This window comes from Eulemur rufifrons, chromosome 16 (assembly GCF_041146395.1).
Source record: "Eulemur rufifrons isolate Redbay chromosome 16, OSU_ERuf_1, whole genome shotgun sequence".
Lineage (NCBI taxonomy): Eukaryota > Metazoa > Chordata > Mammalia > Primates > Lemuridae > Eulemur > Eulemur rufifrons.
In genome coordinates, this window is record NC_090998.1 from 86,459,185 (window position 1) to 86,528,758 (window position 69,574).

The 69,574-nt window shown below is 53.5% G+C and overlaps 2 protein-coding genes across 4 annotated transcripts; both read right to left on the reverse strand.

The window, feature by feature from the left end:
- Positions 1–11,628: 11,628 nt before the first annotated feature.
- IFT27 (intraflagellar transport 27) lies at positions 11,629–27,696 on the reverse strand. Of its 3 annotated transcripts, none has more exons than XM_069490609.1 (7): positions 27,297–27,696; positions 20,782–20,858; positions 20,320–20,379; positions 19,151–19,210; positions 16,951–17,068; positions 15,973–16,082; positions 11,629–11,856 (listed from the first exon to the last, which is right to left on the reverse strand). In XM_069490609.1, the coding sequence occupies exons 1-7, from the start codon at positions 27,328–27,330 to the stop codon at positions 11,758–11,760; spliced, it is 558 nt and encodes a 185-aa protein (XP_069346710.1). In that variant the 5' UTR covers positions 27,331–27,696; the 3' UTR covers positions 11,629–11,757. The 3 variants fall into 3 exon arrangements, with proteins under 3 accessions (XP_069346710.1, XP_069346709.1, XP_069346711.1); XM_069490608.1 differs by having other exon boundaries at positions 20,782–20,861; XM_069490610.1 differs by lacking the exon at positions 20,320–20,379 and having other exon boundaries at positions 20,782–20,861.
- A 17,127-nt stretch (positions 27,697–44,823) lies between these two features.
- Positions 44,824–60,117, reverse strand: PVALB (parvalbumin). The gene is made up of 5 exons (XM_069491039.1): positions 60,049–60,117; positions 57,606–57,673; positions 55,795–55,927; positions 54,446–54,555; positions 44,824–45,040 (listed from the first exon to the last, which is right to left on the reverse strand). The coding sequence occupies exons 2-5, from the start codon at positions 57,664–57,666 to the stop codon at positions 45,012–45,014; spliced, it is 333 nt and encodes a 110-aa protein (XP_069347140.1). The 5' UTR covers positions 57,667–57,673; positions 60,049–60,117; the 3' UTR covers positions 44,824–45,011.
- Positions 60,118–69,574: the final 9,457 nt, after the last annotated feature.

Here is a 69,574-nt window from a genome sequence, read left to right on the forward strand (position 1 = left end):
GCATAATGGCCTTATTATTAATAATGATATGACATTATTGTTATCGTTAATAATATAGCTCAGACTCACTGAGTACTTGCCAGGTAGCAGACAATGTGGTGAGCACTTCGCATGCATTACGTCAGTTAATTTGCACCACACTAGGAGAGATACTAGCTGCGGCAGAGGCTGCTGATGTCCTGCCCGTATTCCTTCAGCCCACCCCAGAGGTCACCTGAGGACAGTTCTCGTACTTGCTGGCAGCGTCCGGTGTCTCCCTGCAGCCCTGGAAGTTGCAGGCTGAAGTGCCTGGAGTTAATACTTCCCTTCACCCATGACCGACAGGACCTGGGGGATAAATACCCCCATTCCTCGCCCCTTGGGGCAATTCTGAGGCAAGCCCTACCCACGCTGCCTTTCAGGGCCCCCCACGTGATGGCGGCCCTGCTGTCCACAGGGGTGTCCCTGCATCAGCACACACTTTATTGGGGTTTTCCTTTGCTCTCTCACTTCCCCATTCCCTTATGCTACTTCTGGGGGCACCCCCAAAATAAACTACTTGTTCCTGAACATCTGTCTCAGGGCTGGTTTTTGGAGGAACCAAAACCAAGACACTATTATTCAGTATCCCATTTACTAGATGAGGAAACTGAGGCGCAAAGGAGTTTATAGAGTAGCAAGAAAACACAGAACTGAAGGAAGGTCTTTGAAACTAAATGTGTGTGTGTGTGCGTGTGTGTGAGTGAGTGAGGGGGACCAGGGGAAGATGGGCTGGTGAGGTGGCTGTGCAGGCCAGGGCAAGGATTTGGGTCACTAACCTATGCGCACAGGAGGCCTTTGAAGGCCTTTAGGCAGGCAAAGTGACATGTTTCGGTGATGTGGGGACAGGCTCATCCTGGCGACCCAGGCAAGCCTGGATTAAAGTGGCCTGAGCAGATGTAAGGGGCTGGTTACGGGGCTTTGAGGGTCATTCAAAGAGGGCCCCGGGGACCGACCTGGCAGTAGCCACTAGCTCACTCCTTGGTCTTCAGGGCTCTGGGGGGCACCACACAGGCCGGTGCATAGTGTTCATCTCTCTAAGGAGGACACACGCCACCTGCCTCTGTCCCTCCCCTCCCCACGCCCCCTGTCCCTCCCTCCTAGGTCACAGAGTCCCCTCTTTGCCCCGCTCTAGGATCTCTGTTGGGGAGGGTCTGCACTGAGGAGCCTGGCGCCCCCCTACCCAGCTGGGGCTGGCAGCTGCAGCGGGAAGGCCAGCCCGACCTCCTGACCGGCCGGCGCAGGCCCCAGAGGCGAGCACGTGGCCAGGCGGGTGCCACTGTCTGCCCCGGAGCCCCGCGCTGGCCGCGCCGCCGAGCAGATGGTCTTGTAAGTGAGTGGATCCAAACGGGGCTGGGAGGGTCTGCCGGGCCCACCCTCTCCTCCTCTGCCTCCGCTGGGCTCCACTGCCCGTGCCCGCTGTCCTGGAGGGGCCGAGCTCACCCGGCCAGGCACTGTGGACCAGGGGACGAGGCAATGTGTGACGCGGCCCAGGCGTCCAGTGGTGCAGGCTGTGGTGCAGCTGAGGCAGGACTGGAGGGGGAGGGTAACAGGACTGGAGGGGGAGGGCGACAGGAGAGTGGCAGGGTGTGGGCTGCTCCGCAGGTGCCTCGGGGAGCCCCTGGCTACGCAGTGAGCCCCGCCCTGGGTGGCTTGTGGTGGCTGCAGGACCTCCATTGTCGACCCCAAAGAGCATTTGCTGATGGCTGCTGTGTTCCCAGCCCTCAGTAGGTGGCCCCTCGGGTGTTACCCGGCCTTCTCCCACCTCAGAACCCCGTGCCCTGGCGTCCGCTCCGGCCCCTGGCTGGGGTTTCCAGCTCCCAAAGGCCACAGTGTTTCTCATGTGGGTTTTACTCGCAGCCCTGAGAAGTGTCCTCCAGGGTGGCTGCTTCCCTGCAGGCCTGTCCTCAAAGGTCCCCAGCACGGCGTCCTCCCTGGGAACCTGCTTGTCTGCCTGGGCTGCTTCTTTGTGACCAAACGAGCGGAGGTTCTGTGCAATTCCCACTCCCTGTGTGCTTGGGAATCGGTGTCACCTCTGAGCCTCTGTCTCCTCATCTGTAAAATGGGCGAAATCACGCCCACCTTGAAAGGCTGTTGTGAGGATTAGAGGAGAGGAAGGAGGGAGGAAGCCGGGCACAGAGGCAGAGCTGGTCAGGGCCGTGTCTGCCTTTCCTCCAGCGGCCGCGTGGCTGCGGCAAGTCGTGCCCCTCTCTGAGCCTCAACGGCTCAGACCCATAAGCCCTGCACAGCGAGGGGCGGGGGAGCAGGGAAGGCGGCGTGGTGTGTGAGCTGCTGTGCGCGGGGACAGCGTCTGCCTGCACCTCCCCGTCCACACAACATGAGGTTTGCCCCCCCAGCTCTGGCAGTCTGGGGGTCCCCTGCCCCACGTGGCTCTCCCTCTCTCCATCTCTCACCTCAGAGGGTCAGGGGTCAGGCCAGGGTGGCACCTCCTTCAGGCCTTTGCACTGGTTTTGCAGCCTCTGGGTGGGCTGGGGGGCCCCAGGCCTGCCCCTGCTCTGTGGGGAGAGCCAGAACCGCTGTCTATGAGCCCAGCCTTGGTGGGTCTTGGGGAGGCCGCTGGATGGGCTGGAAAGAGCACAGGTTCCCCTCACGGCCCCAGGGAGTCCTGCACCGCTCTGAGCCTTGTTGCTCTGTAACGGTCTGTGAGCGAAGGAGTGAGTGGGGGAAACCACGGGGGACAACCATCCCCTCACCCCAACTCTGAAGTTACATCAGCCCCTTCCGGAACCCAAGCACTCTGGCCACTTCCTCTCACCTGCAGTGCCCAGGAACTCCAGCCTTTCGTCCTGCCAGTCTCTTCTCTGCCTCAGGACCCTTGAACGTGCTGTTCCCGCATGGCTGACACACAGTTCCCAGCTCCCCTGCCCAACTCCCACGCTCCGTATCTCAGCAGAGAGGCTTCGGCTGGACAACCTTCTCCTTCAGAGGGCTCTCGTCTTTCCTTTCGAGCTGGTTTTACGATGTGTAGTTATACGTGTGCTTGTTAACTTGCTTACCGTATCCCTCCCCTCTGACACGGGTGCTCCGTGCAGCAAGGAGAGGGGTCTCACCTGTCCGTCCAGCCCTGAAGACCGTGCACCCAGAGCAGTGCCTGGCCCGTGGCCGGTGCTCGAAAAGCCAGGGCCGACGGGAGCACGTGGCCCTGTGCCGGGGCCGGTCACCTGGCCCCTCTCGCCGGCCTGCTCTGCGCCCGCAGCCAAAGAAGTCAGACCACAGGACTCCGAGGGACTGTTACTCCAGCCTCTCCGGGGCCTCTCTGGGGCCACTCTTCCCAGGGGCCACTCATGGGGGGCCCAGGCCTTGCAGCCCCAGAGCCCCTTTGGAGAAAGTGTCGGGGAGCAGCAGACTCAACTCTGGAAGTATCTAGATTGTGGCAACAACAGCAGCAGCAACAACAATACTGATAACATGAACGCGGCTGGCGCCACAGGGCTGAGTGTTCTACGAGTATCGCCATGTTTCGAGTCCTTGGCAAACATCAGAGGTAGGTGATGTTAGGGCCCAGAGAGGTGTCGTGACTTGCCCGAGGTCACCAGTGAGGAAGGGGCTGAGCAAATGTTGCACCCAGAAGCTGTCTGACTCCGGAGCCCTGAACGCCGCGTGTGGGCAAAACAGCTCCACGCTCTGCTCCTCGGAGTCATTGCCACCTTCTGCCTGTAGGAGCAGGAAGCTGCGGCGGGGAGGCTGTGGGGGAGGACTCAAGCTCCCTCGGGGAGTTTTCTGAGGTTCACAGGTGCCTGACAGCGGCTGTGGGCATTCCTGGAGGTCCAGGCCCACGGAGTCCTCAGCGTTACCGGAAAAGTTGCCTCGTCTTCCCTGGGGTGGTTGTGGCGATTGAGTGAGAAGAAAATATTTAATATTGAGGAGGACTTGGGGGAGATCCTGGCCCCCAAGGGGGGCTCACAGGGCTTACCCCACTACCCACGCCCTCCACGCGGCTCCTGAACCCCAAGGCCCCCGGGAAACTGTTGGAATCTGCCATGAGACAAAGGGTGGAGACGAAAAGGGCTGAGATGGCGAGGAGTCAGCCCTGGGTCACGGAGGGAGACCTGCGTCACAGGGAAGCCAGGTGAGTCACATCACCTGTTCTGCGGTGTACTTTCCTCTTTTGTGAAACTGGGTGCAAAACACCCACTTCAAAGAGCTGCCATATAAAATAAAATTGAGATACAATGTGTGAACTGCTGATGTACATTTCTTATAATAGGATACTTGTTCGTGAAACTTTCTTGATCTTCGCTTGAAAACATTCTTTTATACCAGCAAGAATCAGCCATGACCTGGATCCTGCATGCTCTTAATTTTAATATCATCTTGCAAATCACACGGTGCCTAAGGAATTTCTGGGCCTGGCACCGTGAACTCAGCGTAGTCCTTATGTCAGGATATTGGATCTTACTGTTGCAATGGCTCGGGCAAGTGAAGATTAGGTCACTTTTATCCATGGACTAGTTCTTTTCTGGGCACTCACACCCAGCGTACACGCAAGCTGGAGAGGGTGCGTCAAAGGCAAGCAAAGCACCTCGGTGCCCGCCTAGGAACGACCCTCCGACCTAACCCAGGCTGCCAGGACCGGGCCAGCCTGTTCTCCATTTTTGTGTGTAGAGCCCAGGCTCAAATGTGTCTTAATTTTACTATTCTCAAACCTGAAATTAATAAATAAGTTTTTAAGCTATAGCAAAAAACAAAAAACAAAACAAAACAGCAGCAGCCGCAGCCGCTGTAGCAGCAAGGCCGGTGTGCCCAGGCGTGGGGCTCCTCCACCTCCCCTTAGCAAGTCCCCAGAGCAGAGGGCGCCCGGCCTTGGGTGGTGAGATCCCCGCCCGAGCTGAATCCTCCAGCCCTCAGAACAGCAGCTCCTCCTGGATTGTGAACGCAGTGGACCAGCTTTCCTGGGCTTTTAGGAAAACAGACAAGCTCTGAGCACAGCTGGGCAGTGGCAGTTTTTTTTTTTTTTTTTTTTCCTCTTTTGCCTTCAGCCGTGGCAGCCTGCTCCTGATTTCTCTGGAAAGGCAGCTCCTAATTAGAATGGATCGAAGAGTCTTTGCTTCAGCTTTGTTCTCAGTCTCGATTGAATCGTTGCTTTAGGACTTAATCTGGTGCAATCGCCGGTTGGCTGGTACCCTTGGTCCTCAGAGCTCCTCGGGGGCTCAGGCAGGCTGGCGCCTGGGGTGGGGGGCAAGGAGAGCCCCTGGGGGCCACTTTGCACCCTCTCACTCCAGGCCTCTCTTCCTTTTCTCTGCCTCACCCCCCACCTGCTTTCTCTCCCTCTAATTTCCTTTCATTAACGACCCAGGGCTGTCCAGGGTGCCAGTCCCTGCTGGGGGGAGTATAAATTGGTACAATTTCTCTGGAGGGCAATTTGTCAAGTGCTATTAAAAGCCTCAAAAAAGTACATAAGCTTTGACTTGGAAAGTCCCTTCTCGGAATGTAGAAATAATTGGACAGGGGTCCTCTAATATGTGCAAAAGGATGTTGCCCTTGGCGCTCGTCATGAGTGACCACCTGGAACCCTGGTGTCCTTCAACAGGAAATCATTAACGTGGTCCTGTGATACAGCGACTGGAAAGGAGCCTTTGGAGGCAACGGGGAAATCTGAATGTGGACTGAATAGCAGATGCTCCTAAAGAATTACTGTTCATTTTATTAGGGTTCGACGGGGACCTTGTCATTGGTTTAGAGGCACGTGACTGGAGGGCTGGTGTTTGGTTTCAGCTATTGTAACAACAATAACGGCAGCGGGTACAGGATGGAGCGAGTGTGGCAGGATCTTGGAAGTTCTGAATCTGGCTGTCTGGTAAATGAGTGTTCATTGTGCTGTTCTATTTTTGTGTAGGTTTTAAAATTTTCACGATTTCAAAAGAAATAAAATGACCAGATAAACTAGGTCAACAAGATATTTCTAAGTGAAACGAAATAACTTCCAAATAGTATATATGGAATTATCACATTTTTTTGGTTTCTAACTACGTACCTATTTCCATACGCAGAGGAAAGGGGTGGAAGTACACGCACTCGCATGTTAACGGTGGCCGGCTCCGAGTGGCAGGCTTTGAATAATTTCCACTTTCTTCTTTATACTTTCCGGGAGTTTCTGACTTTTTTTTTTTTTTTGCTTTTGCAATAAGCATACATTACTTTCACACTAATTCAAAAAAGCAATAGTTAGCTGCAGAAAATTTGGAAATTGGGCATTTACTATATCATGCCTCATAAAAGGTTTCACATATCCTAATCCACGCAAAAAATTGGTAAGGCTGGTGGTGTTATTCCCATTGGATAAACGGGAAAGCTGAGGATCAGAGAGGGCAAGTGCCTTGCTCAAGGACACACAGCGGCGATTCTAATTTTACTCTTTTGATGTGAAGCCAGGGATCTTCCCACTGAACCCTGGCTGCATCTAGAGGAGCAAGGAGTGTGAGAGATAGTCCCTGGCCTCCAGAAATCCACCCTGTCTTTGCTCTCCTGGCTTCTTGCCCCCGTGCTCTGCTCTGTCACTCCTCTCGATTTTAGAACCAGTTACATAATGGCTTTGGCGAAAATGTACTTTTTTCCCTTCACATGACAGGTGAAACTCGAAAACTGCCCGTTCAATATTTTCTCCTAATGAGTCTTCCCAGTCTTCTTGCCTTTTTAGGGTGGAAACGCGCTCTCTGCCATCACCCTCTGCATATTATCAGCTCTGTTTACCGGCAGAGGGGAAGAGTGAACGGGCCTCGTATACACAAATATCAGACGATCCACAGAGGCCGGCAGGCCCGAGTTCTTAATCCTGGCTCCATCACCAACAATTTGCAACCAAAGAAGTCACTCTCTCTGTGTTTTCTCAGTCTCAGAAGTAAATAAAGGATAACACACTTTAAAAATCAATTGGTGTTCTGAGGAAAAAGAACGGGTGTGTGGAGGGGGGTGAAGACAACTCTAAGTTGGGCTGAAAACGTGTCTTCCCAATTTTTGCTAATGATGGAGATGGCCAAGACCTTGACCCACCCTGCCCCCATCAGCTCTGGCTGGACCTCCCTCATCCTCCCATTCCTCCAGGCTGATCTTCCTAAAGCAGGAATCCAGGTGAGTCACTTCTATAAAAACTCTTTAATGGCTCCCCACTCCCTTCTGGAAAAAGCCCAACTCCTCTGTTCTGGGTAGGAAGAGCTCCATGTTCTTGCTTTGTCCTTGTTTCCAACCTTTCACCTGCTGGGCACCCCTCTGTGCCCCAATCCTGCACTGGATGCAGTCCCCCAAGAGGGCCCCCAGCTTCATGCCTCAGGGCCTTTGCACATGCTTTGCTTCTCTTTGTCTGGAATTCTCTTCCCGGGTTAGCACTAGCTATTTCCCTGCAAACCCTCCCGGCCCAGCAGACTTGGAACTCCTTCAGGGCACCACCTCGGTCATCCTTGATCCCCAGTGTGCGGCAGGATCTCACAGAGATGAAGGCTGGGATGGGAAGCACAAGTGCAAACCCACACCTCCAGCATGGGCAGGAATCCTGCAAGAGGTGGCTTAGCATAGTTTTCAGTTCCCACCCTGGGATAATCGAACTTCTGCTTACTCTCACCCCAGTTTGGGCCGGGAAGTTTTTAGTTTTCAATATTCCATTTTTAAAAACACAACATTTTAGCAAGAAAATGAATGTATTTTATTTATAGACACTGCAGCAGGCTGCCTCCTGCCCCCAAGTTTCCTCGCAGAAGACGGTCTAACCAGTGCGCCTTCCCCAGCCATGGAAAACTACAGGGCTACTCTCACGGCAAACACGTCATGGCGAACCACTGGGTCCAGGGAGACCCACCGAGGGGCTGCCTCCCGTACCATCCACATCTGAAGGGGGGACCTTCTGTGGTGGCGGAACCCCAACAAAGGACTCAGCAGGAAAGGCACTGTTTCTGAACACCCACCCCCGAACACAGCCGGTCCCGCTGTGTACCCTCCTCACCTGGGCTTCCCCACCCTCTCGGCAGGTGAACCTCGTGAGGTGGAGAGGCAGCCAAAGACGCTGCAGAAGGGCCGGCTTCATGGAGCCTCGGAGGAGGACAACAGGCCAGGCCCCGTCCTCCAATCAACAGAACCCTCCTCCATCCCGCAGGAGACAGAGGGCGGCTCTTGCCCTCCCATGGCATTTGGGAGGGGCTGGCTGGGGCACTTTTTGGATTCCACTGGAGTTTAGAAATCAAGCGTTTGCTCACCTTTCCCCTGCAATCCATGCGGCTCTCAGGCAGGGACCGAGTCCCGTTCCCCTCTGAGACCCCAGGGTGCACACGCAGCCCAGTGCGAGGAAGAGGTCGAGCTCCCCCTCTGGGGGCAATGAACCACGCAGGCCTACAAAGTGCCAGGTGCTCTGGCCTCTTCCAAACCCTCGCAGTGAGGTCCTCCCTGACCTCCCCATTTAATACTTCACCCCCACCCCTGCCCTACTGCCACCAGACAGGCTGCATTGTTTACCTGTTCGAGGGAACACCTCTCTCATCCCTCTAGAATGCAAGCCCCCTGAGGGTGGGGATTTTTGTGTTACTCACTGACAAATCATCAGCACCAAGAACAGGGATTGGCACACAGCAGGTGCTCAGCAAATGCTTGATTTAAGCATTCGCTCAACAAATACATTCATTTAAGAATGAAGCCTGCAGACACGGCATGCGTTTCGTAAATGTGTGCTCATTGAGAATGGGGTCTCCAGGCAAGTGAGGTAGTAAGTCACCTGCTAGGTTCCCAAACAGTGCCAGCACTATGAGGATAAAAAGCTAGGATGTCTGTCCCCCACTGGCTTGCTGTTGTCTTTGGAATAAAATCCCAGTTCTTCCCACTGTGGCCCCTGCCCTCCTCGCCTCTCTTTGCTTTTCTGGCACACAACAGACGATGGCTTCACTGGCCTTACGTTCCTTGACGTTCTAAGCTTGTTCGTGCCTCAGGGCCTTTGCCCCTGCCGTCCTTGCTGCATGGCTCATCCCCCAGACACTCATGTGGCCATCATATCTCAGCTCAAATATCGCTTCTTCTCAGGGTCCTTCCTGCCCACCCAACCCAGTTACCCCACAAATCACTCCCCATCACAGCTCCATTTGATTGTCTGCATTGACTGAAATGATCTGGAACATTTCTTTACTTGTAGAACCAGTTTACGAGGGCATCTCAACTCAGTGGGCACCAAAGCTGACCCATGTGGCCCGTCCTAACTGCTTCACTGAGTCGCACTCTGCTCAGGCCCCTCGGGCTGGGCCTTCACAACAGGTCCGAACACGCTTTAGGCACTTAGTCTTTAAAACACAGACCAGGCCAGTTCAAAACTCCTAGTCTTTATTCAAACCTCTTCTCCAGAAGGGCGGGGAGGGGAGCAAGATCTTTTTCTCATTCTCTCCTGGAACAGAGGGGCCGGGGATGAGCCGTACGTTCCCGCACAGGCCTGCCCCTCGCCTGGTTCCATCTGCCACCACCTCTGTGGAGATGGTGCCTGGTTGTTCGCGGCTGAGCCTGCTCCTTTGCTGGGGTCTCCTCAGGAGCGGGCGGCCACATCCGCCTTCAGGCCTCCCGTGAACAGGCCCCCTGCCCTCTTCCAGAGGGGAGGCAGCTCCCTGCCCAGCGCCTGTCTGGCCGCAAGACTCCTCCCACGTGTCCTCCAGAAGCCCCCTTGGGGAGCGTGTGCTTGCCACCCTTCCACACACGGCCCCGCCCTCCCGCTGCTAGTGCAGGCTCCTCCCCAAGCCTCTCCCCAGGGGATCACCCCCAAGGGAGCCAGGCACGACTCCAGGGATGTGTGCTGAGCACCCCAAGGACACCCTCACCACCCTGTGCCTGCAGTTGGCACCAGGCTTCTGCAGCTCAGCAAGCATCCGGCTGGGGTGTGCAGTGCCAGCCTCCTCTCCTTGGCAGCATCCTCGGTCCCAGGATTCTCTTGGGGCCTCCTGCGCTTGGTTCTGGGGGCAGGGGAAAGTGGGGCAGGGAGGGGCGCCCACTCACCAACACTGGCCACCCTCGGTCCTTTCTCTCTGCACCACTCCAGTCTTGCACAGAGGGAGGGGCGGGAGCGGAGGGGCTGGGGTGGGCTCACGGCAGCCAGGCCAATGCTGCCGCTTCTGCCAGGCCACAGGAAAGGACCTGGCTTTAACTTTTCATGACCTCTTTAGGAAGTGGTTGACTTAGCATCTCCTTGCCCACACTGTGGGCCGCAGTAACCAGTTCTGGAGCAACTGGAAATGCATCCCTCCATGTCCCCTCGGTTACGGTGGGCCTCCCTTCTGGAGCACGTGACACAAGGACAGCAGCTTGGTGTTGCTGGCGCATCGCAGGCTGTTTCCTGAAGGAGTGACGCAGCAGGAAGACTGCTGTGGCCATGCGGCTTCACCCTGAGTGACAGAAGAGGAAGGGGGACGCGAGGGCCCGACCTTGGCTGATGCCATGTGCCCGGATGCCCGAACACCCATTATTTCACTTCTCAGGATGACCTTGAGAGGCACGCTAGCGTCCACCTGCTCCTGGCCAAGCTCGGGAGGTGGCGGAAGCACCCATGATCCTGGCTCTGCCACCCCTTGGCTGTGTTTCTTAGAAACTCCCTGACTCCAGCTCCTCATTTATAAAAGTGGGATGACAACAGGCTCTACGTCGTAAGGACTAAATTAACTAATACGTGTAATGTGCTTAGCTCATGTAGAGACACGGCAGGTCACAGACAGGACCCAGAGTAATTTCCATCGTTGTCATTATCATCGGGACAAACCTAGGTCTGTCCACCCTAAAGCCGGTAATCTCTGCACCACGTCCCCCCACCCCAGGGTGGTGACTGGGCCTGGGGGCTGAAAGAAGCCGAGACCACCCCCCGCGCCGGAGGTGACAGTCAGAGGAGGCCTTGGATGCCAGACTGCAGCGTAGGCTGATGTAAAAGGCAAGGAGGAACCTCTGTGGTCTTTAATCAGGGGAGTGAGACGACGAGACTGGTGTTTTAGGAAGATTAATCTGGCAGCAGAGACAGGATGGAAAACAGGCCAGCTCAGTGCGGAGAAGGATGCTGCCGCCCGGCTCCCTGAGAGGCGGCTCATTAAAGGGAAGTGGCCCCGCTCTGGCTCCCTGCGCGCTCAGGTTCCCGGCAGCTGGGAGAGGCTGGCCCTCCACCGAGAGACGGGCGCCAAGGCAGGCCGGCAGAGGGCGCTGTTTTGTCGGTGACAATAGCCACCTCAAGGGAGCTCTGGCATCTGGGTACCCTGGAGCAGGCAGCAAAACTGAATGGTTAGAATAGGCGAGGCCATCGGCCCCATCTCAGCTCCGGGGCAAGTTCCAAGCTGAGCCTTTTAACAGGAACTCACGAGCTGGTCCAGGCCCTTTCCAAACCGAGCGTGGGGTTTGCCTTCTCAGTGGAAGGCCCTTCAGGGAGCCTTGCACACTCAGTCGCTGGGGCGGGGGTGGGCAGGAACACCCACTCTGGCAAGGCGCGACCTGCGGCACCAGTGCACCAGAGGAGGGAGGGCTGCCAGGGTTCCGAGAGGGGCTCCCGGGCTGCTCTGGAACCCACGGCATCAGCGCAGCCAAAGTGCAAAATGGAACCAGGGCTGCCCTGGCCAAGAACGGAAGGAGCTGCTGCTTCTACATTTTCTCCTAATTTTATTTAAAGCCGTCATGATATATTGGAAGTACAGAGGCGATTCCATCTTCTCTCCTCTTCCAAGGAGACGGAGCCCACTGCCAGGATCGCAGCACCCACTGCTCCATCGTGCGGAACAATCCACTCAGCCCTCACACCAACGCGTGGAAAACCTCCACCTTCTCCCGGTACAGGTGGTGGAACTGCTTGGCCAGGCAGTGGAAAGGGGCTTCATAGTTCTCCATCTCCTTCTGTGGAGACGGGTTAGAAAGGCGGCTGTTATTTTCACGATCACCGGAGGCAGCCAGCGCTCGCTCAGTGCTTACCCACGGCAGGCGCTGCCCACTCTCTGCCTCGTTCCTCATCGCACCATTTGGGGTAGTACTGTCCTTACGCCAATTTTACAAGAAAGGAACCGAGACGCGGACAGATTCAGGTAACTTACGGGAAGCCACACACCCCTTGTAAATGGTGGAGCTGGGGCGTCAACCTGGGTCTGTTTCTATAGAGCCTGCACCTTCAGCCACTCTCGCTGTATGTGTGACAGGTGTTAAACCGAGACCTTTCTCACTCAGTTTTGATGGAGGCTCCAAACGGCAAAACAAAACAACAGATGGTGAGGAGCCCCCTGCTCCCAAGGAAGAGCCAGACAGGAGGGGTCCCCCTCTACCTCCAGGTCAGGGCTGAGGAAGCCAGAGGAGAGAACTTCAAGAAAGTGGCGAGCACAGTAGCATTTCTCCTGCGGAGGGGCACCTCTGTCTCACCTCGAGCCAGTGGGAGGGTTTCAAGAGAAAGCTTGAGGTCTGGGGGGCCCAGGCTGCTGCTGGACCCAGGCCTGGAAAGAATCAAGGTGAGGCTGGGGCTGGCCAGGCCAGGAGAGGGCTGCCAGGGGACAGGCCCTCCAGGCTGAGCATGCAGAGGCTGCAGAGGGAAGAAAACAGCTACTGCTCTCTCACCCTTTGTGTGTGTGTGTGTGTGTGTGTGTGCGTTTTTAATTTTCTTTCTTTCTTTTTTTTTTTTTAAGAAATAAGTTGGCAGAAGAAAGAACCCACTACTTTTGAGACAGCAGCTCCAGCTATGAATGCACAAGAACCTGTTTTGAAATGATCCCTGGCAGCTGGCAAAAGTACAGCCTTGATAAGAGGCAGTGAAACATCCAAATGAAACGGAAGAAATTCCAAAGTGAAGAATGCTCCAGAAGTCACCAAGCTCAGTGCCTTTGTTTCACAGATGAGTAGTCTGGGGCCCAGGGGGTGAGGTGGCCCAGCTGGTTGGTGCAGAGCCAGCCTGGCATCCAGATTCCCCGATCTGAGAGGAGCTGCCTGTCCTCGAGGCCAGCCGGGATGTGAAACGTGCAAAGGAAACCTGGTCCCATGGAGAAAGTCACCTGGACTTTCCAGCAAGGGAAATCCTAAGCAAAGGAAACAGCTGGCCAAGAGCAAGGACGGAGGTGGCAACGCCAAGGGTGTGCTGAGGAAGGAGTGGGCAGTTTATAGCCGAGACGAGCATCTACACTAAGCTCCCAACTGCCGGGGACCTGAAAGCTGTTGCCCTTCAGCTGGACAGAAGAAAGGATTCAGCTGTATCTCCCAGGCAGCCGTGGGTGCGCACAGCATAAGGTCCTGGGCAACAGCAACGTCAAAGAATAGAACACTGCCTCTGTCAAAAGCAGAGGTAATATCGAACGGAAAGAGAATGAGCCCTACGTAGCACACGCACAAGGACTTCTAAATGGATTCAAAAGCTCTCCAAAGCGCAGTCTTGGGAGAACCCAACATAAAAAGGAATCCAATGCAGGCGAGCCTCCGTGGACACCACGGAGTGCTGGGACACACGGAAACTGAACCATCTTCCACAGGCACTAAGAGGCTTGCCAATGACAGGAGCCCTTCTGTCAAATGACTAATCACACTCTCGCTCACACGGTGGGACACCTGTAGAGCTGGTCTGTTAGAGTGAAGCATCCTTAGAGCTGGCTCAGACTAGTGTTCAATCTGGCCTAGAATTCTGTTCCGGAGAGTCCCCAGGCAGGCTCCGTGGGAGACCAGAGTGCCCTTTCTAGAAAGCCCAAGTTTTTAAGCTGGAAAGGCCTGAGTCCTAGTCCTGGTTCTAGCCCTCATTAGCTGTGCGGCCCAGGAACGCTGCACAACCTTTCTGAGGCTGTTGGCCACCTCACCACAGGGGCAGGAGTGCTGCCTGGTAGGGCTGTCATGAAGCCTAAAGAGCTGATGTGTGCAAAACACCTAGCACACAGTAGGCCTTCAGTTGTCCCTATGGACCGTTCTTGCAGCAGTTGTTTGTATTTGATACTATCCAACTCCTTATAGTGATGAACAATTTTTAAAAAATTTTAACTTCTGTTTAAAGAAACACTTTTTAATTTTTTTTGGCCTGAAAATTTCAAATATTGAGGGGTATTAGAAAGTCAAAGAACCACACAGGGACCTCCTGTGGGTCAGCAGGAGCGTCACTGCTGCACTCAGGAAGGAGAGAGAGGAGGCGGGCTTGGCGTCGGGCCTTGGCTGCATCTCAGACTGCATTGGGTTATATTTCCTTTTTAATTACAGCTTTCTTAACCGAGTTGCCAGCGGTGCTTCTGTGAGCGCCAACTCAGGGGGGACTAGTTAACTTGCACAGTTAATACCAAGCGCTTAACTGCAGCCTCCTCCAGCATAATTTATACCTACTCGTTTCAACACCTGAACAGAGTTTAAACACGCAGCCCAGTGGCTTTTGGTGACTCATGTGTTGGGAGTGGGTTTTAATTTTTGAGTCCTATCAAGAGTTCTGGGGAATATGGGATATTGGGGTGAGGACACAATTCACAAACGTGAATGGAGGAAGAGGGAATACTGAAATACTGTTTTCTGTGGGTACTACGGCTTCCTGCCTTGCTCAAAGGCATGCTGCGTAAAAGATGAGGAACGCTCTATGCAGTAGAAACTCACTAATTTGAACTTTATTAATGTAGCCTTTGTGATAATTGGACCAGAGGCAAGGGTGACATTTTTCTCTGTGTAAGTTATGAATACAAGGATTTAATAAGTAATAATAATATAAACAAGATTATTAGGGGGAACATTTATACTTAAAAAAACTAATATTCACTGAGCGTTTACTGTGCACCAGACTTTGTGCTAAGTGTTTTGCATTCATCATCTTACTTCTCATATTTATTACTCAGTGAGGGATGTATGTTATTATACCCATTTTACAGGGGAGGAGCCCGAGGCACTAAGAGGTCCATGCTACCTGTACTGCTACTCTCCATCGGGGGTCAGAGCCCCTGCGTTTAACCGCCACACTTATCTTAAGGAAGCACGCCGCGTGGGGGCTTTTGAAAGTTCCCACCCACACGGCAACTGAACAGCAGCGCTGGTCGGGTTTCACAGGTGCAAGCACAGGCGTGCCCGCGTAGAAGATACCAGAGTGACCAGCCCACTGACTCTTTTGGGCCAAAGAATCAGGGCAAAGTGAGGTCCAGGTTACAACCAGGGCTGTGCCAGGCCTAGTGGGTCTCCCCAGCCACTCTGGCGAGGGGCACAGCAGCCAACGCCTTGCCTCTGCTGGCTCTGAGATGGATGTTTCTGGGACACCTGCTCTTGCAGGATGGATCTTCACCTGACACCCATCCCGGTGAAGCCTCACACAAGGTGTCTGGGGCGACCTGGGTCACGTGCCTACACTCTGGCTGCAGGGAGGCTGGGGCTTCAAAACTCCCAAACGTAGGAGGCAGAGTCCACAGCGTTAGACGGCCAAAATCATGATATATGTGTATAAAGATGCCAGTAACAAGTCACTCCCGGCTTCCCACTTAATGAGGTCTCCCGCTGATTTTTCTGGAGGACACTTTGTGGCCCAGAGTCACCCTGGGGCTGCAGCAAGGACAGGGAGTACTGGTGGGAATCAGAAGCCACGAATCCTAGTCCTGGCTCAAGCCTTCACTAGGCACATGACCTCGGGCAAGTCACTTTACCTCCTCAACCCTGAAATGGGAACTGTGGGGCCAACTCCTGGCACACAGGACGGATGTGAAGGTTGAAGGCAATAATGTTCCAACACCACCATAACCTACAATTTCTCATGCAAACGTCAAGGGTCACGATAATTGAGCACAATACACTTGTATTTCTTACTCATTCAGATGCCACTTTCCCGGGGCTGGCTGGCTGACCTGCCGCGCCACAATGCATGCGTGACTGCTGCTATCCTGAGAAAGGTCTTGGGCTAAGAATGTACACATCGTTCCAAATGAGACTCCACGTAAGGTGGAATCACAACTCGATGGCGTGAGGTCATGAGAAAACCGCGTCCAGCAGAGAGAGGCCCCGTCCACACACGGCCGCCAAGCAAGCAGAGATACTCACCACGGAGGTTTCAAAATACTCCAGGCCTTGGCCCAGCGCCCATGCCTGGGCCTCAGCTGAGTCCACCGCTCGCCTGCCGGCCAGGTCTGCCTTGTTCCCCACTAAAACACCTGCTCGAAAGAAACAACCAGAGCATGGCACATAACTGCGGGGGTCTGGGAGACTAGCAGAGCAAGCACACTATTTTTGAGAGCCATAGAACTCCCGTGAGAGAGGCTGCCTGACACGAGGAGGTGAACCACACAGGGCCAGCCAGGGCTCTCTAGCGCTGGCCCGCGAGGGCCACAGAGAGAACAGGTGGGCTTGGCTTTTCACGCACAGCTTTTGGTCATCTTTTTTTCAGAACTCATGTGTATCTGTCTCCTTTGTCTCCTTAAGGCTGCAAGGCCGTGAAGGCGAGGGCCAAATTTATGTGAGTGTTTGTGATAATTCCTAGGACGTGGAGCAAACGTTAAAATGGTCATTAATACTAATCTGAGGACTCGGCTCACAGTCAGGGATGCAGAGGTAATTTAGTTCGGCTCCCAGCTGCATCAGCTGCAGCTAATTTTTGAGCCTGTCTCTGGAGATCACTTTCCCGGGTCTATAATGAGGAGAATTTGTTGATCTCACATAGGGATGAAAAATAAACTGATTTAAAGCATTGCGAAGTGACAACAGGACTTGAATGTTTACTTGTACCCCACATAAGGAGAAAACGAGGAACTCTGCCCTGGAGTCAGCTTTCTGGAAATAACAACTCATGGCACGAGTCTCCCCGCAACACTGCAAGGTGAGTGCCGCCATTCCTGTTTGGCAGAGATCTGTGCTAACTCACTGAGGCTTACGTGGCTGCTAAGAGGCAGGGCCAGTGTACAATCTAGGCCATCAAATTCGAAGCCCCAGGGCCCTTTTTAGCACCCACAGCGGCCTCTGCAATGCCCTTGCCCTCTTGAACCGAACGGCAGAGGTGCTGCCGGGAGGGTCTGCAGCTCCTACCTGGGAGGGAGGTACCCGGCATCTGTGCCCGTGCCTTCTCCAGCCACTTGCCGCAGTTGTTGAAGGACTGCTCACTGGTCACATCATAGACAAGACATAAGACATTGGGACTCTCCCACTGTGCAAGAGGGACAAGACGAGCATGTGTCAGTAACAGGGAAAGTACCTTCAAGGCTGGGAGAAAATTTGTCCTCCCAAGGGAAGGGATATGAGGGCGGAGGGAAGTGGAAAACTACAAAGGGGACGTGAGGCAGAACACAGCCACACCCACAGAAGTCAAGCAGTTCCCCCAAAGGAATGACGAGGGGGGCCACGCTCAGTGGCAGGGCAGGGCCAGGTTCTCTGCCGGGCGCTTCTGTGTGTCACTGTGAAGCTTCCCAACCCGGCAGGGTCGGTCTGAATAGTCCCACTTTGGAGCTGGAGCCCAGGTCAGATATGCTTTAGAAACAATGATGGCAGAGACAGGAGGACTGTGCTTTCGCCGCCACTGGTCCCATTTATTCCTTCTTCTGCTCATTCTTACGAGGGCCGCTATCGTGTGAGTTGTTATGCTTTTGTGCTGGGCAGCCCTTCCTTTCATTAGCAGCCCCTGGAAGCCTGTTTGCTTGCATCTTCTTAATAAGGGCTGGCTTTTTAAAATGCAAAGGGCAGTTTCTGCTTTTCCTGTGGTGTCTGCATCAGCCCTAACCCAAACCACACCGACAACCAGACAGGGCTCAGCGTCCCTCCCAATTAAGAGCCAGGGCTGTACTCTCAGGGGCTGCTCAGAGTCCAGGGATGTCCTAGCCTGCCGCTGGGACGAAGGATGGCCCGCACAGGCTGTGGACGCTTGCCCTGGTGCATGTGACTCTTGGCCATGCCCTGGTTTCTGGGCACTCCCAACCTGCACAGTTGAAGGCTGGTTTATTTCTGGGGTGTCAGTAACCTCCCGGGGTAGGGGGGGAATCCGTTTCCCTCCACACTGGATTCCCATTCTTTTCCAATCCTTGGAAGGCCAGCCCAGGATGGGCTCTGGAGGGCTCACTCCCCACCCACGAGGCTACTCCAGCTCCTGGTAGTGTCCAGGATGGGGGGAGCTTGGACCAGCCTGATGATCCCTTCACACCAGACTAACTCTTGAACTCTTGCTAGAAGACACTGACCTCCCCTGTGTGCGTGTAGGAGATGCCCCAGCACGGTTTTAACTCAAGGAGCCTTCCTTCTTCCAGGCTTCAGCAAGGGGACCCCGGAGAGGCCTGGGATTCAGCTGAAGCTGGAGTAGGAGAGCCCAGAGTCAGGGCTGGCCATGGGGGTGCGTGTGTGTGTGTGTGTGTGTGTGTGCGTGTAAGAGAGAGAGAGAGAGAGAGAGAGAGAATGATGTGTGGCATGTAGCCCAGACCTGCCCAAACACATCTTCCCTTCTGCTGGGCAGGGCAGCCCCAGCGCCAGGCCGAGCACACAGTAGGCACTTGGTAAACATCATGCATCGTGCATGAAGCCAGCCTTGTGTGAAGTTATTGTCATTAGATCACTTCTGTGAGACAACAAAAAAGGGGCAGAAAACAGTTTCCATTAAAATGTAGCTGTTCTTGGAAAGGCCAGGGAGGGCTCTGGAGAACTCAAACCCTCTAATTAGCTCGTGGCCCAGATGAGGGAAGCTGTCACGCTGGGAGGCACAGCAAGCTGGGCCCTGACAGGACGGCCGGGCGGGGAGTGCACGGGGCATACGCGCCCTGGGCAGCAGCAGGCGCACGTCTCAGAGCCAGCCCCAGTGGAACGTCCCGTGGAAGCTCCAGTGCCACCCACTCCAAGGGGTCAGCCTCGTTACAGGGCCCCTAGGGCACGGCCCAGAGGGGAAGGAAACATTCTGTGCCGTCCTGGGAGGCCGAGAAGGAGTGCGGAAAGGACACCACCACGAGGGGCTGCTCAGGAGACGGGCCCCGGGGTAGGGGGGGGGCTGCAAGGGCCGAGCCACAGGCGCTGGCACATTGGAACTGGCCGTCCCAGAGCTGGGAGGGGGGGGGCGCAATTATGCACACTAGCCACTCCTTCTCCCACGTGGCCGCAAGTCCCAGGCTAGGGGAAGGCCCCATAAAGAATTTTGTCCTGGTAGCTTCTCTTGATGGCCACGGTGCAGTGACATTTCTGCGTGAACACTGTCAGGGGCAAACCTTTTGGCAGGAGGTAACGGTGCTTAGGAAATAGGCCGCATGCTACTTGCCAATTTATCCAGCATTTCGGAAAACAGCTCCTTGCCGGCAGAGTCAAAAATGAAGAGCTCCTAAAATCAGAAAAGCATGTCCAGGAAGAAAGTCTCCATATGGGAAAACCACTAGCTATGAGGCACCGGTATCAGTCTCAACTCACTACGGACTTGTCTTAGTGGCAAAATACATGCACCCGCATGCATACACGTTTTTGTGCACGCTCTGGGCACGGGCACGAGAAAGATGCTGCCGAAAGGAATGAACTCCATAGGCTTAGACAGACAGTGCAACGGGTTCCCACACCAACCAGCACTTTCTGTGTGCGTCTCACCTCTCCTAACCCCGAGTGCAAAAATACCGGGAACAAGCTGACTTCCCACCTGGCAGAACAGAATGCTAAACAGGCCGACAAGTGCTCCGGTTTCCAAAAGGTCATTCTGCACTTTGTTAACCAAATTGATTTTCAAATCTTAAAACAATTCTTCTTAAAGGAGGTCACTGAGTAGGCCTGGGGAAGGCGGTTAAAGTAGGACAGTCTGTCATCACTCTGGGATGGCTAAGGCGTGATTCAGACAGAGGGCAAGGGATGACCCTTCCTGCCCCTGTCCGAACCCTCCCCGGCCCTCATGAGGGGCCCCCAGTGCCACTGCTCTAGGAAGTCCCTTTCAGCGCTTCGTCAAGCTCCCCACCGGCACCCCTGGCTGGCCTCTGACCCCTGGCACACGGTCTGAGAGCCAGTAGCACCATCTGCTTTGCACGCTGGGTGGCTGTGCACCCGTCTTACCCTTCATCAGGGGTACTTAGATTTTTTTTTTTCTCATGGACCTGTTTAAGAATCTGGTGAAAGCTACAAACCCTCTCCAGGGAAGCATAGACAAACATAACATCTTGCCATTCAATTTCAAGAGTCCTAGGTTCCCATAAAGGAACCCAGGTTAGGAACCTTGATACTAGATAACAAGTTCTTTGAGGGCCAGGCCTATGTCCCAGTCTTCCTGCCTTCCTCCTCCTCAGTCCCTCCCTTGTGTGCTTCCCGCATTCCCCGATTCTGTTTCCAAATGCTCAGACAAGTCTAGGCCACATTCTCGCACTGCATCTTCCCTAGGGAGGATGGCAGTGACCATGGAGACCCTGGGCCCAGCTGGGGTAGCCCCGAGTTGCCTTAGAGTAAGGCACCACTCACCACACTGTCGCCCGTGTCCGGAACTGGCACCGTCTTTACCACCAAATCCACCCCTGTTGTCTGCCGAGGAACACCAAGAACATGAGGGCCCCAAAGGGAGGGGCATGTTACAGGAGGACACAACGAGCACCCAAATCCCTGGGGGGACATCCCCAGCCAAAGGGTTTGTATTCTGGACTCATTTTGGTGACAAGTGGCTCATACTGCAGAAGTCAGAGAGGACCTACTAGTCCTTTCCCCTCCCTGCCCCTGAGTAAGCTGCTACTCATGACAGCCAAGCTGCTCATGGCGTCTGCTCTCCGGACAGCCCCTCACCCCGGGCCGGTGGAAAAAGCGATCTCCACGTGGCCACCCGAGCAGCCTCTCATCGGCCTCTGAGGGCTTCCTCAGGGAATTTTGCAAAGTCACCCAGGGTTAGCTGCGCCCTTCTCTTTAAGCCAGGCCTCGACTCCCACGGCTCACCAGGGTGTAGTTCTTCTGGAAATGGGCCCCGTCGCTGCGGAAGATCTGTGCCAGGGCGGTCTTGCCCACCGTTGGGTCTCCTGTGAGGTCCGAGAAGAAAAACAGCACTGATTTGAGAATCTCCCGCTGCACAGCACTAGTCTAGAAGCCAGAAACTTCAACGAGTTTTCAGAGAAAATGTACGCGGCTCTCACGAGAACGTGTTCTGAAGCCGCAGGCAGGACGCGAGGTCTGAGACGCATCTGCAAAGCTCACGCCGGCCGGAGCACAGTTCTGCGCGGCTCAGCCTTTCATCCAAAGGAACTGACCCAGAAGGTAACAGCGCTTGCGGAGGGCTCCAGGGCCCTGGAACCAGCACTGACACTCTTCCACCGAAACACACCCTAGGGGAAAACCTGTCACTTCCAAATGCGAATTTACCTTGAAGTCTTGAAGGTAAAGAAGTGTGACCGGTCCAGACATGGAGACTCACCTGACAACGGAACCAGTCTGAGTTTAGAGCTTCTACCTGATACTTTATTTTTTTGGTGGGGGGGGGGGGGCGGATGGGGGCAGGACGGGAGTTGAGAGTGTTCCTGCATTTATGGGACGGAAGAAGTCAGATGCTACAGTCACCATCCTGAAGCCCATTTCCAGGTGACATATTCCATCTCCATCTCTGCATGCCGGGTGGTGACCACTGAGGATCCAACTTCCTAGGGCCTCTCCACAATTCTATTTGCGACAGCAATCACTTCCTCCAAGCGTGTCTTACACCTACTGGGTTTATCTCCTGGACTTCCTTTTTGGTCAATAGTCCCAGAACAGGTACCCCAGAACTAAAGGTTTACAGTTTTCAGTCTTATCTCTGAGCCTTTCACAAGACTGTCGGGAGTAACTGAATTGGAGTCCCTCCTGTGCCCATGGAGATGTCGGAAGCTCTCTCTGCCCACCTTGAAGTCCCCTTCACCCTCCCCATTTTTCCAATGTGGCTGTGCTCGGCCTCCTTTGATGCCGGTTGTTTTCATTTGAGAGTCTTACAGTTGATCCTCACGCCATCATCCAGCCCCTTCACAGAGCGCCGTTTTCTGCTTTCTCACCCTCTGGATTCTTAGCAAAGTCACCTCTGCACTCCTGTCTCCCGGCGAGCACCGTCCGGTACAGCCTCTTCCCCTAAGCTCCCATTCGACAGTCGGCTCCAGCACTTCCTTCCTCCACTTCTCCACAGTCTGCCACTCTGTTCACTGCTCAGCTTTGACTTTTCCCACCTATAATTTTCTCTTGTGAGACAATTGCTTGACTACTTGTGGCATTTCCTTTTCTGTGAACTCCCCCAGGTTTGAGTGAGCTATTCAGGTCTGGCTTTTCTATTTGCTACCCCTTCTCAGAAGGGAGCCAACACGTGTTGAGCCCTCCTTACGAACCTGCTCATACAAGCTCATTCATGCCTTCCCTGCCAAGCTGCGTATCATCACCTCACCTGCCAGATGGAGACGGGGCCCAGAGAGGCTGGGTAGCCTGCCCAGGATTCCACCCTCGTGCTCTCTCCACCAGGCCTGTTCCTCTCGTAGAGCTCAGGGGCCCCTTCTGACCCATTTTGAATGCTGCCCTACAGGCCCTCATTACCGCAGCCTTCCATGGCATCTGCAGTGATCACAGCCCAGACTGTCATTGGTACCCATCCGTCTCAGGGCAAACAGAGCGCATCACGTTGCTTCCGGGGGCCTAGGCAACGTCCACCCTCCCAACTCCAATTTTGCTCCTGAATCCAGTTGGAAATTGGCTCTTCCTGCTTGTGAAAGCCCCCACAGATCTGTTCTGGTTAATTTCATAAATCTTTCTTCCGACTGTCAGAGTCACCAACGCTTATAGAAAACTTCCTGTGTTGGCCATGAGGAGGGATCCGAGCACAGGGAGGCGAAATAGCTGATAAACACATTTGCAGAGCAACAAGATGACAAGTGCAAATTCAAATAGCACAAGCTGAGAACCAAAGTGTCTGAGGGAGCATCGAGGAAAAAGAAATGAACAAGAGGGTTCGTTAGTGTGGGAGGCTTCCCTAGAGGCAAGGGCTGGGCCTCGGGGTGACAGCAGGGAGGGGTCTGCGGGACAGAAGAGGATGGCATCTGCAAAAGCACGATGTGAGGTCACTGCGACATGACTGCCAAGTCCAGCAGTCTTTTCTCAGTTCTCAGCCTCCTTGACAACTCTGAAGGATGTGAGTCAGCCTGAAGCTGCCCCTCCTTCCCGAGCCCTGTGCCTGTGGCCTGGGCGACCCTGAACTGGCCTGGTTCTCCTGCCACTCTGCCCTCGGAGGGCTCTCTGCTCCCAGTCGACTCTGTCTCGTTCACCCTCACTACCTTGACTGCCACTTCTCAAGGCAGGATCTCCCTCCCAAACTCTTCTGTATTTCCAACAACCTGTGGACGTTTCCGCTAGAATGACAGGCCCTCAGCCGGTCTCAGTTCATCACAGCCAGGCTCGTGTCATGCTCCAGTCCTGAGTTGTTGGCCCACCTAGCCCATTCTTTCTGTTCATGACACCACCGTGCGTTTTCACTGTCCCAGATTCAACCTGGCACCTCTGACTGCTCCTCCTCCCTCTTCTCAATCTCCAGTTGGTCTCCCTCGCACCCCTTACATCCTTTGCTGTGTCTCAAGCCCAAGCTCCTTGCTCTGATTGCTGACACTGCCCTGGGTAGCTCCTACTTGGGTCTGTCTCAGCCCCAAGCCCTCTTCCATGCTCTGCTGGGGTGGAGACTCTGCAGGTACATTTCTCCTGTGCCAACAGGGGTTCTAGAAGAGAGCAGAAGGCTGCAGTGGGGAGGAGGGAATTGTTCCTTTGCTTTGCTTCTCCTTCATCTTGGCATTACCCTGACAGTGATCTTCACCCTTCACAGGAACTGCTTCCTGTCTCCGGTTTGGTTTTTTGCACTCCCAGACCAGGCTTATTGTGGCCCCTCAGAGGTATGAGCAGTGCGGGCAGTGCCCCCTTCTCAGAGGTCTGCACCTCAGCCCCCAGGGCCCCCGCTCCAAGCTTCTCGGCTCTGCTAACCCAGCCTCCTCCCCCTGCTTGCCAAGCCCTGGAGGAAATGCTCCTTTCTGCAGTTACTGCCCCTGCTGCCTTAGTGTCCTCTTTTGTCTCTCCAGTCGTCCAATCAATACCTGTTTAATTAACATCACACGCAAAATTCGCACTGTTGAGATACCCTCTTTCTGTTTTTTGCCTGGACTCTGATTTATGTAGTCTTTGGTACCAGAAGTGGTCTCCAAATACAGTCCCTCCAGGATGGTTTGGAACTGGTTTGGTCTTGTCTTGCCCTGAACACAGGGCTGAGCTCCTTCCAGTGGGAAATGAATCCCAGTGATCCCTGGCACGTGGTGGCGTCACGTGCAGGTGACTGAATTCACCAGGTGACTGCCAGCACCAGTAGGGCAGCGCCTCTTCCTCAGAGGTCTGGAGCTCAGCTCTCTGGGGCTCTTTTTCAAGCTTCTGACACCCCTAACCTCTGTCCACCACTCTGTGTCGCCTCAATGCTGCCTTCTTGCTTTTTCAATTCTCCAACACCTGATGAACCAATTCCGTATATTAAAATTCCTCTGTTGAAGTGACGAATGCATTTTCTGTTTTCTCGACTGGTCCTCGACTGAAAATACTTCCCAGGTGGCTTTCTCTCCTCTTCTCCCTGCTCTAACCCACCCTGAGCTTGACAGTGCTTTCATCCTGTCAAACCCTCACAAAAAACCTGCCGAGGGTTCTCCTGCCGCCAGCATCTCTTCCCAGTCAGCCCTAACCCACCTCCCAACTCACTCTCCAGCAATCCCTCGTACAAAATCTGGGCGCTACATACTCCTGTTTGCTCAGTCCCTAAAAATTCCTCAGGGCCACCTCCTTGCAGCTCTCCCCAGTCCCGGTGCAAATCCTGCCCATTCTCTGCCAGGTACAGCTCAAAGAGTGTCCTTCCTGCACAGCCTCTGAAGGTCATCCCTCCCGCTTCGTCTTTACCTGAGTGGCTAACATGGACCTTGCTGCTAATGTGAGATTTGATAGCAAAGCCACCCTCCAGCGAGGCGCTATCGTCATCCCCACGCATGTCGGGAGGCCGTATATCACAGCACCCAAGGGCACAGACGCTGCAGTGTTTGTGGCTTCATTACTTACTGTGTGACTGTCAGTCAATTACTTAATCTCTCTGTGCCTCAGTTGCTACTCCTGTAAAATAGGACAATAATAGCTCCTACTTCACAGAACTGTTACGAGGATTTAATGAGTTAATACGTGCAGTACCTGGCATATAGCACTACTTAGGTGTTTTTTAAGTAAATAAAATATAGATAAACGTCAAGTGTTGTGTTCTCTCTTCATCTTGGTCAGAACAAGTAACAGCTGCCTGTGCCCTGAGCTATTTCTCCCATACCTGGCACACGAAGGGCCTTCAATGTGCGTGTGCTGCCCTGTAACTCACTGTGCACATTTTAGTTCTTCCTTGAGTGTAGGGGTTGGGCTGGGCTGACTTATCTTTGTATTCCCGCTGCATCTTGCATGGTGACTCACACAGAGTAGGTGCTCAATAAATATCTATTAAATGAATAAACACTTGAGCTGGATACTGGGTTATGACTAGTTATAAGAGAAAAGCCAGTCACAGGAATTCAGCTTACCTAGTAGGGGTATGCATGGCAGGGCTGGAGTGGAGAAAGAATTTGGTAAAGGGGGCTGATTCACTGGGCTGAGGTCTTTTGGTCCCTGGAAAGTTTCAGAAGGAAATGCCCTTGCAGCCTTGAAAAGAGGCTACAGACTGAGGGGCAGGCTGGAGTTCAGGACCCCTTACTCAGGGAATGGCTGAAATCAGCTGAAACAAGTGCCCAGGGAGTGTGGACAGAGAAGGGCAAAAAGGAGCACAGCTTGAGGACAGTATAGCCTGGGCTAAGAACAAAGCCCTGGAAATCTGAACCCCTGGGTCAGGACCCAGGGTCTGGACCACATAGCTCTGCTGTGTCCAGCTGTGTGACCCAGGGCAAGTGTCTTCACCTCTTTGGGCCTAGCTGCCTCATCTGTAGATGAGGATGACAATAACACTGACCCCATAGGGTTGTTGTGAGGATGATTCAGTGAGGTGACCTGCATTAACAGTCTGGCACAATGACACATAGAAAATGCTTAGTAAGTTAGCTCCACTATGGAAGTTGAATCAAAAAAGAATTAAGAGAAAGAACAGTCAGAAAGAGAAGCCCATTTGTAAAGAATCTAACTTTAGAAAATAAAAATGTTCCCACTTTATCTGTGAGGAAACTGAAGCTCAAAAAAGCGCTTTGTCCAAGTGACACAGCCAGTAAGAGGAACAGGCAGAATTATTTTTGTTACACAATACTGCCTCCCCTGGTGCTCTGGAAACTAGACACTCTCTTGAGAACCATTAATTTCTTTTGCTCCAGTATGATTTAGGTATATCGTCAGTCATCTTTCTGTATGACCCTTTTATTTTCAAATTAGAAGTCATTAAAATATTATGATTTATTTTCAGTCTGGAAGAGAGGAATAAAAAAAAAAGGAATCTCTTCTAGTCTATATAATTTCTCACTGCTTCTTTTCTGAGCTGGTCAGGGAAGCCTCGGAAGGTCACAGGTTTCAACAGCACCACAAGTTAAGAGTTTTGGAGTCGGACAGATCTGGGGTTAAAATCCTGTATATGACCTTCACTATGGGTTGACCTTAGCCAACACCTCTCATTGCCTCAGTAAGATAAGAACAATATAGTTCCTCCGACAGTGTGCTACAGTGAGACTCTTAAATATTACTACATGTGCCTGGCATGCAGTAAGGGCGCAGTAAAATACACACATGTTGGGTAGTCATATGTCTCTAATCTGAGCTATTGTTTTCCTAAATGTGGAGACTGACACAAGGGGAACACTACAAATGTGTATGCCATATATTCATTCATTCTACAAATATTTATTGAGTACCTGCTATGTTTCAAGCATTGTTCTGGGTGCGTGGGATGTTATCAGTCAACAAAACAAAGATTCCTGCCTTTGGTGGACTCAACGTTTATATCCTCCTGAGATTGAATGAGCACAGTAACTTGGATCTTAAAGACAACACACAGGTGCCTTTTGCAAACTCTGGTCACTATACATTACTCTCTCCTATCCCTGTTATCAGGGGGATGGGGTCAGAAAAAAAATCCCATCGTAAAGACCACCGAAGTCACTGATGCTTATTCAACTGAAACACTATGGTTCGCTTAAGTTGATTTTTTAACATGTTTTTTTTAATGAGTCAGCTCAACTGGTGAAGGTGGTCTCAGAGTATGACAGGGAGCAGGGGAAATCAGCTGAAGCTACAAACGTGCTCTGGAAGAGAATTCCTCCTCGCCTAATGTAATTTACTCTATCAGTAACTGCAGCAACTCGCCTTTGGGATAGAGAAAGGGAAAGACGGTAGACAATTTACGCGAACAAAAGCTCTCGATAAATTATGAAGGCTCTGGACTCCGGAGACCACTGTATCCAAGCGCAACTTTTCAGACTCACCTGCCAGGATGCACTTGGCCGCCAGCTTCACCATGGTAACCAACACTACCACGGACCAGAGGGCAAGCGCGGCTGCTACAGGCGTTGGTGGGTGGGCTTCGGGGCCCAGGGCCGGCCTGGGCCGAGAAAGTGGGGAGGGCTGATCTCAAGGGCCTGTGGCCGCGGTGGCGATGGGGACAGATGGGGCCCGGCCCTCCTGGGCTGGGCCGAGGGCGAGTATCAGGCGCTGAGGGTGGGAAGAGCAGGAAGGCTCCAGACCGCCCGGCACAAGGCCCCAGACGGCAGCCCCGCAAGGTGCACGCGAAGGGACGCGGCTCGCGTTCCCTATCCAGCCCTTCAGCCCACCCAGGGTCCGGAGGAAACAACCCGGCGCCCCTAGCATCCCAAGCACGGCGCCAAACGCGCTGGCCAAGCAACTGTGGCCCACAGGCCCCGCCTCCTCCACCTCACCGGCCCTCGATTGGTTCCCACTAAAAGCTCCCACCCTCGAAGGCTCTCGGAGACCCAGTGGGGGGCGGGGGCGGGGCCAAAAGCTCTCTTTGCAATACAATTCGTAAGAAGATCTGCTCTTCAGTTTCATCCAACTTGACGAATGGCCACAAATGATGTCAATCACTTCCATCTCCAGACCCCGCCCCCGCTCCGCCGGAGAGTCCCGGGATGAAGAAGCTCTAACATCAAGTAACCACAGAGGTGATAAAAGAAGCTTTCTGATTGGCCAGAGCCTGGCTTGGCCCATCCTCCCGATTCGGCACACCCCCTCCCCTTCTGGAAGTGGGTTCGCCCACAAGGGGCCTGGGCGGGCTTACGGCAGTCTGGCGCCTGCGCAGTGGCCCAGGCCGAAATTGCGGTCGCCGAGTCTCCGCCAGTTTGACATCCCAGGCAGGTTCCTGCCGCTTCCCCAGTTCCCGGGTTCCGGGGAGCGCGGCTATGAGGTGCACCGAGAAATCCGGTCCTTGCTCCGCATCCCGTAGGGAAATCTCATTTTAAAAGCTCAAGGACGGCATGAGCTTTAAAACCTAAAACATGAAAGTGCTTAAAGTGATGTCTGTGAACAAAAGGGAAAACAAGTAAACTTTTATGAGGCTGCGCAGTTGGACTCAGGAATTTGAGGTTGTACTTTACTCTTAGTGCATTTGCTCTCCTGCAAAATAGAAAATGCCTCACATGCTACACTGCCCATCACAGAGGGAAGCTCCGTAAATATCGGTTGACTTGGGGTGGGGGTGAGTCCGTCCTGCTTCCTGGTCAGGTGGTCAGAGACTTAAATCCCTGACAATCTTCCCTGCCTGGGCAAGTCACCTCATCCCTGAGCCTCTAAAGATGGGCCTGGTCGAAGCCACCTCCAAAGAGAGAGCATGTAAGTGCTTGGGACATAGTAGGTACTCAGCAAGTGATTGTGGAATGAAGGAATGAGAGGAAGATTATCTGGACAAATTTGGTTTATCATCACCCTCCTAGGCTGGCCAAATGCACCCCCTGTTCTCTCACTGAGCCTCTGGGATCTTTGATGACTGATGCTTAAAGGGAAGAGCATCCCCTCGGCAAAGATGCCTACACTAAGGATTTTCGTGCCCTTCAGACACTGGAACATTCTACCCTCTTGAGGCTGCTCTGTGTTTTAGGGTGGCCACCAGCCTTGTGCAGGAGAGTGAACACACACACACACACACACACACACACTCTACAAATGACTCTGATGGTTTCAGCCCTGAATCTGGAGTAAAACAATGCAAGTTGTCTGAAATTTTCTTTCCTGGGGATTGATTCCTGGTATTAGGGTAAAGGCCCATCTCTCCTTCATTCCCCTTAACCACTTTTCTTCTTTGGTGATGTCGTGTGAGTCTGTCTCAGACACCCCAGGCTGGGTGAGCAGAAAGCCTCCATCTGCTTCCCTCTTGCCGGCCCTCGTCCAGGCCAACCTGTTCACCATGAGTAACCCCGTTACTCCCTTAAAGGACCCTTCTAGTGACCACCCTCCCAGGGCAGCCCTATGTCGCTGAGATGCTGAGATACACCTGGGGCAGCCTCCAAAGCCTCAGTTCCCTCATCTGCAAGGGGGGTGATAATAGCACCTCCTTCACAGGGCTATTCTCCGTACCACACTCACTCTCTCCCTTCTGTTGCTGCTGCTTGGTGTGATTTTAGTCAGCACCATCGTAAGAGCACTTTGGAACTTTCCAGAAACATGGTAAACACTTGTATGGTGAATTCCATCCCCTGCACTCCACTCCATGGGCCTTCTATACATTCTTGATGACTAAAGGACAACTGAATGACTGGGAGTCACCGGGCTTAAGGTGCTCACAGAATTTCTGAGCCATGAGAGTTCCTGAGAAATTCTGGTTTAATCCCCCTCTGAGCGGCTGTAGCAGCCACAGCTGGTCTATGGTGAGCACATACTGCATGCTGGCCTTGTTCTAAGTGCTTTTAGGGATGAATTAATTTAGTATTCATGTCCATATTTCATATCCACAATAACACTTGTGAGGCTTGTATCATCTCCATTAGGGGGGACCAAGGCCCAAATGAGGTTAACTCAAGCGCTCAAGGTTGCAAAGCTAGTGAGTAGCAGAGCTGGGATTTGAACTCCCTCCCACTCTTCCTGTCATCCTAGAGAGCAAATGTTTATCGAGTTCCTTGTAGTAATAGCACACGGATTGAGCTTTATTTGCCAGGTATGTGCTAAGCGCTTCACATCCTCTCTCTTATTTGAAGCCACGACTCTGGGAAGTGGAAACTATTATCATGTTAAGGAAAGGAAACTGAGGTCCAGAGAAAGGCCAAGGTCACACGATGAGACAGCTTGATCCAGAACCAACCCCAGATCTCTTGACCCTTGGAACTGATATTTTTTTCTAATACCTAGTGTGGTCTCTCCAGTTTCATAAATAAGCTTTTCTTCAGTGTCTACCGTGGGCCAGGCACTGTGCTGGGGGTTGGAGCTACAGAAGTGAAGATGACAGAGTCCCAGTGCTCACTGCTGGCATGTCATGGCCATGTGGGAACGCAGGCCCAATGCTGCAGGTCCCTGACTTTTCTACAAGAGCCAAGAATCTGGGTTTTTGTGTGAAATCCTTTGAACTCTGGCAATGAACTTAAATTTAAAACACTGCAGCTACAGCTGTTAATGGTTCAACCTGGAGCTGCCTATCTGTGACCTCTGGTCAAGACGGGAACACAAAGGTGTAGACAAATCATTGTGACACAAGTGGGTAGACTTTGAGGAGCATTCCTAACCCTGCATGGATGGTTAGAGAGGGCGTGGGGAAGAATATTCTGGAAGGAGGGCCTTGTAGGAATTTGCGAGATGGACGTAGAGGAAAGGCCACACTGGGTATGTGGGACAGCACCTGCAAAGGTGCGGATTTGTGGGGGTGCATCGAATCAAACACACATCCAGATGGCAAAAGAAAGTGAGGCAAGGCCTGGCATGGGACCCTACTTTGAGGAATTCATATGAGTGCTTACTAGGCATAGGATGTAGAGGGGGACAGAATGATTCAGCCTAGTGGAGACACAGGTGACCAGGCAACGGTGATCTGTGACTGTGTAGTAAGCACGAGTAGGAGAGGACCAGGCACAGGACGAACAAATGCCCTACACTGTAAGCCCAGGACCAAAGCATCAACATCACCCGGGGGATTTTTTTAGAAATGCAAATTCCCAGGCCCCACTCTAGACCAACTGAACATAGGGGATGAGGCCCACAATCTGTGTTTTCATGGGCCCTCCTGGTGATTGAGATGTATGCTCACGTTGAGAATGACAGCTCTTAGGTAATGCTGGGACCTACCTTGATCTACTATATCTGGTCATTTTACTGTTTCTCAAACTCCTCAAGAACATTCCTACCTCAGGGCCTTTGCACATACTGTCCCCAGCATGGAGACATAGCTCTTTCCCTCATGATCTTCAGATCTCTGCTCAAATGTCATGTCCTTAGGGAACCTTCCCAAGCACCCAATTTAAGAATTGCTCCCAATCTGTCAGTCTCAATCTCCTTGACTTGCTTTACTTTCATCACAGCATTCACCACCATCCGAGATGATACAGTCTGTCCCTCTGTGCCGACGGGGTGTTGGTCCCAGCACCCCACAGATACCAAAATCCATGGACGCTCAAGTCCCTGTATAAAATGGTATAGTATTTGCATATAACTTACACACATCCTCGTGCATACTTTAAATCATCTCTAGAATACTTATAATACCTAGTACAATGTAAACACTATACAAATGTTATACTGCATTTTAAAATTTGTGTTATCTTTTATTGTTGTGTTGTTATTTTTAATTTTTTTCCCCCAAGTATTTTCAATCTGTGGTTGGTTGGATTCAAGATGCAGAATCCATGATGTGGAGCCTGCAGGTATGGAGGGCTGAGTGTGTTCCATTTTTATGTGTTTATTTGCATAGTATCTGTCTCCCCACACCAGAAGGTAAACTTTGTAAGGACAGGGACTTGGCCTCTTTTGCTAACCCAGCATCTAAGACCGTGCCCAGCATGGTGAGACACTCAGTAAATATTGTGGAGTTAATCAATGAATCTTGTAGGGTTTACCCTTCCGGTCATTCATTCATTCAATAAGGACCAATTCTTGAACACCTGTTCTTGTGCAGGTAACACGCTTGTTATCATACCTGCACAAGAACTAGGAGGGGTGCGATGACCATTCGGATGGGGGCAGCCTGATCCTGAGTCCTCTCCCACCCTCCGCCTGCACCACTAGCTAGACCCAGATGCTCTGTGGAAGAGGAGGGGTTAACAGTGCTGCTCCCCAAAGCCAGGGACTGGGCCATTTAGGCTGATTACAAGGGCTTTGGGTAAGAGGGGCGTGGAGGGGCAGCTGCTGACAAATTGTTCGTAGGAACTGTTCAGTCATCCTGGGTTCGAATGCCTCCCGACGTCGCTGCTGAGCTGCATGCGTATGAGCTGTGGCTCCTTGCCAGGGACAGCCGCAATATTCCACGCACGGCGCCGGGGCTGATCGTGCCCACTGCAGGGCCCAAGCCCCTTTGCCGTGGCACTGTGACAGCCAGGGGGTTCTCCCTCTGCCTGGGCCCCATCACAGCCCATCAGTTATAGGGTGTGGTAGTGGGATTGTTGGATGCAAAACAATCCCTTTGGGTAGATAAGAGGTTTTATGTGAAATTCGTAGGGAAAAGGCCTCTTGAGAGAGATTCTGCGTGAATCCTCAAGAAGAACGTCTTTCGTACATTAAAGCAGATTTGCTCGAATGCCCTCATGTCAGGGGACAATGCCAAAAAGAGAGGGCTAGGAGGTGTGTAGAATTTTACGTACTTAGATCAGGGTTTTCCCACCTTGGCACTATTGATATTCTGGGGTGGGTAACTCTTTGTGTGGGGGCTGTCCTGAGCACTGCAGGATGCTTGGCAGCATCCCATCCTCTACCCACTAGATGCCAGAATCATCTCCCTCAGGGAACAACCAAAACTGTCTGCAAACATCACCAAATGTCCCCTGGGGGGCAAAATCTTCCGTGGGTGAGAACCACTGATTTCCATGCCTGAACTCAATGAGTAAAGGATACTGGCTTTAACATTGAAATGCGCAAGGACTTGCCCCTCAGGCTGCCTGGGCTTGAGTCCCTGCTTTGCCACCTCCCCTTTGTGTCTCAGTCGCCTCTTACCTGCCCCCGTGGGCGCCGTGAGGCTCAGATGAGTGGCCACAGGTAAGGGGTCTAGCTAACGCCTGACAGGTGGTAAGACTCTGATTAACAGCCACTGGGGTGAGGGCGACTCCCCCAGGGGGGTTTATGATGCGGCAATGGAGTTCTGTCTCACAATTTCGTACGATGCACTGTGTCGCATCTGGCGCACCGCCTTCCCGTGGGAATGACCTTTGCTGTTCTTTCTCCCACTGTCCACGTGGGCCTGGTTGTTTATGTCTCCGCTGATGCAGGGCTTGGCGGGGCCATCTCAGTAAAGGGCAGAGGAAATGGACCGACTCACCTTCTGCGCGCCCGGAGTGCAAAGCGGGGGCCCCGGGAGCGGCGCGGGGGCCGCGATGTGCCGGTTCTGTCAGCAGGGGGCAGCAGCCGCCGGGAAAACGCCTGCTGCAGGAGGGCGCCGGGGCCGCCCGCCCTTTGGATTTACTCTGCGGCTGCTTTTGTTTAAAGTTGAGCAAATCATCCATCCAGAGCCACCCGGAGGCCTCCTTTAAGAGCCCGAGATGCTTCATCTGTAGAAGCCGAGAGCTGCTTTTCCAGAATGTTCCACGTATGTGCTGGCCAATGGAGAATGAGAGGTTGGTAACTCACCTGGCACCTCTCTCCCTTGGAGATGCAGAGCTCTGGGCTCTGAGTCCAGTTGCAGGTGTCACCTGCACCTACTGATGTTCCCTGCTGTTCCCTTTCCACACTCCACGCCTCAAGCTGTGTGGCTGTGTTCAAGGAGGGGACAGATGTTTCCGGATGGCGCAGTCTGCACCTGGGCTGAAGTCCGCCACAGGCAACGGTAGCCGGTCCCTACCCTTCCTTCCTCTTCTCCAGCCCCCACCCCACATCACGCCCAGGAGCTGAGTGACACAGAAGCCGTCCCAGACCAGCCCTCCCCAGGCAGCTGCAGAGCTCTGGCCCTGTCTTAGCGGGTTCCCCATCCGCCCCATAGGAACTTGACTGCCAGGGGTGTCATTCTCTCCTGGTGCCCTGGGAGTCACTGTGGACCCTTGGGTCCCCTTTTCCACTCAGGGGCCAGCATCACCTTTTAGAAATTTTAATCTCAGATCGACAGTCTCTTCCCAAGGTTCAAAATTGCAAAGACAGACAAGAATCTCCAGAGAACATCCCCTCCTGCCCTGGGCCCGCCCCAGGGGCTGCACCCTCACGGTGCCTGGACGCCCTTTCAGAGAGCCTGTGCTACGTTCCAGCACAGACGTGCATACACATTCTTTCTAGTTCTTTCTCTCCTCTTCCCCTGCACTCGGAAGCCGGCACACACTGTCTGCACTTGGCTTTTCTGTCCAATGTCCTTAGGAGGCCCCTGTCGGGACCCAACGTGCCCCTCAGTCTTTCTCAGTGGCTGAGAGTGGTCTTTCCAAATCTTGTCACATTTCCACTGAAAGTCCCCCCAGAGGCTTCCTGCTGTCCTCAGGGTAAAGTCCGCCTTCCCTGTGGGGCTGTCAGGCCTGGTGGGCGTCCCAGTGGGCGGGCAGTGCCCCCTCTCCGGCCTCCCTCACCTCGGGGCACCCAGCTCTCCCGATCCTCAGCCTCCACCTGCCTGTCCTGCCCCAGGGCCTTTGCCCTGCAGTCCCCTCTTAACCTGGTTAACTCCTGCTGTGTGTCTCTCCGCTCGCTTGCCTAGACACTCTGTGACAGCCGGCACCACCATGTGCAGTCGTGGGCAGTGCACATGACCACAGGATCGAGAGCCAGACCCCCGGGGTTCAACCCCAGCCTGGCTGCTTCCGAGCTGTGTGCCCTTGGGCAGCTTGCCACCCCTCTCTGCCCGACTCCTCCCGTGTGGCACAGGAGCGATCATCGGTCCTTCATCGGGGGTTTGGGGTGAGGATTACGTGACTGGCCAGAGCAAGCCTCAGTCCGAGTTGTATGAGGGTAGCGACTGGAGCACGTCTCTGCCACCAGCCGGGTGCACACTCCGAGGGCAGGAACCGCGTCTCCCTTGCAGCCAGCATATGCTAGTGCCTGGCAGAGAGCAGGAATTCTGTGAATGCGGGTCAGAATTACTGCACTTTAGTATAGGTCTCTGGAGGAATCGTTGTCTTAACCCAGTAGTTTTCACACTGGGCCCCTTGTGACACCAGTTAACAATAACAGCCCACAGACATGGACTCAGGCCAGGCTTTCTCCGCGGATTGTGTCATTTCACTTTCACAACTATCTGGACAGGTAGGTAGCGTCATGCTCTCATGACCCATATTTTACAAGTGAGAAAACTGAGGCACAGAGAGGTTAAGTAACTTGCCAGAGGTCACACAGTAGCAGAGCTAGAAGTCAAATCTACGAGGCCTTCTAGAAAACAACATTGTCTTAACCCAAAGAGAGTTATCTCTATGAGGGGGAGGGGGGTCTGCTCAGGGGCACCCTTCCCCGTCTGTCCCTGCCTGATTCAATTCTGGGCAGGTTCGAGACCCAGCTCTCTCTTCTCCTTCCCCCAGCCCATGTCCTGATCTACCCCTGGACTCTCAGAAGGGGGAGGGGGCCGCTCTGCCCACACCAGTCCATCCCCTGGATGGCTAGCAGGGCACCCTGCTATCACCTCCGGGCCGTGCTCTGACATTTATCCCCTCTGGGCCTTCCGTGTCCACTGCCCACTTGCCACCTCTGGTGCCCACACGCGCCCAAGCCCTTCCCAGCTCTCTAAGGGAGACCACCCTCGGTCCTGCGTTCCCCATACCCTTCCTCAGAGCGTGGCTCCTCCAAGGACTCGCCCAGCCCTCTTTCACTACTTCGCTTCTCACTTATTTCATAATCTGCCGCAAACTGTCTTCCCCTGAACGTGTGTTGAAGGTCACTCCTGGCTGAATGGTCAAGTCCAAACCCAGGCTTCAGGAATAGAGGACATTGTGCACTTACTACCTGCCAGGCCTGTGATAAGCACTGAGGTCTTGTGGGGACTATTGTTATCCCACTCTACAGAGAGGAAAACTGAGGCACAAGAAGGTTTAGCAACATGCTAGCTACGAACCCCGGCAGGCTGGCTCCTTGAGCCACACTCTTGGCCACACCTCTGTACTGTCCCTGAAGGGGCGTCTCTGCAGAGTTGACACGGCCTCTCCTCCCTACGCATTCTCTCTGCCTTGCTTGGGGACTCCCCTCCTCCTGCCCCCTCCCCCCTGCCTGTCTTTCTCCCATGCTGGAGGCTTCTCTGCTCCCTGCTCCTGAAATGGCTGCCCCAAGGCTCCGTCCTGGCCCCTCCTTCCTTCCAGGGCCTCCCTGGTGATCACACTCCTGCCGTGACAATGGCTGGGCTCCGGAATGACAATACCCCCAGCCTCCCCCCCACCCTCGGAGTTACCATGAGGGTCAAAACTGACACCACCTATTGTCTGAGATATGCCTTGCAAACTGTAAAGTGCTGGACAGAGGTAAGGGCTGTCACTATTACCATGATCAGCTGCATTCAGAGGTCACGTCCCTTGTCCTCTCCTCTAAATATTCTTGGAGCAAGTTGTCAGCCCCAAATGTGGCATCCGTGAGTTGGAATTGTCACCGAAAGCTCTGCACGTGTCCAGGAGGCCTCATCAGAAGAACGAGGACAAGTGGATGAGGAGAAGGAAAAAGAAGTTTATTACTTTGCCAGCAAAAGAGGAAAACAGGCAGACGATCGTCCCCAAATCCAATTTTCCTCCCCCAGAAGCGGAAAATACAGAGCTTTTAAGGGGAGGGCTCTCAGGTTGAGGGTACTGTCGTCAGCTACAGCTGATGGTTCTGATCCTGTGTCTGCGGCAGGCGCTGACCACAATGCCTTAACCAAGTGGGGGCCTGTGTTCCTCCTACCACGGTCATTCTCCAGGTCGGCAGCTTCCAGGCCAGCACAGGGGCTTCAGGGAGCCATCGGGGACCCAGGTTCCTCCTGGCTTTTTGGCGGCACCATCATTAGCTTTGTCTTTAGTTCCTGTGGTTGTAGGAAGTCCGCTCTGTGTCTGGGCCCCAGGCTGCGCCCTAGACATGGAGAAGAAGGAAGGCCATGGCTTCTCCAGAAGCTTCCCTGCAAGCCCCACCTAGAGACGTCTGCTGACATCTCATAGACCAAAACTGTTGGGGGAGTGCTTTTCACGGGCTACTTTGCTGCCCTGCCTCCAACAGGGGTCCTGGTAGAAAGCGGTGAGAATTCGTGACGATGGTAACGATAGTGAGTAGCAGGCAGTAACGTGCTATAATATATAGCGTGTCACCTATAAAACGCTAAACTTCACATCACTGGTATTTGTCCATGTTATTATGGAATATCCACTGTGACTACTTTAAAGGACACCCGATAGTTTATTTGTGGACGCCCCATAACTGTTCTCAACCTTGTCCCTTCCTGCATTGCAGCAGCCTCGTTTCTGCACACAGCTGCCTGGCCCTGAGGGAGGCCGGGGCCAGGACGTGGGCATTAATGTGTGCCCAGAGGGCAGCACCAGGAGCAGCAGCTGGTGGGGATGCCCACAGCAGGAGTCAGCGCTGGAGCCAGAGGTTGGTGAGCACACTGCAGGGGTAGAGCAACCGGCAAGAGGGACGTTAACTGCAAACTCATCTCCTCTGAACCCAGTGACAGCAGCACATCACAGCCTTCCCTCAGCTGGAGTTCTGAACGCTGGGTCAGGTGGGAGGGAGAAAATAGAGCAGCCTGGAAACTTCTCTGCCTCTTTAGGAAGCAGCACCCTCTTTGGATCCATCCGCGTGACACCTGTGCTCAATAAATATCTGATGACTGGTTGATTCAACAGGGTAGCAAGATGCCAGCAGGAGGCTAAGTGGATTTTTAATGGCCTGTGATCACAGCATCTTAGAGTTGGGAGGAACACGAGGGGAACTCTCCCACAGATGCATGAGTTCTTTCAACAAGTTCCGTCATCTCCCTTTGCACGCCTCTCATGACAGGGTGCTCACCACCTCGCAGGACAGCCTGTCTTACTGCTCAGCAGCTCCAAGGGTAGACAAGGCTTCCTCAGGTTTAGTCAAGAGCTGTCGCCCTGTGCATCCCCCCCAGTTGGTCCTGATTTCGTGCCTGCAGAATCACACAAAATAAACCCAGTTCCTCTTCACGCTAAACTCAATATTGTCCATATGTAGGTGCTTTGTTTTCTTTTTTGCTTGTGAATGTTTTTCTTTGTTTTGTGTATTTATTTACCCAACAAACATGCGTTAAGTGCCTCCTTTGTGGCAGGGACTGTATTCGGTGCTGAGGTTATGGTGGTGAACGATTCCAGCTCTCAGGAAACCTGACGACCAAATGGGGAAGACAGGTGGTAGTGATGGCGACTGAGGTGAAATTCACATCACATACAACTAACCATTTCAAAGCGTACAATTCAGCGGCGTGCAGTGCATTCCGTCTTGCGTAACCACTACCTCTCTCTAGTTTCAAAACTTTCCATCACCCCCAAATTCCCTGTAGCCCTGTACCCATTAAGAATCATCCCAGTTCTCCTCTTCCCTTTCCCCTGGAAACCACCCATCTACTTTCTGTCTCTATGGATTTACCTATTCTGGATATTTCACATAAAAGGAATCATATAATATGTCACCTTTTGTGATGGACTTCTTTCATTTACCATAATGTTTTTGAGGTTTGTCCAAGTCGTAACATGTATCAATACTTAATTCTTTTTATGGCTAAATAATATTCCACGATATGGCTATGCCACATTTTGATAATTCATTCATCCATTAACGGACATCTGGGTTGTTTTCACCTTTCGGCTATTATGAATAATAGCTGCTATAAACATTTGTATGCAAGTTTCTGTGTGGACATATTTTCATTTCTCTTGGATATATGTGGGCTGTCTGGAAAGTGTCCAGCTGTTGTTCGTGTAATGAGAAAGGTTTACATGGCTGGATATTTCCCAGAGAGCCCTCCTATGCTGGAGAATGAAATTTCTGGGGCATATAGAAATTCTGTTTAACTTTTTGAGGAGCTACCAAGTCGTTTTTCGTATCGACTGCACCATTTTATGCTCTCACTAGCAATACGTGAGGGTACCAAATTCTCCACACACCCCCTCCCAGTACTTCTTATTTCCCTTGTTCTGATTGTAGCTATTCTAGTGGGTGTGAAGTGGCATTTCACTGTGGTTCTGATTCGTATCTCCTTAATGACAAATGATGCTGAGCATCTTTTCATATACTTTTTGGCCATTTATATATTTTCTTTGGAAAAATGTCTATTCAAGTCCTTTGCCCACTTTTTTTTTTTTTTTTTGAGACAGAGCCTCACTCTGTTGCCCCAGCTGGAGTGCAGTGGTGCTCACTGCTGCCTCCAACTCCTGGGCTCTAATGATCTCCTGCCTCAGCCTCCTGAGTAGCTGGGACTACAGGCGTGTGCCACCACATCTGGCTAATTTTTTCTATTTTTAGTAGAGATGGGTTCTCACTCTTGCTCAGGCTGGTCTTGAACTCCTGACCTCAAGTGGTCCTCCCACCTTGGCCTCTTGCTAGGATTACAGGTGAGAGCTACCTTACCCAGCCCTTTGCCTGCTTTTTAATTGAACTGCATGATGATTTATTTTATGTGTCAAATTAACTGGGCCAGGAGGTGCCCAGATGTTTGGTCAAACATTATTCTGGGTCTTTCTGTGAGGGTGTTTTTGGATGAGATTAACATTTAAATCAGTAGACTGAAAAAAAGCCTTGCCTAACATGGGAAGTCCTCATCCAGTTAGTTGAAGGCCCGAATAGAACAAAAGGCTGACCCTCGTCCAAGTGAGAGGGGATTTCTTCCACCTGACTGCCTTTGAGCTGGGACATTGGCTTTTTTCCTGCCTCTGGACTTGGACTGGAACTACAGCACAGTTCCACACCGAGCTCTCCCGGAGCTGCAGCTTGCCAACTCGCCCTGCAGTTGGTGGGACTCGTCAGTCTCCGTAATTGCATGAGCCAATTCCTTACGACAAATCTCTTTACACACACACACACACACACACGCACACACGCAGGTTGAGCACACAAATCTGAACATTCAAAATCTGAAATGCTCCAAAATCTGAAACTTTTTGAATGCTGACACAACATTCAAAGGAAATACTCATTGGAGCGTTTTGGATTTTGGATATTTGGATTGAAATGCTTAATCAGTAAGTATAATGCAAATATTTCACAATCTGAAATAATCTGAAATCTGAAAGACTCCTGGCCCCAAGCGTTTCGGATAAAGGATACCCAACCTGTATACACACACACACACACACACACACACACTATTGATTCTGTTTTTCTGGAGAACCCTAATATAATTTTTTTGTCTTTTTGTTGTTGATTTGTAGGTGTACTTTATATATTCAGGATACTTTGGACCAAATATTTTGGTCCCTTTGAGAAGACAAATGGCCAGAGAAGCAACAAGCATGGAGTGGAGGGGTACAAAGGAAGCACAAAGCATGGAGCAAGAGCCCCTAGAACAGCAGCTGCATGGGAGCAGGTGTGGCGGGTTTCTTTATTGTGGAGCCCTACTAGGCCTGGCACTTAGTAGGTGCTCAGCAAGAGTCATTGTAAGTAAAGATGAGCAACCAAATGTGGGCATTGGGTGGGATCAAAGGAGGCTCAGAGGCAGCTTCATTTAAGCTGAGGCCCCAGGCCTGTGTAGCAATGAACCAGGCAGAGAAGGAACAGCAGTCCTGGCCGGTGAAAGAGCCTGTGCGAGGGCGCAGAGGGGAGGGGGGCATGGCAGTTTTGAGGAATGAAACATTCTATCTAGTTGGAGCAGAGCGGAGAACGCAGGGAATGAACGTAAGGTTGGGGGTAAGTGGAAGTGGTGAGAGGGGAGAGCACAGCAGAGTAGCAAGAAAGGAGAAAGGTGAAGTTGGAAGGGGTGAGACAAAAAAGGTTTTGTAGGCTATTAAGGAGTTTGGGGCCCTCTGAGGAAGAAAGAGGAAGAACAGAGCAGTGAAGGGAAATAAATGAGGGGCAGCCATCGAAGACGCAAAGATGCTTCCAGGCAGAGGATGCAGGGGCAGCGGAAGGAGATGAACACGATGCCAGCCCCGACTGCAGGCTCCTTGCTGCTTAAATTCCGGCTCTGCCCCCACCGGGCTAAGCAAGTAGCTTCTGGAACCTCAGCAAGGCTACTTAAGCTGTGTCTCCTCATCTGTACAATAGGGACAGTGAGGGTCCTCCCGGCTCGGGTGACACAACTGCAGCAGCCCGAGCCCTCACAGAGACACGAAAGGACATATCTTCCTCTGCCACTTCCAGGTAGCGACTTCCCTGGGAAGGTACAGGGAGAGTAGAAAGGGAGGGAGGGCAGGTGAGGGCCTTGCACGGCACGGTTTGGGATCCAGGCCGGCTACCCAGGCCTCCTCTGGCTGGACCGAGGATGGTGCAGCGGGGTGCCAAGGGGGCACAGGGCACCAGGCTCCATCCCGAGCACTGGACTGTCACTTGTGGACAGCCTTCTGATTCCTAAATAAACCCGAACGTCAGCCTCACCCAGTTCGAATCTTCCTAGACTGCTTGTCTCTAGAGTGGCAGTGCGGGCGTTGGCGGGGCCAGGGGGTGGGAGGGGGGAAGCTTGTAGGCAGGCAGAGCTGGACAGAGGCTGACCACTCTGGGAAGCCTTCCGGCAGCTACCACGACGCTTCGATGACATCATCCTAAAGTGCTTAGCCGTGTCGCATACAAGTAGGTACTCAGAAATTATTTGTCAAATGAGTGAATAAATGTTTTCTGCGTGGTTTGGGCAAGTTGCCCAACCTCTCGGAACCTTAGTTTTGTTCACGTGTAGAGAGACTATCTTTGGTTGGATGGTTATGGTGTGGATTAAGAGATGGTGTCTTAGTCTGTTCAGGCTGCTATAGCAAAATACCTTAGAAAGGGTAATTTATAAACAGCAGAAATGTATTGCTCACAGTTCTGGAGGCTGGGAAGTCCAAGGTCAAGGCACCAGCAGACCTGGTGTCTGGTGAGGGCTCTCTGCTTCATAGATGGCTCCCTGTTGCTGTGTCCTCAACATGGCAGAAGGGCAAAGGGCTAATGGCCTCCCCCAGGCCTCTGGCACAAGGGCACTAATCCCACCCGTGGGGGCTCTGCTCCCATGCCCTCATCACCTCCCAAGGGCCCCGCCTTCTGATGCCATCCTCTTGGTGATTAGAATCAAGAGGACACAAACCTTCAGATCACAGCGGACGATATATGCAAAGTGTCTGCACAAAGGAGGGAGAGGCAGATTTGGAAACCAGCTTGTCCAGCCCCAAAGCCGCAGCCTGGCACAGTCATGTTCTCCAAGGCCGTGGCTGACGGAGGAGAGAGTCCCAGTCCCAACTTTCCCACCCATCCTTCCCCGACACTGATCCTTCTAGTTCTCTGACAGTCCAGCTGGGGCACCAGAGATCGTCCCACAGTTGGTGTGGCTGCTCTTACTGAAACCACTCAGGGACCATTTTGTGTCCCCTCCTCCCAGGCCAAGTTCCCTCTACCTGCTGCTCACCGCTCCAGGACAGAAGGGTAGGGAGGTAAGGAGTGAGCCTCTGCTGAGCACAGCAACGAGAAAAAGGAGTCGCCTACAGTGGATGAGAAAACCCAGAGCGGGTGGCGACAGAGTTGTCAGGATTCGGTGGCTGGAGACTAGGGACATTGGAACCCAGTGACACCAGGCCACAGAGGGCTGTGCCAGGCAGGGAGGGCTCCCCAGCTTCCTGCCAGACCTGCATTCCTCACTGGGTTAGCAGGTCCCTCTGCACGAGGCCCTGTAGCAGGGATGGGGCAGGGGCCTGGGGCCAAGCCCCATTCTGCTCTGCACTTCTGTGTGGCCTTGAGGGAGTCATCAGCCATGCTGGATCTCTGTGGCCACATCTGCGTCATGGTGACTGGGCCCCAGCACCTTCTGGGATCCAGCCGGGAGCCCCACAGACATGCTCAGCTCGCAGGCATCCATCCCATGGTCTCTGGGAGGGATGGACAGGAATCAGATGGTCACAGTTTGGGTTTTTTTTCCATTTTACTTGCAGGAGAAGTTCAGGGCCTCTAACCCCAGCTGGGGGTGACCCTCCAGGGTGGTTTTCCTGAGCATGACTAGAACAGAGCCAGGGACAGGGGAGCTGGGGAGGACGGGGGGAGCAGAATGGCCCAGTCTGAGGGAACAGCCTGCACGGACTGAGGGAGAAGGGCTGAGACGGAGGCTGGGGCATGCCTGCAGGAGGGAAGGCTGTGCTTGGGGTTGGGGTTTGCTTCTACAGACTGGGCAGTCCCTGGACAGTTTGAAGCAGGAGAACAATGTGACCTGATCTACATTTTGGAAAGAGGCCTTGGGCTCTAGGTGGAGAGTGGTTTGGGGAGGGGCTGGGGAGGAGAGGGGACAGGCCAGGAGCTCACTGTGGTGGTCCAGGGACAAAGGACGGTTCCCACCCGTGTCTCTCAGAGACTGGAAGAAGCCAGGCAGCCTCCACGTGGTGAAGGTTCAGGTATATAAAAACACCAACCTGAGTTACAGGGACTGGAGTACAGCCTCGTTCAAAGGGAGGTCCAATGTGCAAATTGGAGACTCTGCAAATGTGTGACCCAGGCCGTGACCCCACCCTGAACTGTGATGGGGTTGGATTCCAGCGGTGGCGGAGAGGGCGAGAGGAACCGGCTGAGTAGAGACTGACGTAGGCGGCAGGAGGAAGAGGGCCTGGCCAGTGACTGGGGGGTGGGGCCCTGGCTCCACCACTCACACACTGTGTGACATTGGGCAAACATTTCAACTCATTGTGCTCAGTTTCCTCGTCTTTACAGGGGCGACAGTAATAGCACGTTTCACAGGTGCCTGTGCAGAAGGGATCCTGGAAAGGCCTCAGCACAGGGCCCGTGCGTGATAAGCTGTAGCTACTGGTGTTGATGGGACTACATTTGGGGCCTTCTGAGGGAGGGATCAGGAAAGAGAGGCTCTTTTTTCGCTGATATTGCTGAGTGTACAACCCGAGCAGCTGGAGGAGTCTTGCCATCATGAGGGGACAGCCTGCCTGAGGACAAATGAGCACAAAGGACAGCAGTGCTCAGAGGCAAGGCAAGAGGGACTTAGTCACATTCATATCACTCGAGCCACTTGATCCAGCTGTTACTGAAGATCTACCCCTGTCTATTCAGGCACATAAGCCAGGTAAGTCCTTTGTTTTCTTCCTTTCTCGCTTAAGTTACTTTGAGTTGGGTTTCTGCCATTTGTAACAAAAAGAGTTTTAATGGATGTCTACCCACCTACTCACCCATCCCTCCACACACCCACCCATCCAACCACATACCCACCCATCCACCTATCCACTCACCCACCCACCTATCCACCCACCCATCCATCCATTCACCCATCCATCCATCCACCCACCCACCTGCTCATCCACCATCCATCCACCCACACATCTATCCATCCACCTGCCCATGCACCGCCCATGCACCACCCATCCACCTATCCACTCACCCACCTACCTATCCACCCACCCATCCATCCACCCACCTGCCCATGCACCATCCATCCATCCATCCACCCATCCATCCACACACCCACCCATCCATCCATCCACCCACCTGCTCATCCACCATCCATCCATCCACCCATACACAGACCTGCATTCAAACCCCAGCACCAACACACCCTAGCTGGGTGGGCTGAGACACATCACTTCCCCTCTCTGAGATTTAGTTCCTGCATCTATAGATGGGAGATTCATCACCCTTTAGGGGGCGGTTGCAAGGATTACCTGGGTAACCCCTGGAGAGTACCATGCTTCATACCACGTGCAGAGGAAGGGCTCAGTAAATTTTCCCTCTTTTGTGCCATTTCTGTCTGTCAAGACCGGCCCCTCTCCCTCCCCAGGTGTCTGGAAGCCCAACGCCCCACTAGGTGGGATCCCTGAGCAGGCAGAGTCCGGTTGGTACAGCCTTTATTGTTTCTCCAGCATTTTCCAGAAGAACGGTGGTGTCATTCCAGGGCCGCAGGGGACAGGGGACGGGGGGGAGTAAAAAATAACATAAACAAACTGAATAGAAACGCAGGAGGGTGGCGAGAGGGGCTGAGATCAGGTGTTTGGGGCAGGAAGACCTGGGACAATCAGAGCCTCTTAGCTTTCAGCCACCAGGGTGGAGAATTCTGCAAAAGAAAACGACAAAGGGAAGTGAGTAGAGGCGAATTTGCGAGAGACTGCCCACAGCCTGACGGCGGGCCGGCACAGCACTTCCTGTTGGCTTTGCATCTGCTGCAGGACACCTGGAAAGCGAGTGTGGGAATAAATGGGCGAATGAATGAAGTGAGACAGGCAGTGATGAGTCTACCATGTCTCTTGTTTCGTGATGTCACGCCACACACAAAGCTATTATTAATAGCAACACTAGTAATAGCAACACTAGTAATAGCAACACTAGTAATAGCAATAATAAGTTTCCATTTATCATACGCCAGGCACCACTGTAAACACTCTATACACAGTATCTCATTTGCCTTTGACAACAATCCCCTATAGAGCTTTTGCCATTATTCCTATGCTACAGATGAAGGAACTGAAGCTCAGAGTCCAGCAATGTTTCTGGACTTTTCTACTGTTCTTCTCCCCAGGAGACAAGAGAGGACAAGGAGTTGCCACCATGTGTCACCATGTGTCTTTGAGATGCCATGTCTCGGGCCCGCCAGGGAGCAGAGAGTCTCAGGGAAGCCCCCATCGCCCCAGAAAATGAGTGTTGGGATGTGGGGAGAGAACAGGTGGGGGACCCAGAGGCAGGGCTCCAGGCCGAGCTGAGCCCTGTTTGCTGAAAGGGGGCCTCTCTGGGTTTCGGTTCTCTCGTCTGACCATGGGGGGACCAGAGGGGCAGTAATAATTCCTAGTGAGAGACAAATGAAAAACTAGGTGTGCAATGGCTTCCAAAAGGCCACAAAAAGTATCTGGTCCTCCCTTGAGCTAAGCTCCCCCCTCCGCAGATTTGTGTGGAACATACGTGAAAACCTAGCCATGTAATTTCTTAGTTCTTGCCATTGGACCATGGTTATGTAAAGTGTTAACGTGCGGGGAAGCTGGGTGGAGGGTGTATGGGGTTCTCTGTGCCATCAGGGCGCTTCTGCAAGTCTACAATTGTTTCCAAATAAAAAAGTGAAAAAACAAAAACCAACCAAACCAACACGTTATATCACAGAATGACCTGGCCCCGGCCCAGCCAGGTGAAGGGACTCCTCGCCTTCCTGGGGTTTGGCGTGGGAAACAGACACCACCCTCTCCTGTCGGTGTGACAGACACCGATGAGGGACTCTCCGGGGGTGCAGGGTCGGCATTTTGGAGGATTCTGGACCTCTGGGGTTTCCCATGCCTCTTAATTCAGACCCTCTGCCCACCCTGCCATCTACTCGGAAGCAGCTGGGACATTACCACTGCCACATGTCCTGGCTTTTTGCAGAGAACACAGGATTCTCATTCTATCCCCTCAGAACCTTGAACAGGGCACTTCGTAGACAAACTGAGGGCAGGGACCCCTCTTCTGTGCCTCTGTACGTGCCTCAGGGCAGAGCTCTTAGGAGCCAGCCAATTAACTAACACCTCTTACCAACACGCTTCCTCCAAAATGCCCAGGTCTCTCCTCAGAGGAAAACAAATGACCAAACAAGGACCCTGCAAAGTCTAGGTCACCTGATTCGGCAGTAGGTAGGGTCCTGGGTGGGGAACGGGGGCTGGAGGACAGGGTTCTAGTCTTGGTTCTGCCAACCACTCGTGTCCTTGGACAAGATGCCTCACCCTCTCTGGTCTTGGTTTTCTTATCAGCAAGATGTCGGGAGAAGATGCCCTTTCAGCCCTCATGCGGTGTTTCAGCGAACAAGCTGGGGGGCAACTCCCAGCTCCCACTTCTTGCTCCTGTGACCTTTGACTAGATACGTCATCTCATCGTGCCTCAGTTTCCTCGTCTGTAAAATGAAGCTCACGATGGTATACTTCCTAGCGTCGCTCAGAGGAGCCAGCAGCAACGCTTGCATGGGCTGGTTGCATAGCAAGCTCTCGGCATCTGTCTGGTAGCTGCTGCAATCAAGCCACTCTGAAACCAAGCCTGAGACGCCTGGCACTGCCTGCCGCGGGGGCGGGACCCTGCAAACAGCAGCACAACCTTTGTTTGTTAGCGTCATTGTCCTGGTTGCTATCGCTTGTCTCTATTCGACCCCACTATTTCCTGCCTCCACCTTGGCACCTGCCCACAACCTTCCAGCAACCCCGGAGCTGGGTCTCCATCTCATTCCCTCACTCCCTCGCTGGGTGGCCATAGGTCACTACTTTACCTCTCTGAGCCTCAGTTTTCTCATTTGTAAAGTAGGTATAATAGTGCCTACTCGCACAGCTGTTGGAAAGACCAGATAAGAAAATACAGAAAGATGCTTGGCACGTAGTTGGTGGCTTATATGTGTTATTTCCACCTCCCCTGGCTCTTCCTACCGCACCTGACATAGGTTGGAGCTTTGAAAAAACAATAGTCATCACAAAAATCCTGAAACTAACAAGGACAAGGAAGATACAAACAGAGGACATGGGAAGCCTAACTAGCAACCCGCTGACCGGGTACCAATTTCTAACACTATCTACCCCACGGAGTAAGAATCCCATCTCCTGCCCCTCCATCCACGGAAACACAGTCTCTGAGCCTCAGTTTCTTCATCTTTAAAATGGGGACACTGAGAATATCTCCTCTTGGGGTTACAGTAAGGACTACACGAGCTGATGGATGAGGATTGCCTAGTACAGTGTCTGGCACACAGTGGGAACAGAATTCAATGAACTCGTAATGTTGAGGTATGAGGGAGAGTGTTCCTTTGAAGGGATCCAGAACATTCTTCCTTCTGTAAGGCATGTGAGTACAGCATTACCTTCGCAGTCGGAAACTCGCTCAAGGCCCCCTAGGGCCGGCTTGCTGACATCTTCCTTGTCCCATCAGAAAGAGACAGAGAAGGCAGAGATGGGGGTGGGAGGGAGGCTCAGAGGACCAGAGGATTCTGTTCTTTTCCTTCCCTTAAGAAACTGAAATTAGCCTAATTAGGTCTGCGCCTGTCCGGGCTGCTGTGGGGATTGGACAAATTTAGAAGCTATTGGCAGGTGAGCCCGGCACACACTGGTAGCCCACAGCGAAACCGAGCCGGCCATTGAGTCAGCGGCTGGAAGGCTCGTTCCTTCCCTCTGTCGGGAGGACCAGGATGAAGGACCCAGCCTCCTGGTTTATCACCTCGCCTCTAAATAGCTCCAGGGCTCGGTTTCTTATAAATTGGTATTGCAAATAGGGATCACCTTCCCATCTCGGAGACCGGGGAGGCGGGGTCATTCGGGGCCAAGCCAGACAGCCGCAAGGAGGCGGCGTAGACGGTCCTGGGTGCTCGCTCTGTGCCGGGCACCGCCCAGTGTGCCATCCCATTGGCTTTCTTATCTTTGTTTTATTTACAGGGAAACTGAGGCTGAGAGAAACTCAGCACGGAAGATTCTAACTCAGGCATGGCTCGTGCCAGCCTGCACCTCTTTCTTGAAGGTTGGAGTCTAAGGGCGCTGTGCTCCGCTCAAGCTGTAACCCCCAGAGGAGAAGGAGAGGGACGGGTGGAGAGTGACCGTCTTCAGCTGCTCCCTTTTAGGCTGGTTACGTAAGGAGGGCTGCTGCCTCTCCCCTTGCTAAATCTTATCTAGCGCAGCATAAGGCCAGCGCTCGGCAAAGTCCACGCGGGAATAAAAAGGAGCAGATTGCTAAGCACAGAAGCCATTTATAACTCCAGCGTCTCAGCTCGGCTCGGGGGGAGGAGCTGGCGGAGTCAGGAGACCCAGGTCCCATTCGGCCAAGGACTTGCTGTGTGACTTTGCCACTTAACTGGGCCTCAGTTTCTCATCTCTCAGTAGGGATAACAGTGTCCCCTTGACCTCATTAGGCTGCTGCGAGGGGACAATGAGATGGGACAAAGGATTGTACACCTTGGGGCTCTGCCATCAGGACTGTGGGCTGGCCCCATGTGCACACCCTGTCCGGCTTGGAAATCCAATCCCATAGGGGCTGAAGGGCTGGAATTACCGGGAGGCAGGGGGCGTCTCCTCCCATCCCTCTCACTTTTCTCCTGTTTTAGACTCACTTTCACTTCCATGGAGGACTTGGGTTCCACCACTTCCAAAGGGTTTCAAGGTAGCTTACAAGCAAAAGCATTCACATAAAACAAGAGGAGAGGAATCATTTCCAGAACATTCACTTCATTCGAGCAATAATCCTGGCAGGTTGGTATTTTCTCCCTGCGTTCCAGAGAGGAACAGGCACAGCCATTCACACAGCTGGTACCTGCGTTTGGCATTTGGCAGGTTCTGTTTCCGAGGCACTCAGGTGTGCCGCTGCAGCCCGAGGGCTTCCTCCACCCCTGGTTGCTCTGATGGTTAATAGGCTACTTAAGGATAAAAGAGAACAGATTTTGCCAGAGGGAAGCAGAAAAGGCAATGCCTTCAGGCATGTGAGTGGCTGGGCTGCCATGGTCAGGCAATAATTATGACTACATTTTTCAGCAACAGAAGCAAGAAGCAAACCACAGGCTTTTGAGTCGGAATAGGCTTAAAGCCTAGGAAAGCCGATCGGCCACCAGGAACGGGTTTCAGGGACGATGTAACTAGGATCATGTGCGCGCATGTGTGCATGTGGGGTGGGCGGATCTTTTCTCCAGCATTGGGGGTGATAGTGAGATATTAGAGGTCAGGGTTGAAATGGGCCCCAGTGCTTAGTAGCAAGTTGCTCTGCTCCCCCAGGCCTCAGTTTCCTTGTCTGTACAGGTAATAAAGGTGGAGCTGTTGTGAGGTTTGAATGAGCTGAAAGAAGCAAGACCTGTGTTCAGTACTTGGCAGGACGTGGGCATGGAAGCTGACCTTGATTCCTGCCGGGCTGTACACACTGAATTTGGAGAGCCTGGGCCGGGGACACACAGTCCTGGCTAGATCATGGAGCCTCACTCTCGGCTCTGCAAAGGAGTGTCCCTGGGCATGTTACTTAAACTCTTGGTGCCTCAGTTTCCTCCCTTGTAGAACAGGGATAGTGATGGCCCCTGCTTCCTAGGATTATTTATTATTGTAAGGCAGTGGTTCTCAAAGGATGGTTCCCCAGACCACCAGCACCACCTGCTAACTTGACAGAAACGCAAAAGCCTGGGCTCCACCTAAGGAATCAGGAGTGGGGGCAGCCATCTGTGTTGCGAAAGGCCCTCCAGGGATTCTGACAGCTGCCCCAGTTTGAGACCACTGTGGCGAAGGTGAAGTGCCTGGAAGGCGCCTGCTACTCAGCATCCTGCCTGCTTTTGTTCCCAGGCTTTGTAACTGCAGCTGAGCTTTTTGGCACCTTTCTCCCCTTTCCAGCTTCTTTCTCCTTTTCTGCCTTAAAATCCCTCCTTTACCTGCTCCACAGCAGCCTTTCAGGGTGGCCTTTGAGAATCGACCACATCTATAAAAGTCTTCGAGCTTCCTGGAAGTAGTTGCCCCAGAGACAGGAATGTAAAGGGTTATTATTAGAACTTTGTCTTCCTACCCCCTCCCTTCGATACAGGACCTCAAAGCACCTGGTAAGTGTTATTCACCTTCAAAAGGACAAACAGAGCTGGGAATAGAGGCAGTCCCTGGTCCTGGGCTCCCCTAGCACCTGCCGGATGCAAGTCCCCAGCCTGCAGGTGTCTGCAGCCTTGGCCAGCAGACCGCTCTCCCTGCACACGGGTGCTGTGCTGCCTTGCCATTGCATCCCCAGAGCTGGACGCACGTTCATTCATTCATTCAATAACAGACTTTTCTTGTTCCCCCACTCTGTGCCAAGCCCCCTCCTAGCCTGTGGGGCAAAGTTCCTGCTCTCTGGGGCTGGCAGCCTAGTGGGCGGAGAGAAACAGGCAATAAGTCAAAAAATAAAATCCTCTTGTGGTAGATGCTCGCCAAACTTCGAATGAATAAATGAATGAATGAATGACACAGGCAGCTCAGGTCATGGGCTTTGGAGCCCGTCTCAGGCTTGGCCTCAGATCCTGACCTGTTCTCTCCCCAGCCTGAGGGCTTTGGGCAAAGCCTCAGCCTCTCTGAGCCTCGGTGTCCTCATCTACAAAGAGGGAATAGTCACAGTATCCATCTCAAAGACAGCTAGGAGGATTGGCATGCACTGAATGCCCCACAGAGTTAGACGCTGTTGCTGTCAACATTCACGGTCGCACAGCTGAGCCTAAGTACTCAACTGGTCCTCTGTGGAGAGATTTATCCACTGGACATCTGCGAAATCCCAGAGCTGGAATGGACCCCAGTAATCGGCTAGTGATCTGACCCCTGGTTTTAAAGACTGGGCGCCTAAAGGTCAGAGGGGTCCCATGACTTGCCCCAGGTCCCCCGGGCGTTGAAGGCACCCTCCTGCTGGAAGGTGGGGCGCAGACCCTCTGGCCTTTACCGAGCCGGCAGCAAAGCAGAGCATCTGGAGCAGAACCTCCTGGGTCCTGCAAGGGGCCCTGCCTCCTATGTCGCCACCCGCTGGGCACTACGACACCTGCCCCTCCCATGCTTGGGGGTGGAAGTGGGGGAGGGGTGTCCACACTCATTGTCCATTTCATCTCTTGCCCACGAGCTTGATGGAGGCCTGCACCGTGCTGTCAGGCGGATCTGGGCTTAAATCCTGGCCCTGGTGCTTGCTGGCAGTGTGACCCTGGGCCCCCTGAGCTGGTCTTTCTGCACCTGCACCTGTGTCCTCTGTCATCCCAAGGTCAAATGAGGTCACACTTGTACAGAGCCCAGCACTGGGCTGTACACACATTACAGGCCCGGTAATAATTCTCCCCTCTCACCCTCTGCAAACCAGTCATCTTGCCTGTTTCCGAACACAACCCAAACTTTCCAACCTTTGCTGGTGCCCACGCCTTGCCTGGACCTCCCTCTCTCTGTCCCTCCCAGCCTGCGGCATTCCTGCCCACAGCCTCCAAATCTGCACAGTGCCCACTGTCTGCCCTCTCTGCCCCTGCCTGGCAGGATCATTTGTTTTCGTATATATACATAGAACTGCAAGCAGTGTGCAGATAGAATAAAAATAGTATCACAGCTGCCATTTATTGAGCACTTACTATGTGCTGGGCGCTGCACTCAGCACTTCCATGTTACCATGCCAGTTTACAGGTGAGGAAGCCAGGGCTCAGGGTCACGGAGCTGCTGACCAGGGCACCCAGCCAGAAAATGGGCCTGATTCATCTCAGAAAACATCTGCTGGCTCTGCTGGAAGAGCTTACTTGTCGCTTTAAGATCTGAGTGCAGGCCGGGCGTGGTGGCTCACGCCTGTAATCCTAGCACTCTGGGAGGCCGAGGTGGGCGGATCGTTTGAGCTCAGGAGTTCGAGACCAGCCTGAGCAAGAGCGAGACCCCATCTCTACTAAAAATAGAAAGAAATTATATGGACAGCTAAAAATATATATAGAAAAAATTAGCCGGGCATGGTGGTGCATGCCTGTAGTCCCAGCTACTTGGGAGGCTGAGACAGGAGGATCGCTTGAGCTCAGGAGTTTGAGGTTGCTGTGAGCTAGGCTGACGCCACGGCACTCACTCTAGCCTGGGCAACAGAGTGAGACTCTGTCTCAAAAAAAAAAAAAAAAAAAAAAAAAAAAAAAAAGATCTGAGTGCAGTGGGTGGGGGTGAGGGGGCGGGGAGGCAGGGAACCAGAGTCTGGCTGGTTTCTCGTTGTCATTTAGGTGTCTGGAGCAGTCAGCCATGAAGACCCTGCCAGGGCTTCTGAGCTGGGGCATATTGGCTGCGCGTGAGAATGGGAGGCAGGTCTGGAGGCCTGGGTGGGAGCCAGGGCTTGGGGTGGAGAGGTCTGATGAGTGGTTTGGTGAGGACAGGGGACTGGGGGAGGATCTGCCACTCACCGGAACCCAGGAGTAGCCAAGCCACCAATGTCCCCCCACACCCTCCATTCCACTCCTTTAAAACCACCTGCCTCCTTCCCACACAAGAAGGGCCGCTGGCATCAGATGGCTGGTGGGGCTCCCTGCATCAGACCTTGGTAGAGATTCTCCATTCTTGTTTCTGGCAAAAAACAAAACTTTAATAAACTCATACTCACTTTCAGAATCCTTGTACCTTTCCCAAAGCAATTTTGTGTCTACAGACACTAAATTTTCACCACAAGCCCAAACCTCAGGAAAAGTTTGTGCAACCCATTTTCCAGGCAACGGAACCTCGGTGTGGAGAGATGGTGCATTCAAGGTCATGGCTGGTGAAGGGCAGCGAGCGTGAGGGTCTGGACTTTACGCTCAGGTGGCAGATGTTGATTAAGTACCTGCTTTGTGTCAGCTATCGGCTGGATACTGGGGATAAAAGGATGAATGCAACCCTGTCTCTTTTAAAACAAATTAGTTAACAAACACGTATATAGCATTTACTCTGTGCCAGACACTGCTCTAAGCATTTTACATCTAATCCTCACGACCACCCTCTGAGATAAGAACTATCATTATCCTTAGTTCAGAGATGAGAAAACTGAGGCCCAGAGTAGTTGCATAAATGGTCCAAGGTCACACAGCTAGAAAGTGGCAGGTCTGGGATTTGAACCCAGGCAGGCTGGGCCCAGAGGCCAAGCACCTACACACTTTTCCCTGAGATTGGCAGAAAGGACCGTCAGGAAGACAGATGGTGGCAGAGCATGTTGCAAAGGACTCATTCAGACCTGGTTCTAACCCCCTGCTCCACCACTGCCTCCTCGCTCTCTGAACTAGGCTAAGCACCTTCGATGTCCACGTGCCCGCCTGCAGAGTGGCAATGACTGCCAAGCATGTCACGATGCTAAGGGAGATCACAATGCTGGGATGTGCTCCATGGATGCCAGGCAGAGCCCAGTGGAGAAGGACATGGGATGGTGTGCCACCAGCCCCTGGCCTATACTAAGAGCAAAGTTTGAAAGGCAAGGTAGGACCAGGTATTCTCTTTCCAAATTCTCAGCTGATTCCTGGCTGGCCTGCGACGCTGGAATGGTATACTTGAGTGAAGCCAAAATAGGTTTTGAGACTTGAGGTTATGGGACACCAGGGCACGATGCCAAGAAGGACAGGAGATAAGGAATTTCCATCCCGGGATCAGAGAATGTGAGAGGCAGAGGGTCCTTGGAGATCAGCTGGCCTCATCTTCTCAGGTTACAGATGGGAGACAGAGGCCCAGAGGACGGGAAACACTGGCCACGGTCACACAGCCAGTGTGGGCAGAGCCCAGCCCAGTAGCTACACAAAGGTGCAGGCAAAGCTCAGGGAAAACCCCAAATTCTCCTGCGTCCATACCCAGAGGAGGAAAAAAAGAGAACTAATTCCTTTTGGGTTGTTCAAATCTAGAAAAATATATCAGTTTTCCTTTGCCTGGTATATGTGGCAGAGCTCTCAGACCTAACGGATGGCCTTTCTTCTTCTCATCTTGGACGGTGAGGGGCCCTTTATCTCCCCTTCCTTGTGACCGACACGGCTTGAAACTCTTAGCATCCAAATATCCCGAGACCCACGGTATGCCCAGACCCCGGGTCATGGCTAACCTACCGTCAACCCCGATTTTGCCGTCCCCGTCCTTGTCTCCAGCAGCCATCAGCGTCTTGGTTTCTTTAGCAGACAGGTCTCTGGCATCTGGAGAGAAGCCCTTTAGGATGAATCTGGAGGAGGAAAGGGAGAGAGTCGGCTGAGATTACTCGCAGGGACACCAAACGGTGGTGGGCTGGCACCTGCACAGGGGAAGGGGGCAGCTGGGACAGGCAGCAAGCGTGGCACGCATGCAGCCAGCCGCGCTCCGCCAGGCAGCCTGGTTGGTGGCTGTGCCTTCATGGGTGTGTGTGCAGGGAAGGACAGCTGTCCTCAGAGAAGGGTCAGTCCCACCTCAGGCAGTGCACCTGCGTTTGTTAATCTTTTCAACAAATATCTACTAAGTGTCTTCTCTGTGTCAAGGCTCTGCTGGAAACTGGGGGCATGGAGGCGACCTTAGGAAGGAACTGAGAAAGCGGGGAGGAGGTCACGTGCTCCAAGAGAGACCTCACGGTGTGATGGACACAGTGAAGGAGGACACAGAGAGGGGTGCAGCCACCCACTTTGGTGAGCGAGGGGTCAGGGGGAGGCTTCCTGGATGGGGTGATGTCTGGAGACCAGGGGCAGCCAGCCTCTGTGCCCATGTGCACACGTGAGTGGCTAGAAGGAGAAGGTTTGGAGGGTACCCGAGTGAGATGGTTTGGGGGAGACACAGAATGGGCATGGAGTCCTCTCTCCACACCCTCCCTCTTCTCTTATTGACAAAATCCAAGGCAGTCTTGGCCAGAGGGTGACAGAAGGCACAGCTGGGTCGGCAGACGTGCCAGGTGGCCAAGGGGTGTTACGATGATGAGGGGTGTCTTTGCTGATGCGGTTTGCACTTTCCTAGCCATAGCCTCCTCCTCCTCTGCCTCACTCAAAGAATCCCTGAAAACCCAAAGCTAGCTCTGCGTCCCGGGCTGGCCCAGAAATTGCTCCAAGCTGCGCTAGTACCAAAGGGGTGGGGTCTGCAGGATGCTGGAAGGTGCCTTTTAGACAAATGAAAATCAATGAAATACTCAAGTGAATGTTTTCTTCCTTGCCTGTGGTGTTAGGCAGCAAGAAAAACTGCCTCTTCATTTGTATTAAATTATTAAGTAGCATCATTCCATTAGCAATATTAAGTGGCTATAATTTAACCTAGTTAGCTGCACTTTCAGGCGAGGCTTTTGCTCTTGGGAGGCAGCAGTGCTGGGAAGGGTTCCCCCTGGCTTCCTGGGTGTGAGCCCTGGGGTCACTACAGTTACTCTTTGTGAAGGTTGCAGAGAGAAGGGCAGGTGTGATGGGAGCTTAGAACAAAAGTCCCAACCCCCGGTCCCCTCCCCGCAGCTTACCCCAGCTCCTCTTCCTCGATGAAGCCGCTCTTGTCTTTATCCAGGATGTGGAACACCTTCCTCACGTCGTCTGCACTTTTTTTCTTCAGGCCAACCATTTGGAAGAACTTTTTGTGGTCGAAGGAGTCGGTGGCTATGGAGGGAGGAGCAGAGTCAAATGAGGACCAAGAAGGGACAGTAGAGAAGGGCGGGGAGTGGGGGTGTCTTGGCATTTACTGATGGACTCCCGCGTGCCAGTGCTGGGAATGGGAGGAAGGTTCCTCCATCCTGGCCAGGGGAGGATGCTCTGTCCAAGGTCACCCGCCGGAGGTGGAAGAGGTGGGCTCACACCCAGACCTCCCTGGCTCTCGAGCCTGCTCCCCGTTTCCCCTGCACCTTTCCCTAGTGGGGACAGCACCTAAGCCCCAACCAGAGACTTCTGTCCTCTTGAGAACTTTGTGTCCACGAAGCCTTTTGGGTGTGGCTGGGTGGGAGTGGGCCGGGGAGTTGAAGGTGGTGTGACCATGTTGTGTGTCTGTTGGAGTCCTAAGGAGGAGGGTCAACCTTCTTTCCTGATCACAGACTGTTGCCAGAAAAATTGACATAGAAAGGACAAGTTTCTCTCAAGGTCACACGGAGGGAGGAGGGAAGGACCCAGAAGTCCTGGCTTTGCCACAGAAATCCATTCCAGCGGCAGTGTGTGTGTGGGGGGGGGGGGGTCGGAAGGGTCCCCAGGAATTTCCAGCTAAGTTTCTTCTCACGGGTAGCCAGGTGGGCTCTAGGGGAAGGGGGTCGGTTATCACAGCACCCTGAGCAGGGGGCTTCCCAGAGGTTCTTGTGCACAGGGGAGGGGCGCCAAGCAGAAAGGAAATGGGGGGGTCCCTCCCTCCTCCCAATTTTCTATGCCTTGAGCTCCTTCTTCAGAACACCTAGGAAAGGGTACAATGTTAGATTGTGTACCTTATGTATGTGTGTGTGTGGTGGTGGGGGCTCTTGGGAAGGAAAATTGCCCTGTCTGCCGCTGACACTGGGGTGGGAGACCAAGACCTGGGGGTGACCCCAGTTCTAACACCCCTTCTGCCGGGCTAAGTGACCTTGGGAAAGTCTCTCGTCCTCTCTGCGCGGGTCCCCTAGTTTCCCCATCTGGGCGATGTAAAGGAGGAAGGCGGGCAGCTACGCCCTGAAGTCCCGGGCAGCTCCGGAGAAGTGAGACTGCCATTCCCCTCCCTTGGCCCGCCTAAGAGGCTGGAAGGCGCTGAGGATGCTCCGTGCAGGGCTGGGCAGAGCGGAGCGCCCGCTCCAGAAGGTCACCTCGCCCGCAAGTCCGTCAGGGGAGAGGCGCTCTGAGCCCTGGGAGGGAATTCAGACAATCGGGGGCCAACAACTGCCACCGCCGGGGGGTGGGGGGAGTCCCGTCCAGAATGGGGGTCCAGGAAAGCGATTGCTTGGAGAGGAGTGCGCGCCTGCAGCCCCTCCGCGCGCCTTAAAGGAAAAGTCCGCGCGCGCACAAGGACCCCGGAGGTCCCTCCTCCGACCCTGGTCTTTGCCCTTGGTCTGGGACCCTGAGTCCTCCCAGCGTGGCCACCCAGCTTTTGGCGCCGGCAAGTTTCTGTTGCTCCGCCGGGGCGCTGGCCTCCCCGCCCGCTCCCTTGGCCTCCCCGCCAAGTCCCGCCCGGACGGAGTTTGGGGACTGCTGAGGCCACCTCCGCCCGGACCCCGCAGGCCTGGGCAGAAAAGCGCTGGGAAGGAGCCGGTGGCCGCAGACCTGCAAGGTGCAGGGGCGAGGGCGGTGGACGAGGGGAGAGGGGAGGGCAGGGCAGCATGCTGCTCACCCGTAAAGGCTCCCACTGCCTTCTTGATGTCCTCAGCGCTGAGCAAGTCTGTCATCGCCATCCTGCAACTGTTTGAGCGGGCAGAGCAAGTGCGAAAAGATTAAAAAGTGCTTTTCTCATCATTTCTGCTCATATGACCAGCGCTGCAGTGCTGCGCGCCGCCTGCCCGGCCTGGCACCGCGCCAGGGTCGCCCGGCTTTGCGCGCTGCCGGGACGGCTCAGTCCAGCCGTGCCGCCCGGCAGCGCGGGCCGCGGGCCGCGGGTGGGAGGGCGCCCGCCTGCTCCCGCTCCGGCTCCGGCTCCCGCTTCCGCCCAGTCCCGCCAGGGGCCCTCGGGATCCTGGGGCTTCGGCCAGGGCACGAGGGGAAGGGGCCACCTCTGGAATTTAGGGAGCACCCGCGTCACCGCTGGGTCTGGAGAGTCCGCCTGCGTCAAGGGCACGCAGGAGGCGCGGGGTCTCCTACCTGGGCACCTTGGAGGCTGTCCTGCCTCGTGGGGAGGATACTGGACCGGCAGGCGCCAGCCCGCACCCCCGTGGGCTCCTCAGCCCTGCTCCCTTTTTCTCTCCACTCCTACCTCCGCCTTTGCTCTGGTCTGTCCTGGATGCAAATTTATGATGCAAAATCTGAGCGCTGAGGTCGTGAAACCTGACCCACTGGACCCAGGGAGAGGGTGGCAGGGACAGGGACAGGCAGGAGCTGCTGGGGCCCTTCGAGGGTACCCTGTCCCACATCTGGCCAGAGATGTGCATTCGGAAACCTGACTTTATTTATTAACTTATTTAATTTTTTTGCTGACTTAGCTCTCTACTAACTACTTGCTTTACTGGTCTCCCGGGTCCCAGGGGACGGAGGGTGCAGACTCTCCCCATTCCCACAAACCGACTGTGGGAGGGAGGGATGGAGAACTACTGGGATCTCTATGCACCCTCCTAGAAGGCCCCGGGCATGTTTGGGGCGAGGGTGGCACCATCCCACCACACTTTCTAGACCAATTAAGCAGGCTTGGGGGTCCGTACTGCACTTCTGGGAAATGCGACACTCCTGTCTTTATGGAGCTGGAGACCGGTTACATCTTCCCCGTGGTCCCACAAGGATCCAGCTGCAACAAGCTACCCCTAGAGCGTGTGAGCGCTGGTCAGGGAGGCAGGAGGCCTGGGTCCTGGACCTTGGGCTGCACTAAGTCCCTGCGTGACCTTGGCTTGTGACCTTCTTTTCTGGGCTTCTGTCTCCGTCTGTTGTGTTAGACGGGTGGTCCCTTCTAGTGGGACCTAGGGACTCCAACTTAAGGTATGGGCAGGTAGGCAGGGGCTGGGATGGTGGTGGCCCTTGTGGTGGGGACCAGAGAGAGCTGCTTAGCTGCCCAGTCAGTCGCTCAAGTTCCCTGGCGCTCGCTGTCAACACTGTCTCTCCCGCTCAGCCTTGGATGGCTGCCCTTCCTGGAAACCTTAGGTGGCTGCTGCTGGCTCCAGCTGCCCCCTCCCTGTGAGTCAGCTCCTTTGGGCAGCAGCCCGCCAGCTGGCTTCCAAGGCGCCCAGCCGGCAGCTCCCGACCTGCTATCTCTCAGCTCGGGGCCTTCCCAGGAGCCCCCGGCTGCCCCGGTTCCTGCTGCCTCTGCCCCTTTCCCCCAGCCAGGCCACTGACTCTGACATGCTGAGCTTCTGTGCTGTCATTTTAGCTCCCAGGCTCAGCTCACTCCAGCGGCCTAGCTGGAGAGTCTGTTCCCCCAGCTGAAGGACCCTTATGCTACATTGGTAGGGAAACTGAGTCCGGACGGTCATGACTGGCCTAGGGACACACAGTGAGACAGTGGCAGAGCAGGGCCCACTCCCGGCTCTACTAACCTGGAGTTCGGTGACCCTCTTGGTGGTCCTCCCTGGTGCCCAGGACCCAGCTCTAAGTCCCAGGCATCTGAGCCACATGGTGGCTCCTGGAGAGTCCCCAAACACTGAGCCCGTGGTGAAGTCTGGAGCCTCAACAGAGGCCCCCTCTTCCCTCTCCTCCCTGTAGCCCTCCCTGCTGCTGAGCCCTCCCATCAACCTGACACCCTCTCTGGGCCCGAGCCCCGCTGCTGGAGCATCAGACAAGATTGTTAGGTCACCCATCAGCCCTCCATAGTCCTCCTCCGGAATCCTCTGCCCTCTGTGTCCCCTCTGATGGCATCACCAGAGTCCACAGATGTCTGGCTCCACCCCTCTGGTTCCACAGATGGGGAGCCTGAGGCCCAGCCAGGGGGAGAGAGTTGTCCCAGGCCACACCAGGAGTCAGGAGGAGAACCCAGGAATTCTTACTCTCAGCCCTGGACTCCACAAGCTGCCTGGCATTGAGCATCGCCACCCCCGCCCCTGGGGCACTGAGGGAAGGGGAGATGTGGCTGTCCTTCCAGCTGGCCTCATCCTGCGGCATCCGTCTGTCCTCCTCCAACCTCAGTGGCTGCCACTCACCTGGGGTGGGGGTGGAGGGATGGAACCTGCACTGCAAGGCTGGGCTGGTGGGAGTTCCTGTTGGGAAGTGAGCCTGGCGGGGGCATGGCCGCCTATATAGGCTTCTGCCCCGGCTATTTTGGGAGGTGGTGCCCCCCCAGCCCCCGGCCCCCTCCCCTTCCGGTGTCAGGTACTCCCCAACCGTGGTGCTGGGTGTCTGTATCACATTCACCCTCCCTGGGCCCATCGAGCCAGGCCTATTAATAACCCCTGGCCCCTGCCACTCTCCAGCACCCAAAATCGAGGCTCAGGCAGGGTTCGCCTCTTCCACGAAGTCTTCCGTGACCACTCTAGATGGCAGCAACATTTCCTTCCTCAAAATCCTGCAAGGAAAGTAAGAGAAAAGGCAGGGAAAAGAATGGAACAAGAATTGTCCTTTGAGCAGGAGACTGGGCCAGGTCCTGTCCATCCATTGTCTTCTCTCTGCAGCCTTGCCACGTAGCCACAGCTGCTCTTGCACAGATCAGGAAACAGCACAAAGACGCTAGATGGTAGGTGACCTACTGATCAAAGCTATGGACCTGAGGTGGGGAGTGGACTTGGCACTTTCAGGAGATGATCCAGTGCCCGGCAGAAAGAGATGCTCTGCGTGTTCTCAGACAAGTCCCTTCTTCTCTCTGGTCTCAGTCTCCCCATCTGTAGAATGAGCTCAATCAAGGCAGACTGTGCTCTATGGATGGGCTTGAGGGGGAAGGTGAGACCCCCTGAAATTGTGTGTAAAATGCCACATACAAGTGGAAAAAGGCCCAAAGCTGTCGTGATTTGCAAAAGGATCGCTGATGTCTGTCTTGGATTGGAGATGACTGTCTGAGGTGTGTGTTTTGAAAAGCATGAACGAGCAAATGAATTCAACAAATATTTATTGAGTATCTACTATAAACACTGTGAAACGTTTCCCCCTTCATCCCCAAGCTTAAAAAGAATCGTCCAGTTCTTGACAGTGACATGAGGAGGCCCAGGCTTCCTGCAAAGGCTGTTTGCAAAGGAGGCTCCAGGGATGGAAGGAGCAGAGGGGACCACATGGGCTGGGGCCAAGGCTGGAGCCTGGATGTTTGGGGCAGGGGCCTGGGCGAAGACAGTGGTGGCAGCAACAGGGAGGGGTGCATCTCCAAGGGAGAGCCTTCTTGACTTGGGCTGTGGCATGAACAAGAGGGACAATTCTGAATTGAGTCTCAGTTTCCAAGCCCGGGTTCACTGCAGAAAGGTGGTGCTGTTTATGAAGGTGGTGAGTCCAGGGAGGAGGTGGTGCCGGCTGGGGAGATGGTGCGCTGGCATGGAGAATCCTAGGACGTTAGGGCTGGGACAGCCTCCGGGGTGATCTAGTACAACCTGCTGCAACCTACATCACATTAGAGATGAAGAAACCAAGGCCAAAGTGGCTTACCCAAATCCCACAGAGAGTTGTCGGGGAGCTGAGAGCTTGAGCTGCGTTTGGGGTGCGTGGAGGACCTTCTGGTGGAGAAGCCCAGGAGGTCTGAACCCTGAGGTGAGGTCAGGGCTAGACACACGGAGTTGGTGGTCACAGGGAGGTCAAGGAGTTGAAGTTGTGGGTGTGGCTGAGCTCAGGGGGGCAGGGGTACAACACAGTCTTGAGGGTGAATCCTTGAGCAAGATCCCTGGCCAGGGCCTGGAAAATACTGACACTTATCTGTTGATCACTGCTGGGTACAGTGATGGCATCGTGTGTTCATTCCCGGCACCCCTTAAAGAGGTAAGGAATATCTTCCCCATTTTACTGATGAAAGAACAAGGCTCAGAGAGGTTAGGCAACTTGCCTAAGGTCACAGAGCAGAGGTAGGATTTCATGTTTCTCTGACTCCAAAGCACTTGCCCCTTTCTTCCATGCGATCCCGCCTCTTGGATAAGACCAATACAAGATTAGGGGCAGTGCCCACCATGAGTGAATTCTCGGGAACCAGGGTGGCCTTCTTTTGGTCCTCATAGGTCTGTGTACCTGCAGTTAAGAGAATCTAGATGGGCTGACCCATAGTGTGGGGGTACATTTATTGTGCACCTACTGTGTTCTAGTGCTTTATGTACATCATCTCTCTTGGCCCTATTATAGCCCTCAGAGGTTTGAAGAAATAGAGTCTCAGAGAGGTTGGTTGTCTTGCCCAAGGTCACACAACTAGTAAGTGGAGAGCTGAGATTTAAACTCAGATCTTTTTGATTCTGAAGCATCTTTTTCCCATAATACTTGAAGTAGGGTACGGATGTCCCAGAGCCAGAGTAGAATGTCTTGAAGCATTGTCCAGTTCCCTTTGCTCTGATCTGTGCTAATTTCAGCAGCCTTCACTTTATTAATTTGGTTAGTTTTACAAGAGCCTTGACGCCAGAAAATGGATTTATCGGTCAGGTCTTTTTTGCCTGTAAGTGATGGGAAAATTCTGACTTGGGCTGGCTGAGGACAAGGGAGGTTTAATTGATGCATGCGGTGGAAAAGTCCAAGAAGGTCTAGGTATGGCTTGATCCAGAACCCACACACGGTCATGAGGACACCACACCTCTTACTTCTCAGCAATACCTTGTGCTGCGTTGGCCACCTTCTCAAACTTGGTGGCCCCTGAGTGTTACAAGCTGGCTGTCCCCTGCAGTGCTATGAATGTTCAGGTCCAAGTCCTGTGTGGAAAAGGAGTCCACTGGCCCGCGAGCTTGATCGGAAGTCCCCGAGTTGAGTTTTACTGCCTGCAATTTGTTCAGTTTGGTCCTATGTCATCCCTGAACCCGTCACTGTGGGTTACCAGGGGAACACAAGCCCTTTCAAGTTTGGAGTGGGTGGAATGTCAACACCATTGGAATTGCGTGAGGCGGGGGATTCTGAGCAAAGCCCCGGAAGCAGTCACTGATATGAGTCTGATGTGAGTCTCCGGGGGCTGCCCAAGTGAGCCAGGCACCGGGGAGGTTCATGCCCTAAGTCTTCGGTGAGTTTGATGTCAGTATGCATCAGACTTCTAGAGAATCGTTCACCCTGGGGCCCAAAGTTGCTTTCCTGGACTTGAGACCCCCCAATCCCACCCTGCCCCTGTGGGACCTAACAGGCTGTTACTCCCACCCCCCACACCTGGCTTAAGGCAGCAGCAGTGCCCAGTGGAGTCTTCATCTAGCGCCAAGGCTTCTTACTCTCAACAGGATGAGGCACCTGGGCAGATGGGTAGAGGCCACAGTCCCACACGGATGCCCCTCTGTGCCCTAATATTATGCATGGTCTTTAGCTGGACACTTCTATAAAGTTCCAGCAACATGTGCTATCGAAGTGGATTCCATTATCATCTTTTTGCAGATGAAAACTTTTTAGGGATGAGCTGAGGTTCAGAGATATCAAGTCACTTGCCCAAGGTCACACAGCTCCCTGGGACCAGAACCCTGGTCTGTCCGCCTCCACCCGCATCCAGTGCTCTCCCCAAAGCCTGCTCTGGCCTCCCAGCTGGTGGAGGAGAGGAGCCCAGTGTGTGGGGGTCAGCAGTCTCCTAGCTGCCGTCTGCCAGCAGACAAGCATTCAGCTGTTAGCTCCGCTGGTGCTATTTCATTAGTTCACACTATTTCCACCTGCTGTGGCTGGGAACAGGATACAGAGTTCTTGGCGTCCAGGGCCCTGGCGGGCTGGGTGGACACTGCAGGGTCTAATAATATTTATGAGGTCAGCCGTGTGGGGTGACGTGTACTAACTCTGAGGAATCTCGGCCGCGTTCCTTGGCCAGATTTTGAGCCTGTGGCCTTGTTTCTCCGGCCTCCCCTCTCCCACGTTTAAGCACAGCTTCACCACCGGGAGAGAGGCCAAGGCGTGGGAGGGGCACAGAGACAGACAGCCCTGAGTCCCTACCCTGGCTCTGCCTCTCACCCACTGTGTGACCTTGAGCCAGTCGTTTCTCCTCTCTGGGCCTCAGTTTCCTCACGTGTACAATGGACCTGAAGAGCAAGGGCCGCGGTGGGAATACCAAATGAGGTCATGGCTGAGAAAGGGCTTCAGAGGCTGTGACATCCTGCATGGTGATCACAGGGTGGCTGTGGCTGTGAGGAACCCTGTCCTGGCAGAGCGAGAAGACGGGGCGTAGCTTCGTGGCTAGAAACCTGGAGGAGCAGGGTGCAGCCTCTGAGCACCTCTGGGTCTCCCGGGAAGGTCTCCAAGGCCAGGGCGCAGCGTCCTTGCTGGGGAAGTGGGGAGCCACGCGCGGAGGGAAAGTTGACAGGGGCTGGGACTCTGGAAAGAGATGAGGTGAGACCCCTGTGTTAACGTCCTGCCCTGGAAAACTCCACGCCATCCCCGTGGTGCCCAGAGGAAACCCGGGAGCGGGTTAGGGCTCTGTGTGGGCTGGAGTTATAAAGGCGAATGGAGCATCCTGGGGTCATGGCCGAGGATTTGGGAAGACCTGGTAGAACTGGCCTCGGTGGGTGGTGCCGGACGGGGGTGCCCGCGGAGAAGCCGAGAGGGGCGGGCCCGCAGGGTGTTGAGAACGCTCTGGCTCGAGACACCTGCTGGTGCCAGGTGAGCAGACGATACCACATCTTGAGCCCAGCTCAGATCAGCGAGGCCATCCTGGATTATAAAGGCTGCATCCAGCCAGATGTGGTGGCTCACACCTGTGATCCTAGCACTCTGGGAGGCCAAGGCGGGAGGATCACTCGAGGTCAGGAGTTCGAGACCAGACTGAGCAAGATAGAGACCTCAGCTCTACTAAAAAATAGAAAGAAATTATCTGGACAACTAAAAAAATATATATAGAAAAAAAATTAGCTGGGCATGGTGGCTTATGCCTATAGTCCCAGCTACTCGGGAGGCTGAGGCAAGAGGATCACTTGAGCCCAGGAGTTTGAGGTTGCTCTGAGCTAGGCTGATGCCACGGCACTGTAGCCTGGGCAACAGAGCGAGACTCTGTCTCAAAAAAAAAAACAAAACCAGGCTGCATCCTCTGTCACCTCATTGTCTCCTCCATCCCTGCCACCTCAGCCCCTCCTACCCCGTCAGTGGAACAGCCCACAGCCTGGGACAAAGGCTTAGGATGGTCGTCGAAAGCAGTGTGTGTTTGTGTATGGTGTGTGTATGTACATGGATGTGTATGGTGTGTGTGTGGTAAGAGTGTCTCTGGGTGTGTGGTATGTGTGTCTCTGTGTGTGTAGTGTCTGTGTAGTGTGTGTGTGTCAAGGGGGAGGAGGAGGAGACTCCCATCCAGTGCTCTTGGGACAGCCAGTGGCTGGCCCTCCCCTCAAGTGGCCGCGGCAGCCCTACGACCCCGTGTGTCCTGGCCAGCACCCAGCATCTTTGCATCAGAATCGGGCAAGTGCTGGCATTTGCACCTCTCCCACAGCAAAGGGGGAAAATAAAGGACTCCCCTCTAATCATTTATCTGTACCCCAGTGTAATGGGCTGATCTGTGTCCCCCCAAATTCACATGTTGAAGCCCTAACCCCCACACCTCAGAATGTGACTGCATTTGGAGACTGTCTTTACAAAGCTGATCCAGTAAAAATGAGGTCATTGGGGTGGGCCCTAATCCAGTCTCACCGTTGTCCTCACAGGAAGAGGAGGGTAGGACAGGGACGCACACGGAGGGAGACCATGTGGGGACACAGCCAAGGAGGGAGGCCCCAGAAGGAACCAGCCCTGACAGCACCTTGATCTTGGACTTCAGCCTCTGGAACTGTTGGGAGAATACATTTCTGCTGTTCAATCCCCCAGTCCGAGGGATTTTGCTCCAGCAGCCGAGCGGACGAACACGCCCGGGCCTGGAGCAGGCTGCGCAGGGCACGGGGAGGGACAGCGTCTCCATTGCCCCGATCACCATGCAGACGCCGGCCCACGTTCTCGCGACAACTCTCCACATCTTTTGTAACAGTTATGTTTCCTTTCTCTTTAAAAATTTTACCATCAACATGACATGTACTCTTTAAAGAAACAATGGAAACTAGAGGGGCTGAAGGGAAGCTGTCACCAATAATCCATTGCCACCAAGCACAGACACCGTTCTCATTTATTTGGGGGTTTTGCCCTCCCATTCCTGCCTTTGTGTTTAGTGCAGGCGCCCCCACCTACCAGAAGCCCTCCTTGGTTTCTTTCTGAAAGCACGCCCCTCCTGCACCCTGCATTTGCCATTATTCTTCTGTCCCTGTCCCCAGCCACCTTTCAGCTGGGCGTTTGAGGCACCAACCTCGGCCTTCAACTCTTTCCAGGACAGATTCCAAGGAGAATAAATCAAACTGATGTTTTTATTTTGGGCTCTGTGTGTACAGGGGTTGTTCTCTAAGACATTCTTGGACTCCTGCGTCTGTCTAAACCCATCCACCTGCACTCCAGGGGCACCTGCCGGTGTGTAATTGGTCTTTCAGGACTGCGGCGCTCCCTTGGGGTCATGGCCTCACATTCCCAGCGATCGGCAGCTCACACTTGGATCAGAGAGGACGCCCTGGGGAACGGGAGCTGGGTGTCTGGGGCCGGGCTGAGCAAATCTGGAGTGAGTGGTCGCTGTACATCTTGGTGTCCCTTCAGCCAAGGGGGTGACGCTCGATGCTGACACCCTGTGTAAAAACCCTAGGAGACAAAATCAATGTGTTCTATAGACATGGCTGAACCATTGTTTTTTCTTATCAAATATTTATTGCTTTCATCCTGAGGCTGGGTCAAATTCTATTGGAAAAAAACTTTTTTAATCACAGAGTTTGAATCAATTTGAAAACTCAGTGGTTTCTAACTTCCCCAGTACTGCAGACTAGCCCACAGCTCATGTTGGGGATTGGGACTGAGGGTTGCAGAGTGACAGTGACTGAGAATCAAGAAATAAGCACAAGAGTCAAGTGAGGCAGAGAAGAAATCGGCTGAGATGCGGGACGGGACTCTCCCCTCCCCTTCCCTACTTCTCCTTCCCCCTCCCCTGCCCCACCCCTCCCTCTCTCCCTTCTCCTTCTCTTCCTGCATCCTCCTCCTCCTCCTCTCCTCCATTGTTCCTTTTCTTCCCGTCTCCTTGGCTGGCCTTTCTTTTCCCCAAGTGTCAATCATGAGTCCTTGGTCTTACAGGTCTGCCGGAGGAGTTGGGGGCCCTTAGTGATCTATCCAACCATCTCATTTTTAAAAGGCTTTTCTTTGTATTGCTTTTTTTTCTTTTAAATTATAGCAAAAAACCCCCACGCAACACAAAATTTACCTTCCTAATCATTTGTAAGGGTAGTGTTCAGTAGCCGTAAGTACATTCACACTGCTTGTCAACCATCCCATTTTACCGACGGGAAACCTGAGGCTCAGAGGGGACATGAGACGTTGGAGGAAAATGGCAGAGGAAGCACTCGCACCCAGGCCTGTGGATCCGACTTCTGGGCCCTCAAAGGAGGGTAGGACACGTCTATGGGACAAGCAGGGGTGGAAGGAGAGAGGCCGGGCATCGGCAGGAGATACCCTGTCCTCTAGACCACGATCTGAGCTCTGCTCTCTCCTCAGCTAGAAAAGGTAGAAAATATTAAATGAAACCTCAAAAATGCTCTGCTTAGTGAAAGTAGCCAGACACAAGAGGTCGTGCATTGTATGGTTCCATTTATATGAGATATGCAGACTAGGTAAATCCAGAGCTGGAAAGCAGGCTGGTGGCTGCCAGGGGCTGGAGGGGGGAGGCACAGAAGTACCTGCTTCACCGACTATTACGGGTGACGCAATGCTTTGGAACGAGACACAGGTGGTGGCTGCACAGCAAGGCCAAGGCACAGATGCTGCTGAATTGTTCACTTTAAAGTGGTTAATTTTCTGTTATGTGAATTTTACTTCCATTTAAAACATTTTCCCCCCAAAATTCTTAATGAATCTTATAGATGATAAAATGTCAGATGGCAGTTGTTACTGACACAGTCTTCCTGGGGGTTGTTACTGATACAGTCTTCCTGGGGGTTGTTACTGATACAGTCTTCCTGGGGGTTGTTCCTACTGACACAGTCTTCCTGGCGGTTGTTACTAATACAGTCTTCCTGGGGGTTGTTCTTACTGACACAGTCTTCCTGGGGGTTGTTACTGATACAGACTTCCTGGGGGTTGTTCCTACTGACACAGTCTTCCTGGCGGTTGTTACTAATACAGTCTTCCTGGGGGTTGTTCTTACTGATACAGTCTTCCTGGGGGTTGTTACTGATACAGTCTTCCTGGGGGTTGTTCCTAGTGACACAGTCTTCCTGGGGGTTGTTACTGATACAGTCTTCCTGGCGGTTGTTACTAATACAGTCTTCCTGGGGGTTGTTACTGACACAGTCTTCCTGGCGGTTGTTACTAATACAGTCTTCCTGGGGGTTGTTCTTACTGATACAGTCTTCCTGGGGGTTGTTACTGATACAGTCTTCCTGGGGGTTGTTACTGATACAGTCTTCCTGGCAATTGTTACTAATACAGTCTTCCTGGGGGTTGTTCCTACTGACACAGTCTTCCTGGGGGTTGTTCTTACTGATATAGTCTTCCTGGCGGTTGTTACTGATACAGTCTTCCTGGCGGTTGTTCTTACTGTTGATGTCAAGGGAGACAGCTACTCTGGTTTGCAATGGCTCACGGTGGCGGCTGGCAGTGACAGCACGCTACCTCCTCTGGCTGTCGTCCTGCCTTCCCGCTGCTGCAGGCCCCCTGACCTGCCCCCCATCCTTTAAGGCTAAGCTCAGGCATCGCCTCTTTCCAGAAGCTCCCCTTAACTCCTCCCTGGCTACACTCCGCTCTCACGTTTGATCGCTGCTGAGGAGGAATTATCCGTTTGCTTATCTCTCCCCAACTGGACTGTGAGCTTGCTGAGGGCAAGGGCCTTTCAGAGGCAGAGTGGAAGGGAAACTCCGCAGATCTTGGTACCACGTTGACCTGGATTCAGCCAACTTACTTGCTCTGTGACCTGGCACAAGTAGCTTAATCTTTAGGAACAACAGTTTCACATCTGGAGAATGAAGATAATATTTTCGTTACAGGGCAGTGTCAAGGAGTCTTGGATGTATAATCATGCCCTGGGAGACTTTTAACTTCTGTCTTTATTATCATTGTTTTTGCTTTTCTCATAGTTCTGACCATTCCTGGATATTTTCAAACTGTCTTACCGCGCCTATGAGCAGTAGAATAGGCAGAACGCCTTGCTGGGGGTGACCTGGTATCCGCTAAGAGTGCCTAGGATGGACGGGGGCTGGGGGGCAATGAGACAGCGAGGAGGTGAGTCCCAGGGGTGTTTGGGGACAGAGGTGACGGCCGCTGTTGCACAGTGGAGAGGAAAGGATATTTAGACTCAGCTCCTAGCTCTAGCTGTGAGACACAGGCAGAGAGACTCAACCTCTCTGAGCCTCCGTTTCCACTTCTATAAGTCAGGACGCCTGAGAGTTCTTCCCTCAAGTGTTGTAAGAGTGAAATAAACACGCAAATGGGACAGCCTAATGCAGAAAGTACATGGATGGAAGAAGCCTCCATACGTGGCCAGCGTACAAGGCAGATCACAGGACTCCGTGCCTGGGTAATACACATGCTTTACTGCATGGCAATGCCATGTCAGCGTACATA

Coding starts and splice junctions, on each gene's coding strand:
- IFT27 (XM_069490608.1), bottom strand. CDS start 27,330: ATGGTGAAGCTGGCGGCCAAGTGCATCCTGGCAG. Junction 19,211..20,319: donor CGGACACGGGCGACAGTGTG/GTGAGTGGTGCC, acceptor TTCTGATTTTAG/GAGCTCTTCATTTTTGACTC. Junction 11,857..15,972: donor AGTATTTTGAAACCTCCGTG/GTGAGTATCTCT, acceptor CCGTCTCCACAG/AAGGAGATGGAGAACTATGA.
- PVALB (XM_069491039.1), bottom strand. CDS start 57,666: ATGGCGATGACAGACTTGCTCAGCGCTGAGGACATCAAGAAGGCAGTG. Junction 55,928..57,605: donor GGCAGTGGGAGCCTTTACGG/GTGAGCAGCATG, acceptor CTCCCTCCATAG/CCACCGACTCCTTCGACCAC. Junction 45,041..54,445: donor CGGCAAAATCGGGGTTGACG/GTAGGTTAGCCA, acceptor TTTCTTTTGCAG/AATTCTCCACCCTGGTGGCT.